The 69,896-nt window shown below is 45.3% G+C and overlaps 7 protein-coding genes, 1 long non-coding RNA gene and 2 pseudogenes across 9 annotated transcripts; 6 read left to right on the top strand and 4 right to left on the bottom strand.

Moving 5' to 3' along the window:
* LOC8074281 (cytochrome P450 81D11) lies at positions 5,820 to 8,048 on the top strand. The gene is made up of 3 exons (XM_021445762.1): positions 5,820 to 6,064; positions 6,156 to 7,205; positions 7,295 to 8,048. The coding sequence occupies exons 2-3, from the start codon at positions 6,234 to 6,236 to the stop codon at positions 7,919 to 7,921; spliced, it is 1,599 nt and encodes a 532-aa protein (XP_021301437.1). The 5' UTR covers positions 5,820 to 6,064; positions 6,156 to 6,233; the 3' UTR covers positions 7,922 to 8,048.
* LOC8074280 (isoflavone 3'-hydroxylase) lies at positions 12,284 to 14,694 on the top strand. Its single transcript, XM_002443393.2, has 2 exons — positions 12,284 to 13,539; positions 13,627 to 14,694. The coding sequence occupies exons 1-2, from the start codon at positions 12,586 to 12,588 to the stop codon at positions 14,254 to 14,256; spliced, it is 1,584 nt and encodes a 527-aa protein (XP_002443438.1). The 5' UTR covers positions 12,284 to 12,585; the 3' UTR covers positions 14,257 to 14,694.
* Positions 15,370 to 16,142, top strand: LOC8069694 (annotated as a pseudogene).
* Positions 17,048 to 17,955, bottom strand: LOC8069693 (annotated as a pseudogene).
* Positions 21,138 to 23,392, top strand: LOC110429536. Its single transcript, XM_021445596.1, has 2 exons — positions 21,138 to 21,539; positions 21,659 to 23,392. Exon 2 carries the CDS (start codon positions 21,980 to 21,982, stop codon positions 23,390 to 23,392), a length of 1,413 nt encoding a protein of 470 aa, XP_021301271.1. The 5' UTR covers positions 21,138 to 21,539; positions 21,659 to 21,979.
* On the bottom strand, positions 23,834 to 25,178 carry LOC8074279 (probably inactive leucine-rich repeat receptor-like protein kinase At2g25790). Its single transcript, XM_002442355.2, has one exon. The coding sequence runs from the start codon at positions 25,165 to 25,167 to the stop codon at positions 23,839 to 23,841; it is 1,329 nt and encodes a 442-aa protein (XP_002442400.1). The 5' UTR covers positions 25,168 to 25,178; the 3' UTR covers positions 23,834 to 23,838.
* Positions 43,454 to 50,911, top strand: LOC8074275 (cytochrome P450 81D11). Its single transcript, XM_002443388.2, has 3 exons — positions 43,454 to 44,669; positions 44,765 to 45,215; positions 49,931 to 50,911. The coding sequence occupies exons 1-3, from the start codon at positions 43,722 to 43,724 to the stop codon at positions 50,563 to 50,565; spliced, it is 2,034 nt and encodes a 677-aa protein (XP_002443433.2). The 5' UTR covers positions 43,454 to 43,721; the 3' UTR covers positions 50,566 to 50,911.
* LOC110429706 lies at positions 45,852 to 49,759 on the bottom strand. Of its 2 annotated transcripts, XR_002446815.1 has the most exons (5): positions 48,965 to 49,759; positions 48,417 to 48,756; positions 47,260 to 48,067; positions 46,535 to 46,882; positions 45,852 to 46,265 (listed from the first exon to the last, which is right to left on the bottom strand). It is a non-coding gene; the product is annotated as an uncharacterized LOC110429706 (long non-coding RNA). The 2 variants fall into 2 exon arrangements; XR_002446814.1 differs by having other exon boundaries at positions 46,535 to 48,067.
* LOC8074274 (cyclin-A3-2) lies at positions 51,376 to 54,915 on the bottom strand. The gene is made up of 7 exons (XM_002442354.2): positions 54,080 to 54,915; positions 53,736 to 53,968; positions 53,499 to 53,651; positions 53,348 to 53,381; positions 53,045 to 53,194; positions 52,818 to 52,952; positions 51,376 to 52,721 (listed from the first exon to the last, which is right to left on the bottom strand). Exons 1-7 carry the CDS (start codon positions 54,587 to 54,589, stop codon positions 52,650 to 52,652), a joined length of 1,287 nt encoding a protein of 428 aa, XP_002442399.1. The 5' UTR covers positions 54,590 to 54,915; the 3' UTR covers positions 51,376 to 52,649.
* On the top strand, positions 65,050 to 69,128 carry LOC8069691 (metal transporter Nramp6). Its single transcript, XM_002443386.2, has 4 exons — positions 65,050 to 65,810; positions 67,462 to 67,598; positions 67,684 to 68,336; positions 68,528 to 69,128. The coding sequence occupies exons 1-4, from the start codon at positions 65,176 to 65,178 to the stop codon at positions 68,735 to 68,737; spliced, it is 1,635 nt and encodes a 544-aa protein (XP_002443431.1). The 5' UTR covers positions 65,050 to 65,175; the 3' UTR covers positions 68,738 to 69,128.

Below are 69,896 nucleotides of genomic sequence, written 5' to 3'. Positions count from 1 at the left end.
ACATGGCATAGTAGGTCAGATTTGGCCGGTGCCGCTGCCACGTGCGTGGGTTATATACAGCGGTTCGCCTCCGCGTGGCCACTCCCGTGCTCACACGTATACGTGTACGCTTACGTCATCGCGGCGCATGCTTCAGCGGTCGGCTCTGCTGCCGCGTTGCCGTTCCCGTTCGGCTGCTGATGGTACCCGATCGAAACACGGGCAAGACCTTGTTTAGTTCAAAAAGAATTGCTAAATTTTTTTCAGATTTCTTATCACATTAAATCTTACGACATATATATGAAGTATTAAAAATAGATAAAAATAATAGTTAATTATATATTTGTCTGTAATTTACGAGACGAATCTTTTGAGCCTAGTTAGTTCATGATTTGATACTTATCAAATACAAATGAAAGTGCTACAATACTTATTTTATCAAAATTTTTGAAAAAACAAGGCCCAAAGTCAGAGGAGAGGAGAGGTACCCGTTTGATCGCATTGTACCAGTGTGAACACTTCGGCCTCTCTCTCTTCCTCTCACTTCCGCCAGCCAAACCGTGTTGCACTGGCTGCTAAACAGCACACAGTTGCAACAACCAGATTATAAACGTCCGTTGACCTACGTACTAGTAGCTAGCTAGTTCAAAGCTCCCACAAGGTCAAACCTTTGAAATCCAAATTGACCGCAAATATATACAGTTGTTGTTGTTGTTGTTGTTAGTTGACCCAACATTGAGTTACAGTGTTGGTTGACTGCCAATAGTACATTACATTCGTGATTCTGTGTCAGAGCACGAGTTTAGTATAATTTACTTGCTAAACTAATAGATCTAGCAAGTTAATAAAAGAAATAACAACTTTAAATGTTGTTCTTCTCCAACATTAACCTATAATAGCTTTCTAAAATTTAAAAATTTATATTAGGGTCCGCATCTGTTTGTTATCTTTTAGTTTACTAGAGCCGATCATATCTTTCACTAGAGGGATATAGAGTTCTCTCCACTTTGTAAATTTATGAGTTGAGAAGGATATTTGGCAACTTTTTATTATTAAAATACTTCTTTTACCAAACTGTTGGATGATACTTTTTTCTCTTTTTGCTAAAAAGATTTAAATAAAAAGTTATTTTACCAAACTCCTAGAGATGCTCTCATGGTTGATGTAATTTGGGATATACTTACCTATTTGCCATCCTATACTAGGCCTTGTTTAGTTTACCCTAAAAACCAAAAAGTTTTCAAGATTCTCTGTCACATCGAATCTTGCGGCACATGCATGAAGCACTAAATATAGACGAAAACAAAACTAATTGAACAGTTTGTCCGTAAATCGCGAGACGAATCTTTTAATCTTAATTAGTCTATGATTGGACAATATTTGCCACAAACAAACGAAAGTGCTACAGTGTCAAACTCCAGAAACTTTTCACAACTAAACAAGACCTAAATATCATGTTTCTAAAATCTACTTTTACGTATTTGTCATAGAAGAAAAGAGATGGTTTGTTAACTTTGTTCCATTTTTTTATGACCAGGCGTTACGCATTTCAGCCTGCCAACGTAGAAGAAGAATGACATGAAATGACCTTTTTAACCCTCTTGTCACTTTTGCAAGTGACTGAGTTTGATATATAGAGCTCGTTTGTTTGTCTAAAAAGTCATAGCTAAAAGTATTATTCGTTGATTTTTTGTGTGAGGAAAAAGCATTGTTCAATAGCTCAGATTAGGTAGATAAGCTCAAACGACCAGGCTCATACTTAATTATGTGTCTACCGTGATAATTATATGTGTCTAGAAAAAGAAAAAAACCCACAAACACATGCTGCTCATCTCACCGGGTCATGCATTGGCACACGAGGTCCATCGAAATCATAGTGCATTCCATTATTTATAGTCGGTCTAATCAGTTTAGATTATGGTAGTGACATGAGAGAATACGACTCTCTCCGAACTATAAATGTGACCTATCCTCCTCTACCAAACCACATCTATTCAAATTAGGGTTTTTTTCTTTTTTTAGAGTTCGAGGGCTATTGCCCCGGCTTTTCAATTAATATCGAAAAACCAAGCGTCTTTTACAGCACAATTTTAAGCAAATCACAGGTCCACCTGGACCTCAAAAGAGACTTAACGCTATAGACCCTGAGGTAACAAAGAGCCACAGACGGCAGGTCCAAACAATCAGCAGGATCTAAAATAGCAAGTCACACACACATTGATCTGAACAGAGATGAGTCCAGCAACTTCCACCATGGCAATTCATGTCCCCCATTCCCCTTCTCTGTAGCTTTCAGATACTTGTAGTTATCAAAAACCTCTTCTTCATTGCTTCTTCGTACCTTCAGGTAGTGGCTTGGATGAAGACAAAAGGAAGCCACAGAATCCCACTTGCTGCTGATTTGGTCTTGTCTATACATTCTTCCAGAAAGCCCTTCTTGTCGACTGGACAGATGACCAACCAGTAAAAGACCAACAATCTTGCAAAGAAGCATTTTCATGCCTCTCCAACCAATTCTCTGAAAACAAAGATCATTTCTAAGTTTCCAAACAGACCAAATAACAAGAGAAGAAATTATATTAAGCACATAGTTCTTTTTTTGCTCAGCCAGTAAGTACCAACATGAATCAGGTCAACACAATATCATCCTCAACCTTTCTTCTATTCAAATTAGGTTTTTTTTTTGTCTCTTCTCATACATCTATCATAACTCACTCCATCTCGAGCACATGCACGCAGCGGAGAAAAAAACAAGAGAAAGTCTCTAGAACCTCTCGTCATTGCAACCCTACATACAAGGAGACAACAAGTGATTGCTCGTGTTTTTCACCCCATTATCCAAGTCAGGTGGCATTACGCATTATTATATCCGCCGCTGATTGCTTCAGGGCACGTTCGGTTCCAACGGAACCTAGTACCGGAACCGATCCGGCCAGGATCGGTGTTGTATTTTACATAGCCAAAGATCATCAGGAAAAGTTCCGGCTAGAAATCATGCTAAACGAACGGGCCCTCAATCAGCCTTCACCAATGTCATTATCAACAGCATTGCTCCTGATCCACCAACACCATGATAACTCCATTTGCAAACGATTAGTACATGCACTGTGATTCAACGGTAGTTGTAGTGTGTCATGACATTATTTCTACCGTTTAATTAGTCTAGTATGTTTGAAAATCTCATGCTAGTATGCTCTTTTCATGATTTAATATTCTGGACTTAATCATAAATTGCCTAAATACTCATCAGTACTCTAAGATTATTTTTAACAACGGTAGTTGCCCGCTAGCATCTTATAATGTAACTAATTGGAGGCTCAACGTGAGTACCCTAGAGGCATTGGTAGGATAAAAATCCTAAAAGTTATATTAAAAATTGACCTTTAATTTGGTATACTTTGGTAGTAATAACCATGGGATCTATCCAATTTTATTAAACAAAAATCCATATCTGTCATTATAGAAAACATAAAATAACCACCTAAACTTAAATCTAAATTATCTACCTATGGCATTATAATACAATAATCTAAGGCTCTATTTGAATGCACACGGCTAATCGTTAATTAGCATGTTAGTTTTTTAACCAAAATTTTCAAAATATATGGAGCTAATAAATGTGCTAATTTGTTAATTAACCAAAATCCATAACTAGTTGCTAGGCAAACGATAAACCACCCTAGTTAATTTGGATTGTTCTATTGTAGACAAATAATCTACCAAACGTGTTGTGTTGCCGTTCCCGTTCCCGTCGATGTATTGAGAGTTGCCACGCTGTAGGGTGGGTTGTTGCTCTGACCACGCCGCACTCGTGTCTCCTCTAGCGTCCCTTGACATGGGCTCATCTCGTCGCGACGCGTGGTACCGGTACACGGTGTGTCATTTGGGAGTGCATCAGACTGATACTATCATCAGTGCGGGGGCATGCTGCACGTGTGGCGTGACTCATCAGCCACAGGCGATTATTGCTTATATGCTCACGACGACTGTTTTTCGCACCCTGAGAAAGTTTTTGAGTATGTAACTATAGCATTTAGCATTAATTATAGATTAACTAGGCTTAAAAAATTTCGTGTCGCAACTCCACATACGTATCTAAATATAGGATGAGATAGGATGAGAAGTTCTCAAGTGAGGACTAAACAAGGCGCCTCAGTGAACATGCATGGTTCCGTTGCTGTGGTAGCAGAGTCGTCCAGTACTTCAGTGGATACCGTGCGTCACATAACACCTGTGCCGGACTGTGATTCGTTTCTCATGAAGCTATGATTTAGGTGAGGGCAAACTTTAGCTAGAAGCTCGATTAAAAAAAAAAGACACGATGCAATTTCACGAATTATCATAAAACAGCGAACAATGGTTTATCTATATGACTTGGGCATTGATGAATATAACCAGAATACTCTAAGTAAAGAATTAAGCACGCAGCAATTAAGCAATAAGCACTGGTCCGCTAGCCATTGGGCTCCCTCTCCATCTCGCTGGAATTGAACAACCGTAGCGCCCGAGCTGGGCTGAAATCCAGCGATCAATGGCAGCTGCGCGATTTTTCTTTTTTAGAAAACAATTATTTTTGACATTTACAAAAATATATTCACAACTTTGGATTTAGGATATTTCCATGTGAAAACAACCTACATGAACCTACAAGCCCCATAAAACGAAGACTGTCTATGCAGACATCTGTTTCTTTTTGGCAATAGTCTACTCCCTCCGTCCCAAAAAGAGTGTCGTTTTAGAATTTCAGACATCTTGTTTCATCCGTCTTATTCAAAAATTTTACATAAATATTATATATTTTGTTAAGACCTATTTTACATAAATATTTTACATAAATATTATATATTAGAGATACTTTACTAATGATTTATTTATTTTATAGTTTACATAAAATTTTTGAATAAGACGAACAGTCAAACACGATTTCTAAAAGTAAAAAAAGTCACTCTTTTTGGGACGGATGGAGTAAATATTAAGTTTTCTGCATCGACAACAATATTATATGCTCACTTTGATTACATCTACAAGGATAGATGCAATACATATGAAAGTGACCCCTAATTCCCGAGGCAACACATGTTTAGAAATTTTACAGGAATTAGTTTTATGTACTCCCTTCTTTCTAAACTATAAGTCACTTTATAAGTTTCTTAAAACGTCAAAATATCTAAAGTTGAACCAAAATTATATAGAGAATTAGAGAGAATCATAACACCAAATAGATATACTATAAAAATATAACTAATAAAAAAAATATATTCTTTCTTTTTTTTTGTGAACAAAAATATATTCTTTCTTAAATGTGAAAACAATATTATGCTCATATACTAGTTGCACAGTCGTACGATGATGTTCTGATAGGGATGGTCATCGTTGAATTTTTTTTCCCTCACGGAAGCAAGAAAAATCATCAGCTCAGCGGAGAAGATAGTACGGCACTGCATGGTCTCGATGAACAGCACGTGTGAGAGAACTAGTAGCGCTCCATGGTATCGATGACGATGAGAAATGAACAGCCATGAGAGCAACTTGAACTTGAACATACTCTTAAATTTTTCTTTTTTTTTTCTAAATAATAGTAATAGAGGTTTTAGTAAAAAATCATCCTCCAATAACTTTTCTAAATAGTTGTTTAAATATAGTCATCTTGATGTCTCGCTAGCTAAAAATATAAGACAAGAATAACTTTATAAAGTATGTATGAAGTTTAAAAAAATTGTTGAAGAACAAAATGATATAAAAATAGTTTTTTATAAAAATGACTTTCTAAATAATCCTAAAGTGAAATTTAGAAAGACTCCTCGGAACGCCGGCCCTAAACCCCCGTTGGAATCGAAGCAGCAGACCAGCAGTTAGTTTTTGGAGTATTGGGCAGAGTCCGCGCGGGCGGGGACACCTCGTTCCTCACGGAATCGTCGTCAACCTCTGGCTGATTGATGCTCGGTGCCTGCACCTCAAGTGGCCGGCCTATCGTCGTCGATTCGTCGCTCTCTCTTGTCGCTGCAAGTTTAGCTTTTTTTTTTCCGCTCACGTCACGGCTTCTCTTCCAAGCCAAGATCGTCATCGATCATCTTCATTGGTGAATGTACATATCCTCTTTGATGTTGACACACAAGATAAACTATCTTCCGGCACCCTTTCATTCTTCCTTGCCCTCCTTCCTTCCTCCTGCAGAGCTACGGCACGGCGGCACGGCGGCACAAACTCGGTGGAGTCTGCGAGGGCACCGGCGGAGGCCATCGAAACTGCCAGCCATGGACGCGGCGGCGACGGGCGTGTCGTCGAGCGGCGGCGTTCCCCAGCTCCTCCTCCTCCCTGCGCTCGCCGTCACCCTGCTCCTCGCCGCGGCCGTCTGGTCGAGGCGTGGCCGCAACAACGGCGCGCCGAGCCCGCCGTCGCGCCCGCTGCTCGGCCACCTCCACCTGCTCGGCAAGCCGCTGCACCGCTCGCTGGCCGCGCTGGCCGCCGCGCACGGCGGCGGCGCCGGGGGCCAGCTGCAGCTGCAGCTGGCGCCGCTCCTGTCGCTGCGGCTGGGCGCGCGCCGCGCGCTGCTGGTGTCGTCGCACGAGGCCGCCGAGGAGGGCTTCACCGCGCACGACGCCGCGCTGGCGGGCCGGCCGCGGGTGCTGGCCGGCGACCGGCTCGGGTACGGGTACACGATGCTGGTGTGGGCGTCCCACGGCGACCACTGGCGCGCGCTCCGCCGGCTCCTCGCCCTCGAGGTCTTCTCGGCGTCCCGCGTCGCCGCGCGCGCCGCCGACCGCAGCGCCGAGGTCGCCGCGCTCGTCGGCAGGCTGAGCAGCCTGCTCCACCTCCACGGCGGCGGCGGCGGCGCCAAGTTGACTCTCCGGCCCAGGCTCTTCGAGCTGGTGCTCGGCGTCATGCTGCGCGCGCTCACGGGTGACCGCGCCCACGGCGGCGACGTGCGCACGTTCCAGGAGATCGTGGAGGAGACGTTCGCGGTCAGCGGCGCGCCCAGCGTCGGGGACTTCTTCCCGGCGCTGCGGTGGGTGGACCGCCTGCGCGGCGTCGATGCGGCGCTTGTGCGTCTTCAGGCGAGACGCGACGCGTTCGTCGGCGGCCTCGTCCAGGACCAACGGCGACGGCGCGACGCCGGTAGTGGCCGAGACACGCCGGAGAAGAAAAGCATCATTGACGAGCTCCTGTCGCTGCAAGAAGCTGACCCCGAGTACTACACGGACACGATCATCAAAGGCCTCGTCTTGGTGAGTAGTAGTCTACCAATCTGGCATTTGTATTTGTTGCATCAAAAAAATGCTGCTTGGCCATGGTTGCAATCTTCATGATGATGCAGATGCTACTCACTGCCGGCACCGACACGTCGGCGCTGACCATTGAGTGGGCAATGGCGCAGCTGCTGACAAACCCAGAAGCAATGAGAAAGGTGAGTGCTGAGATAGATACCAACGTTGGCACAGCACGGCTCGTGGAGGAGTCGGACATCACCAACCTCCCATACCTGCAATGCGTGGTCAAGGAGACCCTGCGGCTGCGCCCCGTCGGCCCGGTCATCCCTGCGCATGAGGCCATGGAGGACTGCACCATCGGCGGCTTCCACGTCCGGCGTGGCACCATGGTTCTCGTGAACGCCTGGGCGATCCACCGGGATCCCAAGCTTTGGGACGCGCCGGAGGAGTTCAGGCCAGAGAGGTTCTTGGACGCCGGCATGGTGACCGCGGTCACCACGCCCATGCTGCCATTTGGGCTTGGACGGAGGCGCTGCCCTGGGGAAGGGTTGGCATTGCGTCTGATCAGCTTGACGCTGGCGGTGCTCGTGCAATGCTTCGAGTGGGATGTTGGTGAAGGCGGTGTCGTCGACATGACCGAAGGCGTTGGGCTGACAATGCCCATGGCCGTGCCATTGGCAGCTGTCTGCCGGCCTCGGCAGTTTGTCAAGAGCATGCTCTCTACTTCAACATGATTGAGTTAAACACTGGTTTCTTATAAAGGAAAAAGAACAATTTTTTATGACGCTGGTGTTTGATTGTTCAGTATTCTGTATGTAATCAGTATGCTATCAGTAATTTTTATGGCTTTATATGGATACATTGCACTGGTGTGAGTGTGCTGTGCTTAAGTTCAAATACGAAAACTGTTACACAAGCTGGGCGACACACACTTTAAAATCATTTCCCCCCCTTTCATCCTGACCCCTACAGGTGGGGATTTCAAGTTCAAATGTCCAAACTCATTGCAACAAAGTCAAATCATTTTCTGATGAAATAAATATTTTTTTCTCCTTGCACAACTTGTTCTTTGACCTTCAAGTATTGTGGGATGATAAGCATATTGTATGATATTTTTTCATAATATGTTTCGAAAATGCTAAAAAAATCAAAGTGTACCCTAATTATGTTTACTTAATTGGGAGCACCTTAACGAATTTTAACTAATAAACCATCAGCATGCCCTTCTACACATGGTATAATAATCTTATAGTAAGATTCAATACATGTTTACAGTTTTACCAGACATAGGTATTAGAAGTAGTTGTCAATAAGTTATTAAGTTTGGTGTCACAACTAATCAATATATGTAACCTTTTCTCAGTTGTTCATTTTACATAATACATCAATACCATATAGATACTCTATAATCTTTATGTGATAGAAGATGTTACTACAATTACTTTATATGTTTTTCCTATCTGCGGTTTTTCCTTTTTGCACCAAGTCTTTACCTAAAACCTTAGGGTATCTTCGCACCTCTTATTCTCGGAACAAAAACTTTAGACTTTTTTTAGCTTACTTGTGTGGTCTAAGGTTTTTATGAGGTGGACTTTAAACAACATTTTAGACCTTTTGTTGATAGGTCAAGAGTTAAAGTGGTCTAAACTTTAGACGGCACTTTGCATCCTTTTGTTGACAAAGAGAGTATGCAAAAAGATAATGTATATTTCCAACCCTCAACTTGCATGAGAGTTCGACTTTCAAACCTAAACTAGGAAACTAGGTCTTGGACACCATCCAATGGTGGAAAGTGGACAAATTTGGTCCTTCAGCTAGTTTCAAAAGTGGTTTTCTATTTTAAAAACAATAAAAAATTATTTTAATATCTAAAAATTCATAACTTATTTATTTTGAAAATGTGAAACAAATAACATTTTTTTGAAAAAAATATATTCACTTATTTGGAGTCATTTGAATTTTTCATGTTTCTAGTAAACCATACCAGAAGCAATAAAACAATAGGAACAAAGTAAATAATTTGTTAAATAAATATAAATAGGTAATAGTTAGATAACATTTTTGTTTAATATGTTGTTTGATTTAAAATACATAAGTTATGATTTTTTTAGAGATTAAATAGGTGTTTATATATATTTTAGAAAATAGGAAACCACCTTCACAACTAGTTAAAGGACCAAAATTTTTAGATTGAGAGGTGTCAAGTACTCATATTCATAGTTTAATATTGAAAATCAAACTATAGTGCAAGTTTAAGGTTGAAAGATGAATTTTACTAGTAGTAAATAGAAAGCCATAACTTACAAGCTATGCATGTTGGGCAGCATCGGAAGAAGAAAAAGCCAAGCCTTGGGCTGAAATATAGGCCTTATATATTGCTTGGGATCAATTTAAAATAGGAAAGTGTCGGGTTTATCTTCCTCAACTATCCCTCAATGGTAACATTAGTTTTTCTTATCCCCCTTAATTTTTAAAACTATTTGTTCTTTTCACCTTGGGTAGATTTGATGGTAGTTTTGTTGATGGGTCGTTATATCAGTGAGGGTAAATTAGACTAAGCTAAAAGTTCAAATCAAACAAAGAATATTTTTATAAATATCCAAAAATCATAAAATAAATTTTAAAAAATTTATCCAAATATTTTTACATGGAAAATAACACACTTAAAATCCTAAAATATGGTTTAACCATAAAAAAATTGTTTTACCTCCAAAATTACGGAACTAGCTTCAAAACTCCAAAATCATGTTCTATCTTAGGTGTCTAGTTTGAAATTTTTAATTATATATTATAATTAGTTGGTGTGGATCACCCAATTATGTAGAAGCACCAAATGTGCATCGTCAAAACTATGTAAGCACTAGTAGAGCGTCATTAGGACTACATATGTGCGACATGGGTGCATGCAACCACATAGACTAACACACAAATACTTTGAATTGAGGGATTCTACTAGCAAATAAGCACCAAAATGGACCTATCAGGATTCAAACAATTTCAAGCTATGCACCATAACATAGAGCATGATTTTAGAGAAAAACATGAAACTAGTTTCATAATTTTTTGAGGTACAACAAATTTCTAAGATTAACCATCTTATACGTATAAAAAAATATTTGTATAAATTTATATTTCTAGTCTAATTTACCTCCTAAACTTTCACTTTTAGCTTAGTCCGATTTAACCCATCTAAGATAGCGCCACATCAGCAAAATCGCCATAAAAACCACCCAAAAGTGCAAAAGTAAATGGTTCTAAAAGTTGAAAGAGGCCAAAAAACTAGTTTTATAGTGAAGGAAGGAAAAAAATTTTAATCTCGATGGACTTATTTGGATGCTTATTTGCTGGTAGAAACTCTCATTATCTATTATAATTAGTCGTTGTGGATCATCCGACTATATAGACACACCAATGGTGCATCGTTAGGACTATTATGTAAGCACTAGCGGAGCATCTTTAGGACTACATATGTGCGACATGGGTGCATGCAACCACATAAGCTAAGGCCTGTTTAGATTTGAATTTATTTTGCTCAAAGAGGAAATTTTTTGTGGAATTGGGGCTTGAGAACTAAACGGGGTCAAAAAATTTTGGGGCCAAAATTTTGGGCTGCAGGGCCTGCTACTGTGCATGCATTTCCATAGAAGCCCACCAACGACAACTACAACGGCATGCAGCCCAAGTTGTGTCAGAAATTTTTTTTTTGCCAAACTAAACACCTAAGAGCATCTCCAAGTGTTTTGCATAATTGAGTTGGCATTTGTTGTTGTTTGCAAACTCCCAAAACAAAATGCAAAGTTTAAAAATAGGCTATTTCCAAGGGTTTTGCATAATTGGATTGGCAATTAGGCAAAATGGACAAGGCCGCGATTTTTTCCCTCGCGTGCGCGCTCGCGATCGTCTTCCCGCGCGACTTTCCTTCACGCGAAAGTCTCCACTGGTTCTCGCGTTTTCCTCACAGGTCATGCCGCCAATTATTCCTGCTCCCACCGCTCATTGCAGGTGCCGCCGCGACGACTCGTATCAGACTCGTTGCGGGTTTCCTGTCGTGGGGGCGTCCTTGAACTCATGGTGTGAGGCGACGGTTTTCTGTCGCGATGGTGTCCCTCGCGAGTTCTGCAGCGGAAGGCGGCGATGGTGTTGCTCGCGATCGCGATATATGGCGCGAAGAAAGTCCGGGTCGCGCGGGGACCGGGAGACGCATACGATCGGCCTTTTGCCAAACCGTGCGCGGCTTGGCATATATGCCAAGTTTGCTCTCTCATTTGCCAAGTTGCCCAAAATACAAACTCCAAATGCAAAACCATTGGATACCTCTTTTTTATGATTTTTGGCAAATTACAAGAATGTAAAGTCCAAATGCAAAACCCTTGGAGATGCTCTAAAATTTTTCGCGTGCGTCGGACTTCTGAGCTAAAATTCTGACCACAAAAAATTTTATCACTTTGGTCAAAAAAATTCAAATCTAAACAGGGCCACAAATACTTTGAATTATTTATCTTGGGACCAACGCCTACCATATCGCAAATACATAGCTCTAAACGATACTCTATTGGCACTTCTATGTCGTTGGACAATCAACATCAACTAATTAATAGAAAACAAGGTCTTTTACTAGCAAATAAGTACCAAAATAGACCCATCAAGATTCAGACAATTTCAAGCTATGCACCATAAGATAGAGCATGATTTTAAAGAAAACCTGAAATTACTTTCAGAATTTTCCGAGGTACAACAAAATTTTCTAAGATTAACCATATTATAGGATTTTAAATTGGATTATTTTCTTCATGTAAAAATATTTGGATAAATTTATATTTCTAGTCTAGTTTGCCTAAACTTTCACTCTTAGCTTAGTCCGATTTAACCCCTCTAATGTGGCGCCAAATCAGCAAAATCACTAATAAAACCACCCAAAGTGCAAAAGTAAATAAATGGTTCTAAAAGTTAAAAGGGGCTAAAAAACTGGTCTTGTAGTAAAGGGAGGAAAATCAAACGAGGAGGAAGTAAATTGGACTTCCTTCATTTTAAAATCATATATGTTGGATTTGGCTCATGAAGTTGTCTCCACTGATTCCCCCCACCCCGTTGTCACCTCAAGCCTTGTGATGATTGCCACGTCAACTTCTCCCTCCATTGGTGAGGTCAACTGCTCAAAGTGCCTGGCTTCAGGATTTGCCGTATCTTCTTCACCGGCACTCCAACAGTGGTCATTTTCGTTCTAGCAGCTGTAATTTTGCACACTAACGAATGACAACTCTCCGAACTCCCAAGGTCGTCAATTCGTTATCTTCTCTGGCTTCACGATTTGCTGTATCTCCTTCCCGATCTCGTTCTTCCTCGCCCTCCTCTCTCCCCACCCCAGCTACGGCGTCGCCCTCTGGGAGTCTTGCCAGCCATGGAAGCGTCGCCGAGCGGCGACGCTCTCCTGTTCTCCATCGCCATCGCCACCACCTTGCTCATCGTTGCCGCTGTCTGGAACAGGCGTGTCCGTGGGCACGACAACAACGGCGCGCCGAGCCCGCCATCGCGACCGCTGCTCGGCCACCTCCACCTGCTCGGCAAGCCGCTGCACCGCTCGCTGGCCGCGCTCGCCGCCGCGCACGGCGCCGGCGGGGGCCAGCTGGCGCCGCTCCTGTCCCTGCGCCTGGGCGCGCGGCGCGCGCTGCTGGTGTCGTCGCACGCCGCGGCCGAGGAGTGCTTCACGGCGCACGACGCCGCGCTGGCGGGCAGGCCGCGGCTGCTGGCCGGGGAGCGGCTCGGGTACGGGTACACCACCGTCAGCTGGGCGTCCCACGGCGACCACTGGCGCGCCGTCCGCCGGTTCCTCGCCGTCGAGCTCTTCTCGGCGTCCCGCCTCGCGGCGCGCGCCGCCGACCGGCGCGCCGAGGTCGCCGCACTCGTCCAGAGCCTGCTGCTCCGTGACGACGCCGCCGCCGCCGGACCAGACGACGCGTCCCGCGCCGCCGCGGTGACGCTCCGGCCCAGGCTTTTCGAGCTGGTGCTCAACGTGATGCTGCGCTCGCTCACCGGCGCGCCTGGGCACGGCGACGACGTGCGCAGGATCCAGGGGATCATCGAGGAGACCTTCGCGGTGAGCGGCGCCCCCAGCTTCGGAGACTTCTACCCGTCGCTGCGGTGGATTGACCGTCTGCGCGGCGTCGATGCGGCTCTAATCCGTCTCCAGGCCAGACGCGACGCGCTCGTCGCCGGCCTCGTGCGCGACAAACGGCAGAGTCGCAGAGCCGGTGGCCGGCACACGGAGAAGAACGGCGCCATTGACGAACTCCTGTCGCTGCAAGAAATCGACCCCGAGTACTACACTGACACTGTCATCAAAGGTATTGTCTTGGTGAGTAATCTCTCCTGTGAATTGGCACCACCATGGTAAATCGGTGACATGGTTGCAATCTCTGTGACGATGCATCTATCCATACAGATACTGCTCAGTGCCGGCACGGACACATCGGCGCTGACCACTGAGTGGGCAATGGCGCAGCTGCTGACGCATCCGGAAGCAATGCGGAAACTGACAGCTGAACTGGACACCAATGTCGGCACATCCCGGCTGGTGGAGGAGTCGGACATGGCGAACCTGCCATATCTGCAATGTGTGGTCAAGGAGACTCTCCGGCTGTGCCCCGTCGGTCCGGTCATCCCAGCGCACGAGGCCATGGAGGACTGCACCGTCGGTGGGTTCCATGTCCGGCGTGGCACCATGATCCTCGTGAATGCTTGGGCGATTCATCGGGACCCCAAGTTATGGGAGGCGCCGGAGGAGTTCAGGCCGGAGCGGTTCATGGACGCTGGCATGGTGACCACGGTCACCGCCCCCCTGCTGCCATTTGGGCTTGGCCGGAGACGCTGCCCAGGGGAGGGGCTGGCAATGCGTCTTGTTAGCTTGACACTGGCGGCGCTCGTCCAATGCTTCGACTGGGATGTCGGTGAATGTGGTGGTGCTCCTGACATGGCTGAAGGAGTTGGACTGTCTATGCCTATGGCGAAGCCGTTAGCGGCAGTATGTCGGCCCAGGGAGTTTGTCAGTAGCATGCTATCTGGATCAACATGAATAACAGAACATTGGTTTCTGAATGCTTAAGCTATTCAGTTACCTATGATTGTAACTTTGTAAGTAAGTAAGAATGCTTCCAGCTAGATGTGCATGATATATCAAATGTTGTAGCTTATTCCAGACTCCACTATGCATCTGTTCATGAAGTGAGACAGAAAAAGATAAAATGTCAGTTGCAATTAGTCTTCAAAGTTCCAAGCAATGATGTATGTCCACTGAAACTGATTTCAGATTTTAAACCAGCAGTGCCCTCCGATCCAGATAATGAACCATTTGGGAATGCCTCTGAATTTCTGATGGTTCAAATGATTCAGAGATTATGCATCTGATGGTTAACTTGACCCTTCTTACTTTCGAAGTTCTGACAATTAAGATTAGCTGTCTGATTCAGATTTCAGAGACAATCTTATATCTAACACAGAAGACCAAAACATGAGCGATTTGGTAGAATTGGATTACCCTTGTGAATTCTGATTGAGGTAATATTTCAGTAGTTTTCTATTTTGTCTTGTAAGCATTATAAAAACCTCAGTTTGTCAGTTCCAAATGAAATTGCTAGAAGCAGCGTTCTGCTTGCTAGAGCATAACAAGTTTATTCTCTCTTGCCCAAATGATAGGTTGTTTTAAATTTTCTTGGTACATAATTTTTACTATATATATAAGATATACCGTGTGACTAATACGTGATTTAGATACATCATAAAAACTATCTATCTAGACTAGAAAAACTTAAACAACCTATAATTAGAAACGAAGGGAGCAGAATTGACAAGGACGTTCTTTCATCTGAATGAAGCAAATAACCTGAAGGATATGGGCCGCTGAGGAGCCATTGTCAACTACCTTGTCAACAGCTATGTCCCTATTTTTCTTTGTGTTTGACAGAAAAAAAAAGCACTTGTGAACCTGTCAAAAGAAGTAAAAGAAGCCTGGAGGCATAGCTCCATGTTGTCATTCTCAGATATTAGAAACAGAAATGATACAGTACTATCTGAAATGACTATGGTGTTGGTATTTTAGTAATATATCATACTCCATCTTGCAAAGAGTGTCATTATCACTTAACAGTTGAATCTTACAACTCCAGCTGAGTGAGTTCCAACACTGTCGATGCAAGAAGCTGATCCTAGGTACTATGTGGACACGATCATCAAAGGCGTCATCTTGGTGCGTGTATTTGGTGAGTAGCTGACATGGTTACAATCTCTCCATGATGATGCATAAGCAGCCAGCAGGTGCTACTCACTGCCGGCACCGGCACATCGGCGCTGACCACCGAGTGGGCAATGGCGCTGCTGCTGACTGAGTGCTAACACACGCAGAAGCAATGCGGAAGGCGAGGACTGAGATAGACACCAACGTTGGGTCGTTGGCACAACAGGGCTCATGGAGGAGTTGGACACCATGAACATCCCATATTTGCAATGCGTGCTCAAGGAGACCTTGTGGCCGGCTGCGCCGCGTTAGCCCGGTCATCCCGGCGCACCGTGCACGAGGCCATGGAGGCGGACTGCACCATCGGTAGGTTCCATGTCGTGCACAGCACAATGATCCTCGTGAACGCTTGGGCGACCCACTAGGATCCCAAACTCTGGGATGCCCCTGAGGAGTTGAGGCCAGTATGTTTGGTCTGGTGACCACGGTCACCGCGCCCATGCTGCCATTCGGACATGGACGGAGAGGCACTGTTCTGGGGAAGGGTTGGCGATGCGTCTTGTTGCCTTGACACTAGCAGCGGTTGTGCAGCGTTTCGAGTGGGTTGTTGGTGAAGGCTGTGTCATTGATATGACCAAAGGCGTTGGGCTGTCGATACCGATGGTTAAGTCATTGGAGTCTGTTGGCCCCGGGTGTTTGTCAGAAGCATGCTCTCTGCTTCCACATGACAGACCTTGTTTAGATGCGAAAAGATTTTGAATTTCGTTACTGTAGCACTTTCGTTTGTTTGTGGCAAATATTGTCTAACTATGGATTAACTAGGATCAAAAGAAACTGTGCAATTAGTTTTTATTTTCGTCTATATTTAATGCTTCATGTATGTGCCGAAAGATTCAATGTGACAGAGAATCTTGAAAACTTTTTGGTTTTTGAGGTGAACTAAACAAGGCCTAACTCAACACGTAAAGGTTTCTGAAGAATAAACAGAATTGGATAACGCTGAACTTGGACTGTTCTCTAATGCTGCTCGTGGTTGTAAAGAAGAGTATTCATAACTAATTATCCAAAAACCAAACTGAAATACCTAAGGTTAAGATCCAAAATAAACTTCGATTAAAGGTTTGGTCTCAGGTTCAAGGTAACTGAATTTGGTTCCTAACCTCGAATAATAGTGATAACCAGTTCTAGCCCGACAACATATTTCAGCCTAATCCCTCTATGCAACCTTAGAGCAAGTTTAGTAATACAACCTACTTGCTGGCTGTAAGGTTCTTTATAGCCTTCTCCCAGCCCACCCATACAATAGTTAGCTATTCACTATTAATATATGGTCCACTTATCTCTCACAAAGTTTTTTGGTTTTTGTGTCCAAGCTGGCTGTAAGCTTACAGCCTGCTTCTCCTCTCTCTCATCTCTTCTCTCCTCCACATCAGCATTTACTAAGCTTACAGCCCACCATAATACTTGCTCTTAGCACATCAACCCTCTCATCCCCCATGGCTGCATCCTTCACCTAGCCGGTAGCCCCACCTCTCTATGATGTTTGTGTGTGGTAGTGCATATTTATTCACGTATGGATTCAAGGTTTTGATATTCGGTCTTAGGGCAACAAAAATTATGGAACACACTTTGATACATTGAAATTTAGAATATGAAACTATAATTTCTTATTATCGAGAAGTCACATGCATCAGCATGAAAACTTCATTATTACACTACAAATCATATGCAATCTAGAAGATGGCACCACGAATGATGGGTTGTTGCAATAAGGCAGTAGGGTTCGTTAAAGCTAGTTGGTTGAATGACAGCAATTGTTGTTGTTGCAAGAAGGCGGCCACAACTTGTGGGTAGAATGGCAGGAGCTGTTGTGTTTGCAATAAGGCGGCAGGGTTCGTCAGAGCTAGTTGGCTGAATGGCAGGAATTGTTGTTATGCAAGAAGATGGCAATGTTTGACACAGCCTGAGGGTAGAATGGCAGCAATTGTTGTTGTTGTTGCTGCTGCAAGAAGAGGACAATAATGTTTGCCACAGCTTGCGGGTAGAATGGCAGCAATTGTTGTTGTTGCAAGAAGGTGGCAATGTTTGCCATAGCCTGCGGGTACAACTATTGTTGTTGCAAGAAAGTAGCAGGGCTCCCAAGAGCAAGCTGGTTGAATGGTAGTAGTTGTTGTGGCTGCAAGTAGGCAATGGAGTTCACTCCAGCTAGTTGATTGAGTGGAAGAAACTGTTGCTGCTGCAAGAGAGTAGTAGGGCTCACAAGAGCAAGCTAGTTCAATGGTAGTATCTGTTGTGTCTGCAAGTAGGCAGCGGGGTTCGCCCCAACTAGTTGATTGAATGGAAGAAACTGTTGTTGCTGGAGTTAAGCAACAAGGTTCGCCGCAGATACTTGATTGATTGTCAGTAGCAGTGGAATACCAGCGGCAATAGGAGATTGTGAGCACTGTGAATAAGCAAGGAAGAGTAAGGAGCGGAATCGTTGGCAGTAGCGCTTGCCAAAAGAGCAAGGAGCACAAGGACGACCAACGACTTGGCGGCCATTGTTGCTAAGATGTTGCTAGTGTACTTCACTTTGTATGTTGCTAGTTGGTCTCAATAGTATGGGAGATGGATTAACTACTAATTTGATGACTATTTATACACATGGTAGGTCATGTATCTCAGCAGATTTTTGCTTTAGCCAACAAAACTATTAGAAATAAGCTAGAGATGACATGGTATCTAGTCAGTTTGGACATTCAGTGACCACTTTTCTTGGCTTACACTTTATATATTTGCAAATTAAATAACCAACAAAACTATTAGAAATATGCTAGAGATGACATCTAGTCAGTTTTGACATTTAGTGACCACTTTTCTAGGCTTTCCTCTCTTGGTATTTTATGAATACATGAACGATAATGGCATGCTCCATTCACCTTTACACATATGCATACCATAGCCACATAACATATGATCCACTTGATTAAAGTCAGTTTATGAAGTTGTGACCAGCTGATGTGGATCTCGTCATTTTCAACTAAATTTGTTGACAATTTGAGATACAGTTTGTTCCATGATTTGTTAGTGAAACCTACCACGGCAAAAACCAAGGTTCCACGCTAATACCATAAAAGTGTTCTGGATTGGGATAAAAAAACTGTCAAGGGTATTTTTTGCATTTATTTTCTCCTAAGGCCATGCACAATAACACACAAATACTCTAATTTAGACTATGTAAGTGGTGGTGGCTAAAGGGAAACTAGGATGGTTGGACTGGAGAGTGAGGGCAGAAGAGCATAAAGGGAAAGTGGTCTGACATATTAGCCAAGGGTGCAGTAAGGACATTTTTTTGACAAGGACAGTAAGGACATTGAGAATGGAAACATCAAGACATTGGATGAGACATGAGGAGAACAAATACAACAGAACAATGGGATTGAGAAAAATGAGCAAGGTCATTTTAAACAATGACAAAGACAGGTTCATCTGGCTAATAAAGAAAGATGGTGTCTTCACAACTCAGTCCCTTTATAAAGAAATAATGAAGGAGGAGAGAATTGGGGGGAATGGGATATTCTGGAAAACAAAGATACCTTTGAAAATTAAGATTTTCTTATGGTACTTGAAGAGAGGGGTGGTTTTAACAAAGGACAATTTATTAAAGAGAAGGTGGAAGGGGGATTCTAAATGCAAGTTTTGTGGTTTAGAAGAAACCATTCAACACCCTTTTTTCAATTGTTGGGTGGCCCGGTTTGTTTGGAATTTGTTGATCATCGCCTTTAACATTATACCACCAAGAAGCACAACTCACATGTTTGGATCTTGGATAAGGAGCTTTGCTCTAGGGCTAAGAAATCAATTAATGGTGGGAATAGCGGCTTTGTGTTGGGCATTATGGTTGAATAGAAATGATACGGTGTTTCAAGGATCAATGGCTAACTCTTATCTGCAGGTAATTTTCAGGGGGCATATTGGATCCGGCAATGGTCCTTGTTGTCTAAAGAGGGAGAGGGATCTTGAACGATGGATGCAGGCCGACATCTGGAAGGAGTGGCACTACAGTTTTTTATTGGCCAGGTGTGGAAGAGCTAGAGAAGAATAGAAGTGCAATGCTTTGTTGCTGTAATGTCACTAATGTTGTTTAGAGGTTTTGAGCAGTGGGCTATCTGTGTTGCTGCAGCCAGTAGTCTGGAGTTGACTAGGGGCGTTTTTGTTGTCTGTGTTGCGAAACATTGGTCTAAGTACCGTATTTGTATTGTTTGGCTATAAGCATTCAATTGTGAATGTGAAGGCCAGAATGCTTTTATTCTGTAATTAAAAAAATCAAAAGCTGAACAGTGGATTTAAAGGCTTGTGTTCACACCTTAATATTCTATCCAAAATAATTAAAATTTGCTAGACGAAATTTAGCATAATAGGAAGATATATATCGTGCCAATTAGTAGATATACACGTGGATCCACATCGAGTTAACATACAGCTGAAGAAGCATATTATATAACTAATATGCAAAACCATATAACATCTATGCGGACAACATCTGGAGAACCTCATGAAGAATCCATGTATTCAACCAATATTAATCCAGAAGTGAAGAATTCAAAAACAGCCTTGCCTATCCCGAATTTCTAACAAACCCAATCTAAGAACATTCCTTCTCCATCCATGTTTTTTTTTGGAAAGGAGAAAAAAAATCATCTCCAAGAGTTCCTATATCTCTTTTCCATATTTCAATACTTGGTAAACCACCGTCACCTATGCGCAAATATACTTGTGGCCTGGGAGTGCACATCCGGAGAAGTAGAAGGAGGTAGGAAAGGAAAAGGAGGAAAGACAGGGTTCTAGGTGAGAAAAGCGCAAGGTAAAGATCTAGTGGAAGGGTTTAAACCTATATAAAAACAAATTCAAAGTTTCTGATTCAAAACTTGAGACCGGGTCATTGGAAAACAAGTGCCAAGAAAAAAAGTTAGGATAAAAATATAAGAAACTCTTAGAGATTTACCTTTTTTTCTCTCCATACTAATTTCACTACAAGAAATGGTGTTTTACATGACGTTTTCTTATGACCTTCTTAAAAATCATCACAGAATTACACTAGTCATTCTTAGGGTGATACAACTGTGACAGGCTAACCGTCACAGAGTGTTGTAATATCCGTGACGAACGAGCTACCCTTCACAGAGTGCTGTGGCACTTCACTTGTGTATACGTGACGAATGACTGATTTGGTCACAATTTAATCATCCAACGTGGTGCTGATTTGGACGCCGGACAGGTACAGTCACAATTTAATCATCCAACGTGGTGCTGATTTGGACGCCGGACAGGTACAAATGTGGGACCCAGTTGTCGGCAAGAAGTTGAGGTGTAAATCGGACAGGTGCGACCCACCTTTCGGTTATAGTTAAAATGGACTGATTTGGTCACAATTTAATCATCCAACGTGGTGCTGATTTGGACGCCGGACAGGTACAAATGTGGGACCCAGTTGTCGGCAAGAAGTTGAGGTGTAAATCGGACAGGTGCGACCCACCTTTCGGTTATAGTTAAAATGGACAAAATGTTGCGCCTTTCGGCGATCCTAGAGTTCGAACCCAGGACCTCTCAGAGGTCCACTCGTGAGAGGTTACCACTGGACTACTGTTGTCTTGTTGGGTATTGCGTTTCCTTTTTTTTGTACGAAACACATTGCATTAAGATTAATGCCTTTTGACTTGTCCGCACAGCAGAGTCCAGTCCGCCGCCCCTATCCGAACTTCCACGCCGCGCCCTGCCCAGTCCGTGCCAGCTTCCACGGCGGCGTTAGAGGCCACGGCGGAGGCGCAGCCGGCGGCTCATTGGTGGATCTGGCTGTGGTTTACTGGGAGGTGGCAGTGGCTTAGGAGGTGCAGAGCAGAGGCGTTGGTGCCGGCCATTCGCGTAGCAGCGATTTGCGGCCACGGCGGCGGTGATTTGTGGCCACGGCGGCGGCGTAGGTGACCGGCAGCTGGTGTTTGCGGCGAAGACGTTGTTTGACCCGGTGCCGGTGGCGTTTGCGGCGGAGGTGGAGGAGGCAAAGGGGGCTGCCGTGGTGTGTGTTCTGCCTGGCTTCGTGAAGGCTTCCCTGCATAGTATCCATTGGCACCCACATTTGACTTTGTCTGGTAAGCAGCAGCAGGCCTCCCCACTACTTTAATTGGTATGAATTTTGCATTGTGAATAAATTCAGTGCTGTTGTGGTTGTAACGAATTTGAGATGTATGTTCCTCAATTTTTGTTGTAGATGGATAGAAGTTGGGTGCATGGTGTACTTTTTACAAGTCAGTATGTTTATGGTGTGACCTCTTTCATGAACTTCATCAAAGAGAGGTTTAATGAGTCAGAAGAAATTTTGTGCCCATGTAAGACTTGTTTGAACCAGAAGTATATGCCCCAAAGTGATGTGCAGAGACACCTACTGCTCAATGGCATGTGCAGTACATATACAAGGTGGATACTCCATGGAGAGAGCAGCAATATTCATGTTTTGGAGGAACCAGTGCCTTAAGATGGAAATGATAACTCTTTGGAGGAACCAGTGCCTGCTGACGATGGATTTGATGGGATGTTAAGGGACCTTGTCGGCTCTGAACATGTACCTGAGGATGGACATGAAGATGGAAACCCATCCACTGATGCTGCATCACGATTCAAAGTTCTGATTGAAGAGGCTAAGCGTGATCTATATCCCGGTTGCACCAATTTCTCAAGGTTGACATTTGTGATCAAGCTGCTCCATGTCAAGTCATACTATAGGATCACTAACTCAGCATTTTCAGTATTTTTGAAGATATTGTCAGAAGCTTTCCCAGAGTTCAACACTATCCCTAAATCATATGATGAAGCAAAGAAAATGCTACGTGATTTGGGACTTGGTTATACATCAATTCATGTTTGCCCGAACAATTGTGTGCTATTTAGGAACGATTATGCAGAACATGATAATTGTCCAGTTTGTGATGCCTCAAGATGGAAAGATCCTGAGAAAAAGAAGGTTCCTGCAAAGGTATTGCGGCATTTTCCATTGATCCCTAGGCTACAAAGGTTGTTTATTTCGAAGAAATCATCTGAGGAAGTACAATGGCATAAGTTGAAGAGGAAACACAATGAGAAGGAAATGACCCATCCCGCAGATGGAAAGGCATGGGAAGATTTTGACCAGTGCTGGCCTGATTTTGCCCAAGATGCACGGAACCTAAGACTTGGACTTGCCACAGATGGCTTCAACCCTTTTAACAACATGAGTTCATCTTATAGCATGTGGCCAGTTTTTGTCATTCCATACAACTTACCACCTTGGTTGTGCATGCAAAAATCTAATTTCATGATGTCTTTGTTGATTCCTGGTCCTCATTCACCAGGGAAGACCTTTGATATTTTCTTGCAGCCACTTGTAGAAGATTTACTTCAGCTATGGTCTGGTGTGGATACTTTTGATGCTTTGACCGGAAAAGATTTTAACCTTCGTGTTGTAGTCTTGTGGTGCATTCATGACTATCCAGCACTGAGTACTTTATCTGGCCGTACCACAAGTGGTTATTTTGCTTGTCTCCATTGTGACAAAAACCCTATGTCCTATGCCATAAGGAGCAAACTATGTTATATTGGACACAGTCGTTTCCTTCCAAGAGGTCATCGTTTGCGTAAGGCAAGTGATTTTGAGTCTCTCCATAGTAGTAGTGCAAAGCCAGGTACTTTCACCAAAGAAGAGCTGCTAGAAGAATTAGAAAAGGTTAGAGATGTAAGAGTTGGAGAGAAAAGGAAGCATTCTGGGAATCGTGTGCCAATTTGGGGTAGAAGGGTATGTTTATGGGACTTACCCTATTGGCAATCTCTAAAGCTCAGACATAATCTTGATGTCATGCACATTGAAAAAAATTTGTGTGAAAGCTTGGTTGGTACCATTCTTGACATCAAAGGGAAGTCAAAAGATAACTATCCTTTTCGACAATCTGTGACCAAATCCATCGTCATGTAAAGCACCAATCCTTGTAGTGTTTGGGAGTTGACAAATACTATATTTTGAGGAAAAAAATATAAGGAACTCTTGGAGATGCTCTAAACCAACCCATTAAAAGAATGAACCTGTCACTCCTCCAGCTTATATTAGAAGATTAAGGCTTGTTTGGCGCAGTTCAACTTCATTAGTAAAGTTGTATTTTTAGAAAATAGCTTCATGAACAATTTTTTAGGTGAAGCTGAGCTGTTTTAGAAAAAGTGTTTGGTAAAATAGCTTCACCGCTTCATGCATAGATGAGAGAGAAAAAACTTAAAATAATTTGTAAATTTATGAAAACTTTATTTTATGTGTCTTTTTTTGGACTTTAATTTACACATGTTTTTCAATTTTCCTGTTAACCCAAACCATGGTAAGAAAACGGAACACATATATACCTAGGTAGGATGATGTGTACAAGATTATTTCTAAAAAAGATTCCCACTGAGCTGGTTATTCCTTAACGTCAAGTAGCTAAGCTGCGTGGCCGTCCAAAGAGCTAGTGGCACATTTCCAGAGAGCTGGTTATCGTCTAGAGCCAGCCATTCCAGAGATTTGCAGGCGGCGAGGCCTGTCGGGATGGAGCCGTTCAAATGGTTGCCACGGGCGGAGAGGGAAACGAACTGTCCTTTGGAGCACAGGCCTTCTGGGATGGCGCCTGTAAGCTTGTTATTATCAGCATTAACCGAAACCAAGTCAGAATGCTTCCCAAGATCCGGTGGGAGCGTGCCATTAAACCTGTTATTGGATAGATCCAACAGATAAAGTGACGGTAATCGGCCGATGCTCTCTGGTATCTCGCCGGAGAGGTTGTTGCTGTAGAGGAACAAGTGTGTGAGGTTCTCCAAATGCCCAAAGACTTCCGGGATGCTTCCAGTAAGGTTATAGTTGTCAAAAATGGTGATACGTCCTAAGCTCTTGGCGGCGAACTCATCATCAACCACTATCTCACCGGTGAGGTTGGTCCTGCACAAATACAATGCTTGCAGCTTCTTGAGGCTCCAAATCCTCGGAGGTATGCTTCCTGTCAAGGCGTTCATTGACAGGTCCAGTACCTCCAACTCCGACATCTCAAGCACATGGCTCGGGAAGTCGCCAACGAGGTTGCACTGCGACGCGTCAAGGTAGAGCAGCTTGGACAGGTTCTTTAATGAGGCTGGCAGCCCGCCAGCGTCGAACGGGTTTCCTCCGAGGTCCAAGTACTGAAGGCTTGTTAGCGCACCGAGATCCGCTGGGATGGAGCCACTGAATCCGTTGCTGTGAAGCAACAGAGTTGTTAGATTCGGCGTCAGGCGGCGGCCGATGTCTGACGGCAGCTCACCGGTGAAGTTGTTCTGCGACAGGTCGAGGTAGTCGAGCGAAGCGCAGCGATACAGCGTGGTCGGGAACGCGCCGGAGATGTTGTTGCTGGAGACGTCGAGGTAGGCCAGGGCCGAGAGGCCGCCGATGGCGTCGGGGAAAGGGCCTGCGACGGCGGCGGTGCCGGCGAGGGTAAGCATCACGACGCGCCCGGCCGCGTTGCACTTGATGAATCGCCAGCTGCAGTGCCCGCCCGGTGCCGAGGTGTTCTTCCACCCCTCGAGCACGCGTGGGTCCCCCCACGCACTCTTGATCTGGAGCAGCAGCTGCGCCTCGTCCACCTCTGCCGCCGGTTGGGATTGCGACTGCGCGACCGCGAGGCCTGCGAGGCAGCAGAGGCAGGGCAGCAGCGCGAGCAGCGGGAGAAGGTAGGGCCACGCACGGAGCAGTGGCGCCATGTCTCCACCGGGAGCGGGACTGGCTTCGTGGTGTCGTGGGCGGGCATTACTTGTGCTAGATATATGGCGGTGCCGGCCGGGGATATGATTTGCTTCGCAGCTGGTTGCCAAATGGCAAATGCGGTGCCTGTGCCACCTGCTAGAAGACGGACTGGGTCTTGGCTATAATAATCTAAAAAAAATGTTTTGAGCGTTAGAGCAGCCGGCAGTAGTGTGAGTAGGCAAGAAGAAAACAATTGGGGGTCAGGGAATCCATGGAAGAACAAGCGGAAGCAACATCGATCGAGCAAGAGGATTAGCGCAGACAAGTACAACAACAAATGATTGATTTGTTAGTCCTTGATGCTTTAGGGCTTTGGCACAGCTTAACTTCACTAGCTACGTTACACGGATACTTCAGGATATGAGCGTATCGCGTATCGGATACGTATCGGACACGGATACGTATCCGATACGCCACCGATACGTATCCGCGGAGTATCCAAATTTTAATTATTTTTTAAAAAATCGGATACGCTGGGCTGATACGTATGTGTCTCAGCATTCGCGTATCTGCTTTGGTGGATACGGCCCAGCCCAACAACAGCCCAGTCAAGCACTTATCCACTGCGTTGCCCTACCCTCACGCACGACACACCGCACGCGCTCCCATCCGCGACGCCGCCTCTGCTCGCGACTCGCCGCGACCCCCGACCCGCCGCCCGCGACTCGCACGCGCTCCCATCCGCGATGCCGCCGTCCGCTCGACGGCGACGAGCAGCCGCCTGAGCAGGCAAGCACCCGTCCCATCCGCTGGCTTCCCTGCTCCCATCCGACGACCATCCTCTCAGGGACGGCGCGACCCTCCCTGGCTTCCCTGCTCTCCGTCCGCCGGCAGCAGGCAAGCACCCGTCCGCTCGTCATCGCCAAGTCTCCAGCCTGCCGAGCACCGTCCGCCGGTCCGCCCCTGCTCGCCACTCGCCATCGCCAAGTCTCCAGCCTGCTGGATCGGGGTCGACCTCCAGTGAGTGAGTGAATCCCCTTCCCCATTCTCGATCCGTTCTATTTCAGTAGTGGAGCTAGAGTTAGTGATTCCTATTGCTTGATTATTGTAGATGGCGTCTCCCAATTTGAGTGGTGCTAGTGCTAGTGGTACTGGTAGTGTAGGATCTGCAGCCACACAGCCAACAGACATTAAGGCTCCACTTTGGGATCATGTGATTATTCTGGAGAAGCCTAAAACTGGTGGAGGAAATGCTATGTGGCGCTGCAAATACTGTCCAATGCAAAAACTGAGTAGTTACACTAGAGTTGAGGCTCATTTGCTGCAGATTTCAGGAAAGGGAATAGGTAAATGTCCTAATGTCACATATGAAATGTTGAGTGCAATGAGAAAGGAAATTGAAAGGTGCAAGAATCTGGTAGAAAAATCCAGGTCCAGAATGGTTTCACTACCTACTGCTCCTTCCTTGAGCAATACCGATGACACCAACAAGAAGTCTAAGAGGGGGCCTACTTCTGCATTGGAAAAAGCTTGGAGAGCGGAAGACCGTAATCACTTGGATACTTTGATCAGTAGAGCAATTTATTCTGGAGGGGTTTCTTTCAACTTTTTGAGAAATCCATATCTTCGAGAAGCTTTTGCCTTTGCTAGCAGCAGGAACATGCAAGGTTATGTGATGCCTGGTTACAACAGAGTTAGAGAGGGACTTTTGAAGCAAGAAAGGAGGCACATAGAGCGTTTGTTGGAGAGCACAAAGAGCACATGGTCAGAGAAGGGAGTCACAATCTGCACTGATGGCTGGTCAGATCCTCAGAAGCGACCAATAATCAATTTTGTGGCTGTTTGCGACAAGTCACCTATGTTCTTGAGAGCTGATAATTGTGAAGGTGAGATCAAAAGCAAAGAATACATTGCTGAAAAATTGAGGGCAATAATAGAAGAAGTAGGTCGAGATAATGTGGTCCAAATAATTACTGACAATGCTGCAAATTGCAAAGGTGCTGGTCTAATAACTGAGGCGGAGTATAATAATATATTTTGGACACCATGTGTTGTGCATACCCTTAACCTTGCTTTGAAAAGTATATGTGAACCTAAAATAGGAAATAATCCTTCTGATGATGACAAATTTGTTTGGGAGCAGCTTGAATTTATACATGATGTCAAGACTGAGGCTGCTATGATAAAGAATTTCATAATGAATCATGGCATGCGGCTTTCAATGTTCAATGAGTTCAGCCGTTTGAAGTTGCTTTCTATTGCTGAAACCAGATTTGCCTCTGTTGTATGCATGCTGAAGCGCTTTGTTGAGGTAAAATCAGCCCTCCAACAAATGGTGATTAGTGACAAATGGAGCATCTACAAAGAAGTCAGAGATGATTCTCCAACTCCAACAGCCCAAATTGTGAAGGACTTGATACTTAATGATGTATGGTGGGATAAGGTAAACTATATTCTTAGGATTACCACTCCCATATATGAAATGATTTGTATGACAGACACCGACACACCATGTCTTCACTTAGTTTATGAGATGTGGGATTCAATGATAGAGAAAGTGAAGAAAGAGATATATTGATATGAGGGCAAGCAAGAAGATGAGGATTCAGACTTGTACTCTGTTATTTATGACATATTGATTGCTAGGTGGACAAAAGGAAATAATCCACTTCATTGTTTAGCTCATTCACTTAATCCAAGGTAAAAATTGACATGTCACTTGTGTCATTCATATTCTTCCATTGACTAAATCATAAAGTCGAATTGACTACTGCAGATATTATAGCAAAAAGTGGCTTGAAGAAGGTGTTGGCCGTGAACCACCCCACAAGGATAAAGAGGTGTCAAAAATGAGGATGGTTTGCTTCAAGAAGTTCTTTCCCAATCCAGAAGACTTAGCAAAAGTAAAAGAAGAGTATGCAAAGTTCTCTAGTTGTTCTGAAGAGTTTAATGATCCTGACTCAATCCATGATAGATGGGCTATTTCCCCTATGACTTGGTGGACAAATCATGGACAAGCTGCTCCCATGTTGATGAGTTTGGCCATGAAATTGCTTAGTCAACCAGCCTCATCTTCTTGCTGTGAAAGAAATTGGAGCACCTACAGCTTTATCCATAGTTTGAAGAGAAATGCTTTAACTCCAGAGCGTGCTGAAGATCTGGTCTTTGTGCACACAAATCTGAGGCATCTATCCAGAAAAAGTGATGCATACAAGACAGGAGAGACAAGGATGTGGGATGTAGGAGGGGACTCTTTTGATTCACTTGGTGGTATTGGCATTCTTGAAGTGGCTGACATGTCTCTTGATGAACCAGAATTGCAAGCTATGACTTTTGGTTTGGATGCTGAGCACGAGCAGCATGATGTAGTGGATGACAACGGGACAAGTGAGTAGGGAATAAGACCTTGCTGGCTTGCTGGCTTGCTGCTGTCTTGCTGGCTGTTGCAATGTTGCATGTAGGCTGAATAAATTGCAAGCCTGAAGCCTTCTATTAGTTTCCTAAATTTGAGAAGTGAGACTACTATATTTGAGACATATTGTTCTGTAATAATAGTACTTGCGACCATATATTGCTATCAACTTTATTGCTATCAGCTTTAAATTTAGACCTGTATTATTTTTATTTTTTTAATTATTAAACGTATCCACGTATCGGTTTTTTCAGGAAATTGACGTATCCGCGTATCCGTATCCTTCCGATACCGATACGCGTATCCGTATCTGTGTAACATAGTTCACTAGTAAAACTGTTTTTTTAGAAAATAGCTTCACGAGTGACTTTCTAGATGAAGCTGAGCTATTTTGGAAAAAGTGTTTGGCAAAATAGCTTCACCAACTACTTCATACATAGTTGAGAGAGAGAAATGAGGGAGAGAGCTGCAATAAGCTACTTTTTTCAGCTTTATCCCAAGTTATGTTTTTGTGAGAGGAGGAGAAAAACAGCTTCACTCATGAAGCTGTTTTGAAAATAAGTGTTTGGTAAAAAAACAGCTCACAACAGATCATGAAACTGTTGTGAGCTGTACCAAACAAGTCTTAATTTACCACCAGGTCTAAAAGGCTCTGTTTGGATGCATTGTACTGTTTTTCACCTGTAATATCATTTTAGTTGTGCACAAGGATACAATGGTATCTTTTTTCAATTGTAAGCTTCTTGTTTTTCACCAGGTTTTGTATCTTAGGCTGGAAAAGAACTGTGGCCTGTAATTTACAAGGGTTTTTAGTAGATTACTGGGCTTTCAAACATGCCCTTATGATATACTCCCTCCATCCCAAATTATAAGTCATTACAAAAATCTTAAAGAGTCAAATCATTTCAAGTTTAACCAAAGTAATAGAAAAATTATGACATTAAATAGATATACTATGAAAATATAATTAATAAAGAGCCTAATAATACTTAGTTGGTATCATAGGTGTTATTATTTTATTATATAAATTTGGTTAAACTTAAACTTGTTCAGAACTAAGTCACACTATAAAAGAGCGAGTTTTTTTTTGAGAGATCTCACCCTCTCTAATAAACGTTTGATCTAAATATCGTGCTATATGAGCCCTCCGTTACCCGTAATCTTATATGATGTAAGATGTAAGACTTCTCCTAAACCAAGATTCCTCCTAGACTCCAAAAATGGAAAATAATAGAGTTACAAATACCTTATTTTTTGGTCCGCATGTAATTCCTTGGAACCGGTCCATATTTGCGTATCAGAGTTCAATCTCATCCCACTACATAGCTATTCTAATTTTTTAGGTCCAATCCTTTAGCATCATAACACGCCTTGCATGAGAATAGTAAATAGATTAATTGGAAAAAGAAAAATATGGATGTATGCATGCAACTATAATAAATAAACTAATTGAAAAAAGTAGAATAATACGAAGGCACTTCAATACGAACTCATGTTGCTCATGGAGCTGCAGAGGCATGGAAGGTGAGTCTATCTGAAGGTTGCCCGTGTTGTCTCCTTAAAATCAATGCATCCATACTTGACTAGAGCACATTCAGACTAATAGATATGTGAACAGTGACATTCAGAAATTTAGTAATCCCTAAACTTAGCTCTGAACTTTATATGAACTAGCAAATATATGTCACATGTGTTTGTATTATTGGACGTTCCTTGATTTTATTTCCACACCATGTTACAGTTGTTGTTCATTCACAATGTGATACTATAAGTAATGCAAGACGTTTGCTAGTTTTTTCTTCCTTATTTGTCATGACAAATAAAATCATGTGTAATCAAATTGTATTATTTTCTTTTTAATTGCTATGACCCGCACGGCCACGCCATTAGCCCACCCACGGCCACTCGTGCCACCACCACAGCCTTTTGTCTCCTGCACGGCGGGTCTGTCGTGGACGAGGCGGAGGGAGCCATGGATGCCGGCGCGGACGAGGCTGAGGGATATGGTGGCAGCACCATTGACCTTTGGTCTCGCCGCCGCGCTCGCCATCTTCGTTGTCGACGACCGAGAACAAGTGTTTTGACGAAGGATGGAGCCGTGTAGATGGTATGAAGGAGATGAATTTTGGCGCGGAAGAAGAAAGTAGCACACACCGTATCTGGATTATGTGCCTTGGCGTAGAGACGATACGCCCCATACAGCAGGGCACTCGATCGAGGACGGGACCTAGGACTGGGAGCATGCGTGAAAGGTCCGTTTTGGTAATTGAGTGACAACTTAGGTGTTTATGTGAAATACACAGGAGATTAGTCCACAGGTGATTATGTGATGATGGAGGAGCTCATTGCATATGAGACATGACATGGAGTCATGTGACCAAGGTGGAGAAGACCAAGATGAGGCTTGGCTCGATGGACCGGTTGCAAGAGTGAAGGACAAGTCAGAGGCTTTGAAGCAAGGGACCGTGTGTGACGGTGAAGCTTGAGCAAGACTTGGCGCCGATGGACCAAGGCAACGGTGAAGAGCAAGTGAAGTCAAGATCGATGAACCAATACGGTCACGTGATGATATGAAGTGGATCATATCATTTGATGATTGGTTGGTGCATGTGTTGCATCAACACGGAGGAGATGGAATGAAAAGCGTAAGGCAAAGGTATAATCTAGGGCATTTCCATTTCATTGGTCATAAGTGTGTAGAGAAGATTATGACCGGATTTAGGATACATGGCCGTACTATCAAGAGAGGCAAACTTGTTTGCATATCCGTCATCTAGTGCCACTTAAGCGATCTAACTTTGCATACGTGTTAGGATCGAGTGGCGTGGCAAGTTGAGAGGCTAACTCCTTTAGAAAAATGTTTGTGAAATACTAACAAACTTGCACATGGTGGTGTACACTTGGTGGTGTTAGCACATTTGCAAAGGAGGTGGAATTTCTAGGGTAGAGAGGGGTTTGGGTTCCTCTCTCCCTCTCGCCGAGCTTGCAAGTCGGGATTCAACACTTTTGAGAAAATTAAGTGTATATTTAATAAGAATAAAGCTAAATAAATCTATAACTAAGTTATAGGTGATCCAATGCGTACGAAACTTTTATCATAATTCAAACATACAATAATGAGCCCACCATAAAAATTTTACCACAATTGAACTATAGGAACTACATATATGAATTATTCTTATTAATTATAGAAAAACATAGATTTAAAGCTACAACAAAAACTTTGTACTAAAGTATACCATATTATATATTCATTGTGTAGATCTACTCATCAGGAGTCCAAAAAATTGAATTTTTTATTTTATGATTTTTCGAAGATTCAGTGGAAATAAATAAAAAAGAAAAAGACAAAACCACCTTCTAAAACCACCACTCTAGGGGTTATTTGACCGATTTTGAATGTTCAAGGGTAGAATATCCAGTTTTATAGTTTGGGGATGAAGTTTTTCACCCTAAATAGTTTGCGGGGTTATGTATACTTTTTCTTTTGTCAAATACAAACGAAAATACTGCAATGTGTATTTGCCAAAAATTTTGGAACTAAACAAGGCCATGATGTTGTACACGTCATCCTAGCTAGCTATTTATGTTTTCAGTTTTCTTACCATGGATTTTGTGTCCCTGTGCGAGGCTGTGAGTGTGACACACAAAAAAGATAAGAAGCAAAGTTTCCCCTTTGTTTTTATTACTATCCAAAGGGAAAACTGAAAATCACGTGTAAAGGTAAAAAGAACTATATAAAAAATAAAGGACTTAAGTTTGTCTAAAGTCAATTTAAGTTTGCATAAAATTCTGAAGAAGAATTATATGAATGCGCTTTGACAGTTTGAAGCCAGAGAGTTCAGCCGTGGGCGGGCGCCTGTTACTGTTATGGACGTGGATATTTTTGGGATAGCTAGGCCTTATGCTTTGCCAAGAGCTTGAGAGATTGAGGGAGACTAGAATTGTTTCTTCATAATTCATTGTTTGCTTTCCATTGTGCCCCATGGGCTGAATATAAAAGGTACATAGGACTAACACCTCTTGTGCCTAGACAATATGGTACTATTCCTATAGACAAATAACTAAGAGAGACACTAATTAACACTAATGGGCTTAAGGCCCAACTAGGACACTTGCGCCCTACGGCGCCTCTCTTTATGCCCAGCGCGACTTGGATCGTCCCCCCAAGTTCCAGAAGCTTGATTTCTCGCGCTTCGACGGCAAGTCCGATCCGCTGCTCTTCACCAACAAGTGCGAATCGTACTTTCGGCAGCAGCGCACTTTGGCAGAGGAGCGCGTCTGGATGGCATCCTACAACCTCGAAGATGTCGCACAGCTCTGGTTCATCCAGTTGCAAGAGGACGAGGGCACTCCTTCCTGGGGTCGCTTCAAAGACCTTCTCCACCTGCGGTTTGGGCCGCCCCTGAGGTCGGCTCCGCTCTTCGAGCTCGCGGAGTGTCGCCGCACAGGTACTGTCGAAGATTACTCTAATCGTTTTCAGGCCCTGCTACCACGCGCCGGGAGATTGGAGGAGACCCAGCGCGTTCAGCTCTACATAGGGGGACTGCTCCCACCCCTGAGTCACGCAGTTCGCATCCACAACCCGGAGACCCTCGCTGCCGCGATGAGTCTGGCGCGCCAGGTCGAGCTGATGGAGTTGGATCGCGCCCAGGCCGCGCTCCCGCCACCAGCCCCGCGCGCTGGTCCAGCACCCCGGCCGGCGGTCAGACCGGCTCCAGCACCCCTGGCGCTCCCGGCCCCGGCGCCGGCCCTGCCAGCACTCCCAGCACCGCCACCCAGGGGCGCGCCCAACCAGGTCAAGCGGTTGTCGACCGAGGAACAAGCCGAACGACGACGCCTCGGTCTTTGCTACAATTGCAACGAGCCGTATTCCAGGGGTCACAACCGGGTCTGCCGCCGTATCTTCTTCATTGATGGGGTCGAGCTCGCAGACGACGAGGCCGTTCCTGACGATGCCGAGCCAGCCGCCCCAGTGTTCTCCCTCCGCGCCGTCACGGGTATGCCCATCTGTGATACGATGCAGGTACGAGTGGCCGTGGGCGACGTCACCCTCACGGCGCTCCTCGACACGGGCTCTACCCACAACTTCATCGCGGAGACGGCTGCGACGCGCACCGGCCTCCCTGTCCTCGCCGACCCGCGCCTCACCGCCACCGTCGCCAATGGCGAACGCATCGCGTGTCCAGGCGTGCTGCGACAGGCGCCGATCATCATCGACGGCGAGGGTTTCTGCGTCGACCTCTACATTCTGCCCATCGCCGGTTATGATCTGGTCCTGGGCACCCAATGGCTGGTGACCCTGGGCCGGATTGAGTGGGACTTCACCGCGCGCACGCTGTCCTTTACCCGCCAGGACAGGCGCGTGTGCTGGTCCGACGTGGCCACACCCACGCCAGCCCTCACCGCCGCCGTGACTGCACCGACGACCCTCCTGGACGAGCTGCTGCTCGCCTTTGGGAGTCTCTTCGCGGAGCCGGTTGGTCTGCCCCCTCAGCGCACCCGCGACCACAGCATCGTCCTCAAGCCCGGCGCGCTGCCGGTGGCTGTCCGGCCCTACCGCTACCCCGCTGCGCACAAAGACGAACTCGAGCGGCAGTGCGCCGCCATGATGGAGCAAGGCATCGTACGACGCAGCGACTCCGCGTTCTCGTCCCCGGTCCTCCTCGTCAAGAAGCCGGACGGGTCGTGGCGCTTCTGCGTCGACTATAGAGCGCTCAACGCGCTCACCATCAAAGACGCGTTCCCCATACCGGTGGTCGACGAGCTCTTGGATGAGCTCCACGGGGCCTGCTACTTCACCAAGCTCGACCTCCGCTCGGGGTATCATCAAGTCCGCATGCGGCCGGCAGACATCCACAAGACGGCGTTCCGCACGCACGATGGCCTCTATGAGTTCCTGGTCATGGCCTTTGGGCTATGCAATGCTCCGGCCACGTTCCAGGCTTTGATGAATGATGTTCTTCGTCCGTTCCTCCGTCGTTTTGTGCTGGTGTTCTTTGACGATATTTTGATTTACAGCAGCACTTGGGCCGATCACCTACGCCATCTTCGTGCGGTCTTCGACGAGCTGCAGCGCCACAAGCTCTTCCTCAAGCGCTCCAAGTGCGCGTTCGCTGCAGCGTCGGTCGCGTACCTGGGCCACGTCGTCTCTGCTGCTGGCGTCGCCATGGACCCCGCCAAGCTCCAAGCCGTGCGGGACTGGCCGCAGCCACGGTCCGCCCGGGCAGTGCGTGGGTTCCTGGGGCTAGCCGGCTACTACCGCAAGTTCGTCCACAATTATGGGACCATCGCAGCACCTCTCACCGCCCTGCTGAAGAAGGACGGCTTCTCGTGGTCCGCCGAGGCCGCTGCTGCGTTCGATGCCCTCAAGGACGTGGTAACCTCGGCGCCGGTGCTCGCCATGCCGGACTTCTCCAAGCAGTTCGTCGTCGAATGCGACGCATCGTCGCATGGCTTCGGGGCGGTACTGGTCCAGGAGGGCCACCCCATCGCCTTCTTCAGCCGTCCCGTGGCGCCACGTCACCAAGCTCTCGCCGCCTACGAACGCGAGCTCATCGGCCTTGTGCACGCAGTTCGCCATTGGCGGCCGTATTTATGGGGGCGCCGCTTCACTGTCAAGACCGACCACTATAGCCTCAAGTACCTGCTGGACCAGCGCTTGTCAACCATCCCTCAGCATCACTGGGTTGGCAAGCTGCTGGGCTTCGACTTCACCGTGGAGTACAAGCCGGGGCACTCGAACGCCGTGGCTGATGCTCTCTCACGGCGGGATACTGTCGAGGAGGGCACGGTTCTAGTGCTGTCCGCGCCCCGCTTCGAGTTCGTGCAGCGTCTGCGCCAGGCTCACGCAACCGATCCGGCACTCGTCGCCCTCCAGCAGGAGATCAGTGCGGGCACACGGGCGCTCCCCTGGGCCCTGTCCGACGGGCTGGTCACGTACAACGGGCGGCTGTACCTCCCACCGGCCTCCCCCTTGCTGCAGGAGGCTCTGCGCGCCGTCCACGAGGAGGGCCATGAGGGGGTCCAGCGCACGCTGCACCGACTTCGTCGCGATTTTCACTTCCCTCACATGAAGACGGTGGTGCAGGACTTTGTGCGGGGCTGCTCCATCTGCCAGCGCCACAAGTCAGAGCATCTTCACCCAGCGGGGCTCCTACTACCACTACCCGTGCCGCAGGGGGTGTGGTCCGACATCGCCATGGACTTCGTCGAGGCCCTTCCCCGCGTTAAGGGCAAGTCCGTCATCCTCACCGTCGTCGACAGATTCAGCAAGTATTGCCACTTCATTCCTTTGGCGCATCCGTACTCGGCGGAGGGGGTGGCCCAAGCATTCTTCGCAGACGTCGTCCGGCTCCACGGCATCCCGCAGTCCATCGTGTCCGACCGCGACACGGTGTTCACCTCCAACTTTTGGCGCGAGTTGATGCGCCTGAGTGGCACAAAACTGCAGATGTCGACAGCTTTTCACCCCCAGACGGACGGGCAGTCCGAATCCACTAACAAAGTCATCATCATGTATTTGCGTTGCCTGACAGGAGACAGACCTCGCGACTGGCTGCGTTGGCTTCCATGGGCAGAGTACGTCTTCAACACCGCGTTCCAGTCCTCGCTCCAGGACACTCCATTCCGTGTTGTGTACGGCCGGGATCCGCCGTCCATTCGCTCCTACGAGCCGGGCGAGACCCGGGTCGCTGCAGTGGCTCAGACCATGGAGGAACGCGCTGAGTTCATCGCCGACGTCAAGCACCGCCTCAAGCAGGCCCAGGCAGTTCAAAAACGCCACTACGACCGGGGTCATCGGCCGGTCTCGTACCTGGTGGGAGACTGGGTGCTCCTTCGCCTTCGACAGAGGCCTGCTGCGTCCCTGTCCAGGGCTCCTGCCGGCAAGCTGAAGCCCAAGTTCTACGGCCCATATCGGGTGGTGGAGCTCATCAACGACGTCGCCGTCCGCCTCGACCTGCCGCCCCAAGCTCGCATCCACGACGTGTTCCACGTGGGCCTTCTCAAGAAGTTCCACGGCGAGCCTCCAGCCGCTCCACCGCCCCTCCCTCCGCTCCGCCATGGCGCTGTGGTGCCCGAGCCTGAGCAAGTGGTCAAGTCACGCTTGGCCAGGGGCGTGCGTCAAGTCCTCATCAAGTGGAAGGGGTCATCACCGGCTTCAGCTACATGGGAAGATGTTGACGTCTTCCGCGCTTCGTACCCACAGTTCCAGCTCGAGGACGAGCTGCCTCTCGAGGAGGGGAGAGATGTCATGTGGGGAAATACTTACACTAGGCGTCGCAGGCTGCGCGATGTGCGCAGGGCCGCTGAGCGCGCCCAGAGCCTGGCCAAGGGGGCTGGCGCCGTTAGTGGCTAGCCAGGCGCCCAGGCGGCTTGGACAGATTAGGAGAGTCCAGGTTTGGTAAGATAGGGATTGTTTAGAAAGAGATTATCAGATTTCCTTAAGTTTAGAGGATTAGTTTCCTTTCTTGTTGGGAGTCCAGGCTATAAAGCCTTGTAATTGGAGACCTTTTGAAATCAAGCAAGATTAAACCTATCTCTCTTCTTCTTCCTCTCAAGCCGCCGGCCAGGGGGTATAACCCGACCAGCGAGGATAGGCGAGGGGGCATAACCCCGCCAGTTATCACGGACCAAGGCTACGAGCTACGTAGCCGAGGGCCGCCGTCGCTGGGCAATAACGCCCTTGACAGTTACTTAGCAAGGAGTTTGGAGAAGAGCTTTGCAATGCTATGGATGAGGTTGATGGATCAGAAGTCCGTGACCCTTAAGGATTCAGTTTTTTTGTGGAGGACCATGTTTACGGAGTTGACCATCTCAAATCCCTAGGAGTTCATTGTCAATCGACCGTTTATGGTGGCCATCATAAGATCATCTTTGATGATTCCCAACAAAGCTTTGAGTGGCAGTGCTCTTGCAGTGCTTCGAGTGGGATGTCGGTGAATGTGGCGCCATTGACAAAGATGTTGGCAGCCCATCTGTCGGCCCTGGGAGTTTGTCAAGAGCATGCTATCTGCGTCAACATGAATAATCCAACACAGATATCTGAAGAATAAAAATAAAATAGGTAAACTTAAGCTATTCAGCTACCTATATATGATACATTGATACTAAGGAAGAGGAAGAATACTTGCAGCTGGATATGCATGATCAATGTTGTAGCTTATTCTACTCTCCAATATGCATTTGTAAATTGTTCATGAAATGAATGTGAAACCGAAGAAGAAAGAACCTCCAGGCTCCAATAAAAATCATACAGTGGTTTCACAGAACGAACAGACTGAAAGATGCCATTTGCAATTAGAGATGATGTAAGCCATCTCAAACAGATTTAATATCTTAAACCTCAGTTTAAGTTGCTGGTTCCAAGTGAAACTGCTAGAAGCAGCAACACATTCTGGTAGCTATGTCATATAGCAAACAGAATTCACCGAGGACCCTTGGTACCCGACATCGGTCTGTTCTTAATTTCATTGCTGGAACGAAGCCAACAACCTGAGCCGGAAGGATATGGTTCAGAATCTTATCGACTACATTGCCAACAGCTATGTTGGTCCTATCAAACAGCAACGAAAGAACTAGTTATTGGAGAAGGACCAAAATCAATTCGGTGTTGCTGTGCGTAAAAACCGACACGCACCCTTCAAGTCTGCGATTCAGAGTCGGAGAACCACTTGGTTAAAATTGATGATGCTGTTGCACCTCAAGCAGATGAGCCGCTCTTCCTCCTTTCTGTCCACATGGTGATCGAATTGCTGCTGTTGCATGCTGCACCCACATCGAGGGGAAGAAATCAATCCAAGCCTCCTGCTGCCGCCGTCAGGTGGATACAATCAAGCACACGAATCGACAAAGAAAAAAACAAAAGGTTCAATCTTCTGGCAGTCTCAGTGAACCTGTGCTACGTGCACGTGCATAGGCTACCCACCTAGAGAATGTGTTTTGGTGAACGTACACAAAAGTGTACCAAGGTGTTTGCAGCAAATTATTTCCTTTCTTCTTATTATTGGATACCGCAAATTATTTCTCTATGGTTACTTGTTCAATTTGCTTTCCATGAAGTATGATATTCCACTGTTGGATAGAGATACAAGTCAAATTATTTCTCTATGGTTACTTGTTCAATTTGCTTTCCATGAAGTATGATATTCCACTGTTGGATAGAGACACAAGGTTCACTCTATATATGGCAAGTCAAGATGCAAGCTATTTTGGCGCATCATGATTCATCAGCCTGGGCACTTTTAAGCCGAAAACCGAGCCGAACCGAGCCGAACCGAACCGAAATATCGGTTTTTTCGGTTTTCGGTTTTAGGTTCGGTTTTGACATTTAGCAAGATCGGTTATCGGCTTCGGTTGCGGTTTCATCATCGAACGAAACCGAAAAGCCGTAAAACCGAACAGAGCAAGGACCTCCGCAGGAAACAGCAACACAGCACGTTTTCAGCAGCCCAACGCTAAAGGCCCAACAGCAGCCCAAGGCACACAGCCTATCACCTCCCGGCCTCTCCTCGCTTTAGATGCTCACGAGTAGAAGAAGAGTCACGTGCCTTCTCTGGATAAGGTCAACAGCCTATCCCATCACCCCTACCTTTTCCCTAGTTCCTTTTCTTTGCGTACATTGGATCGAGCCGTGGTCCGCCGAGGCGGACAGCGCAGAGCCACAGACGCCGGACGGCGCGCCTGTGCAAGGCAGCGCTGCTGTGGATGGTGGCGTTACGGCGGCGGGGTGTGGCTGCGCGGACGCGGCGGCCGGCGGCACATCTGCTTGAGCGGCGAGCGCGACCCACGCGGACAATGCGGACGCGGACGCGGCGGCCGGCGCCTACGCAAGGCAGCGCTGCTGCAGATGATGACGCCACGGCGGGGTGTGGCTGCGCTGACGCGGCGGACGGCGGCACATCTGCTTGAGCGGCGAGCGCGACCCACGCAGACAACGCGGGCATGGCCGCGGCGGCGATGCCGCGACTCATCTCGGCATACTGAGGCGTGCGACGCGGTTGTTCGGTTCAACCGAGAAACCGAACCGACCAAACCGACACCGAATCAGTCGGTTTCCCGTTTTGCATCGAACCGATCGGTTCCTGATATCTCTAAACCGAAGTTTATCAAAACTGTATAAACCGAACCGAATTTTCGGTTTAAACCGAATGCCCAGTTTGAATGATTCAATTGATACGCTTGATAAATTCTGAGAGCAAAGATTCCAAAACTTGGACTGTTCAGAGGAGAAAAGATCACAAGGCCTCATCTAAAATTAATCTCTGTTTGTTAGATAATGTTTTTGCATGAGGCTATGCCCATGGTTCTAGAGCATCTCCAACAATTTGGTAAAATTCACTTGTCAAATCTTGAGTTATAGCAAGTTGCTAATTTGTTTAGCAATGTCTCCAATAAATTGTTATTCTCACTTGGTAAAAATAGAGGATGACAGATGGGACCCGCTCACTTGGTAAAAGAATATGTGTCTCCAACAAGTTGCACTCGGGATGGCAACTTGGGATGGCAACTTGACAAATCTCGGCAGTAGAAACCTCTGGATAGCAACTTGGGAAATTTAGCAAGTTGAGATAAGGAGTTGTTGGAGAAGGATTTTTATGCTTTTAGCAAATTTGGTAGGATAGCATGTTGAAATACCAAGTTGTTGGAGATGCTTGTATCATATGATAGGCGAAATTTCAGTGTATATAGTAAAAACAAAGCTAGACATTTTCTGTTGCCATGCCGATTCATTTTTATGCTTGCGTTACTGATCAATGATCTTTATTATATTCGAACAATGATGCTTTTTGTGATCATATATGTCTTGAATTGGGTCAAATGGAGCGATAGGATTGGAATTTCAAATCTCAACTTTCGTATGGTCAAGAGGTTGACGCCTTGACAGGAGGTCAAGCTCAACAAAAAGTACAGAAGTCCTCTGTAGGGGAGTAAAAACCTCCAAATTCGTTTTGGCCAAAATAGATATCAATCTATCTATTGAAAAATAAATGCATGCCACCCATTCAGATTCAACCACTTGCCAGTACTGTAAGAAGTTCAAGTGAAGAGTTACTGTCTTACTGAAAACGAAATAAATACCACTTGCATCTGAGCACGTACATGCACGTTGATAGTGCCATCTCCTAAGAGCAACCTTAGCAAGAGCATGTAATAAGAGGCAATTAGCAAGCTGAATGCTAAAGTAGAGGAGAGAGGGGAGAAGAGAAAAAAGAGGAGGATGTAAGGGCAGTCAACCTAAAACTATGAGATGGTTTCTATACTTAGTCAATGTTTGCAAGTTACAAAATACATCTTTTGCGGTTATGGTTTCATTGGTTTCCCATTACATAGCTGCTGAAAAAAACACAAATCCAAACCTCTGCAATTGCCCAATCTTTTAATGGAAGTCTCAGCCTCCAGAAGTTAAAGTCAGAAACACATTGACAGTCAAAAAAGTCAGAAACACATGCCATTAAAGTGTGTGACAAAGGTTTGCCGCCATCTCAGACCGAAAAACCAACATCGGAGCACAATGAAGGTGTTGAAATATGCCAACGAAATAGATGCCGATGTTGATTTAGTGGCACTAAGTGAGAGTTGCATCCGTGGATAGAGGGAGTATTCTAAGATCCTCTTAAAGAAAGAAGATTCATCTAGCCTTGTCAACTATCACCTCCATCATTAGAACCATAGCCACGTGCCCACGCTAAGCCTCTCACTCGATTGATGCGCACAACTAAGCTTAACCTCTCAACCATTCAAGTGGTCAAAGAGCAACTCCAGCAGTAGTAGCCCCCAAAACAAGGCCCTTACTTTTTATTTGGGTGCTCTCCCTACTTTTGGGTGCCTAAAATTTTTACTTCCACTCCAACGATACCACCTAAGGCCTTGTTTAGTTTGCAAAATTTTTACTTTTTGACAACTGTAGCACTTTCGTTTTTATTTGACAAACATTATTCAATCACGAAGTAACAAGGCTCAAAAGATTCATCTCACAAATTACAGGTAAACTGTGCAATTAGTTTTTATTTTTATCTATATTTAATGCTCCATGCATGCGACTAAAGATTCGATGTGACAGGGAATCTTGAAAATTTTTGCGAACTAAACAAGGCCTAAATGAAGGCCGCCAAATCCAAATTGGCAGACAATGACATGTGGGGCCCACTCATCATTGGGTCAAACATTTCGCTACCGCATGGCCACAAGAAGGGAAGGCTCGACGCTCGCAATGACCATGGCTGGGTCTGCTCCCGCTCATTGAGGAGAGGCCACTCTCATCGGAAGGGATGGCGACGAGGCCTAACGATGGAGGTCGGAGGTGGAGGGAGGGAGCATGGTAGTGGAAATCAGCGCTGGAGGGAGATGGGCGAAGCTGCGTTTGTACGGTTGTGAGGAAGTAATTATCACACCACGCAGGATGGGGGCTGGACTGTTGGGCCAACAGGAATGGGGTCTGCAGAGAAGATTTGGGTGCCCACCCCAAATTGGAGGCTCTAGTAGGGGTCCTGCTGGAGTGTTGTTTTTAGCCTGAGCATCCATATTTAGCTATAGGGGCTCAAGTAGGGGCCCTGCTGGAGTTGCTCTTATGACTTTCCTCACTAATGGATGGTAACCCTCCCAAGATCGTCGCTCATCATCTTCGTTAGTTTCATTGATTTTTCTTATAAGAAAGAGAGGCATATCTTTTCTACACCATTCTTTTTATTACCCCAGCTACTACACCATCCTTTGTGGATGGTAAGAGGGTCAGGGTATCTTCATTAAATGGTATCTCTATAGTACGTCTATATTAGAAAAGTCTGTTTTCCTAATCCCCTTTAGGTGATAAAGAATTGAAATCAGTCTAATAAAAATGCTTTTAGGATTTTTTTTTTGGATGTACTTATATTCACCTCACATCAATCCATCTGTTGGAATAGATTGTGAGATGAAAATTAATTAATTAATTTTCTCCTATTCCACCAAATGCATATGGATTGAAGTGGATAGCAATGCACCTAAACAAGTGGGATAAAATTTGTTTGCGTGCGTTTACGCGGCTGACCGTTTGTATATATGTTCGTACTATGCATTTGTGTGCGCACGTACGTACGTACGTATGTATCATGTGATTCGAACAGGGGCGGACCCAGCACTAGGGCAGCCCAGGTCGTGGCCCTAGTCATGGCCCATGTAAAAAGTGAGGAGGTTTTCAGTTTTTGGTCCATCAAGCAACCCAATACAAAGCAGCCCAGACAATAGAGTAGGGCTAAGGCAGCAGAGTGCTAGAGCCACTCAGGGCTTGCCTTCCGGCTTCGTAGCTTGCTCGTTTCGTCGCCCCATCATCGCCCACGCTGCACCGCCTCGCATTGACGCCTGTCGCCCCCTCGAGCCCTTCGCTCCGCACTCCGGCTCTGCGGCCTCACCCCTTTTGCTATGCGCTTCGTGACGGCGCCAACACAGCTCCTTCCGTAGCCCGCCCGCCCGCTGCCTGTTGGTGCGCTGCTAGCTCCTTCCTTGCAGGTGAGTGAACAACTGAGCAAGCTTCCCTTGTTAGATTTAGATTTAGAACTGATTTTGATTCCAAAATTTCAGTTTCCAATTCCCTGCTCCGTCGCTCGACGGCCGAAGCCTCGCGTGCCCAAGCGCCCAAGCTGGCCAAGCAGAAAGTCTGGAATAGGAAGAGTGAAGGGATTTCTTCTCTTTATTTCAATTCATTGCTAATTTTGATTCCAACTTCTAAGTTTACAATTTCAATTTTTTCATTTCTATGTAGTTTTTTGAACTTTTGATTCCAATTAGAATATAATTTTATAGATTTCTTAATTGGTTTAGAAAATGAAGATGACTAAAACTTTAACATCATGTTGCTCTCGACCAAATATAACACACATACACAGACATATAGTCATAGGTGTAGCGATTGGTATTTCGCCTTTGAAAGTTGGCCCTAGTCATGACTAAATCCTGGGTCCGCCACTGGATTCGAAGAAAACAACTAAACAAGAGAAAAGGTGCCGGATTTCGTAAATGCTGATAGAGACGACGTGTTCCTTGTCCCTTTTTTCCTCACCTACCTCCCCCTCCCAGGTACGGCGCCACCCTCGGGCCGTCGGCGGCCACGGCGCCACCGCCACGACCCTGGTGTAGTCTGTTGCATACGTGGCGCCTGCAAAAGCCTCGCTGCTGCCAGCCATGGATGCAGTGGCCAGCGACGCCGTACTCTTCCTCCTTGCCGTCACTATCTCCCTGCTCATCACCACTGCCACTGTCTGGAACAGGCGTCGTGAGGGGCACGACGATGGCGCGCCAAGCCCGCCGTCGCTACCGCTGCTCGGCCACCTCCACCTGCTCAGCAAGCCGCTACACCACTCGCTGGCCGCGCTCGCCGCCGCGCACGGCACTGGGACTGGGTCCGGGGCCACGGCCACCCCGGCGCCGCTCCTGTCGCTGCGCCTGGGCGCGCGGCGCGCGCTGCTGGTGTCCGGGCACGCCGCGGCCGAGGAGTGCTTCACGGCGCACGACGCCGCGCTGGCGGGCAGGCCGCGGCTGCTGGTCGGCGACAGGCTCAACTACGGGTACACCACGGTGGGGTGGTCCTCCCACGGCGACCACTGGCGCGCCCTCCGCCGGTTCCTCGCCGTCGAGCTCTTCACGGCGTCCCGCCTCGCCGCGCGCGCCGCCGACCGCCGCGCCGAGGTCGCCGCGCTCGTCGCCACCCTGCTCCGTGACGCCGCCGCCGACGCCGCCGCGGTGACGCTCCGGCCCAGGCTCTTCGAGCTGGTGCTGAACGTGATGCTGCGCGCGCTCACCGGCGCGCCGCCGCCCGGGCACGGCGGCGGCGACGTGCGCGGTCTCCAGGAGATCATAGAGGAGACCTTCGCGGTGACCGGCGTCATGAGCGTCGGGGACTACTACCCGGCGCTGCGGTGGATCGACCGTCTGCGCGGGGTCGATGCCGCTCTGATCCGTCTCCAGGCGAGACGCGACGCGTTCGTCGCCGGCCTCGTTCACGACAAACGCCAAAGTCGCACAGCCGGTGGCCGAGACGCGGAGAAGAAGAGCACCATTGATGAGCTCCTGTCGCTGCAAGAAACTGATCCTGAGTACTACACTGACACTGTCATCAAAGGCATCGTCTCGGTGAGTAGTCTCTCCTGTGAATCACTCATTGTGACACCAACACGGTTGCAATTGCAATCTCCAGTTCTCCATGATGATGCTTGATGCATCTGCAGATACTGCTCAGTGCCGGCACAGACACATCGGCACTGACCCTTGAGTGGGCAATGGCGCAGCTGCTGACGCACCCGGAAGCGATGCTGAAGGCGAGAGCTGAGATTGACGCCAACGTCGGCAGATCCCGGCTGGTGGAGGAGTCAGATATGACGAACCTCCCATATCTGCAATGTGTGATCAAGGAGACTCTCCGGCTCTGTCCTGTCGGCCCGGTAATCCCAGCGCATGAAGCTATGGAGGACTGCAGCGTCGGTGGGTTCCATGTCCGGCGCGGCACCATGATCCTCGTGAACGCTTGGGTGATCCATCGGGACCCCAAATTGTGGGAGGCGCCTGAGGTGTTCAGGCCGGAGCGGTTCTTGGACACTGCCATGGTGACCATGGTCACCGCACCGTTGCTGCCGTTCGGGCTTGGACGGAGACGCTGCCCTGGGGAGGGGATGGCAATGCGTCTCATGGGCTTGACACTGGCAGCGCTCGTGCAATGCTTCGACTGGGATGTCGGTGAATCTGGTGCTGTTGACATGACTGAAGGTGCCGGGCTGTCAATGCCGATGACCAAGCCATTGGCAGCAATCTGTCGTCCCAGGGAGATTGTCAAGAGTGTGTTATCTGCTTCAACATGAATTGCCGAATGCAGGTTTCTGAAGAGTAAACAGAATTGGGTCACAATGAACTTAAGCTATTCAGTTACCTATGTGGAAGAATACTTGCAGCTAGATGTGCATGATCAACGTTGTAGATTATTCCATCTCCACTATGCATTTGTTCATGAAGTGAAACTGAATGAAGATACAAAAGGGCGAGACAAGGGAAATTTGATGGTTTCATGATATATTGTTGGTGGAATGTGTGCAAAGAAAAGCAATAGAAGAACATTCCAACAGGTGAACTGCAACCAAGACAATTTGCTTTCTTGAGCAAAGCAGATGTTGATCAATATCAACTGGCCTTTAATAGTCGCGACATCAACAATGAATTGAAGCTCTCTCCAGCTTGTGACATGGTTCAAGGCAGGATGTTTCTTCTTCATCTGCAGTGGGTTGCGGTTGCGGGTGATCTTAGTTGAGTCCTTGTTTCCTTGTTGCTTCGGTTCCTCTGTTAGCCCTTTGGCTGTTGCCGTATGCAGGTGTTTCAGCTGCTGTATTGTTTGGTTGCTGGCTGTTCTTTATTCTTGGTTTTCTGGGCCTCCTTTTAACATTTTGGGATGTACATGTTGTTCTCTCTTCTAATAATAATATAACACGGCAAATCACTTGCCGTATTTTCAAAATACATGAAAATTTGTGCAGTGGCTTCACAGAACAAACCGCCTGAAAAAATGCCAGTTGGAATTAGCGATGATGTATGCCCGCTGAAACTGGTTTCAGATCTCAAACCAGCAGTGCCCTCTGATCAGAGATTGAATCATTTAGGAATGCCTCTGCATTTCTGATGGTTCAAATTAGCTTTCTGATTCAGAGATCCATTTGATGGTTAACCCTTCTTTCTTCTGACAATCTGAAAAATTAATATTAGCTGTCTGATTCAGAGATGATCTTGTATTTAACATACGAGAATGTAACGTGAAAGATTAGGCATATTTGAATTACACTTCTGAATTCTGATTGAAGTAATATCTCATTAGTTTCCTATTTTATCTTGTAACCTGTAACTGTAATCAATATAATATCCCCAGATTGCCGGTTCCAAATGAAATCGCTAGCAGTAGCAGCATGTTCTGCTTGCAATACATATAGGAAACATAATTCACCAAGGATCCTTCGTACCTGACATGGTTCTGTTCTTTCATTGCTAGAACGAAGCAAACAATATGAAGGATATGGATATAGTGAGGATCCACTGTCCACTACCTTGTCGACGGCTATGTTCCAGTCAAAAAAAACAAAGAAAGAACTAGTTGGAGAAGTGCCCAGCTCCAATTGCCTCTGTTTTTTTCCTTTCCAGCTGTACGTTTTTGTCTTTGTTCTCTCTTCTAATGAGAACTTCACAGCAAAGCTCTTGCCGTCCTTTTCGGAAGAAAAGGGAGCCTGGAGTGAGAACAACTGAACAAGAGATGAAGAGAACTTAACTTTTGGTATTAGGTTTCAGATCTTAGGCGTGCATACTAATGTCACCTGAAAAGAAATTCAGTGTACTCAGTTGCTTATGAAATACTCTATCTCAGAGAAACTACTACAAGTGTAAGAAAAAAAAAAGTGTACTAGCCCCATGCGGAATTAGAAAACACAACAAACAGTAAAAAGAACTAGTGATTACTAGCCCCATGGGGAGAAAATAGAGAAATAGATTAACATTTTCTCTGAAGTAATCAGATCGTGCGATCTTCCTATGAGAAAGCAATCTCCGTATCTGAGATTAGGTAAGCAATCTGCATACGACAAGTATCCTCCCGTGTGCAGATTATAGCCAAGAAACTTATATATGCATACGAAAAGCATGAGCGTAAACTATCTTGTGGCACTTGTCACTGACAAGAGTCAGTTTCAGTTACCTTTAACAGGTGTAACTACTGCTGAAAATTACTGCCCAACGTCTTCAGAAGCTTCTGTACATCTTCTCAACAAATCTTACCTTGAGGTCAATGTCGTGCCGTACCAGAAAGGCGGCTAATACAGACACAGGATCATGGAGGTAGGCCTGATCAAGTCCAGATTTTCTTGCACCCATGTCAACCACTCTCTGTACTTCGGCAGCTCTAACCATGCACCACGTCACCAGTACACATCTCTTTCTCACATTTTTTTTTCTGCTGCTAGATCTAGAGCTGCTGTTGTGAGTTGTGACCGAACATGGTCTTGAGAGAGGAGACTTCTATAGACCACATGCATCTGCAACCAGCGGTGCATTGTCTGATGATGAGTCAGTAATCCAGTACATGAAGTGGCAGAAAACAGCAACCGTGGAAGAAACTCCTAGTAGAAAAGAAACTTTGTCCGGCTTTTGGAACAGGAGATTTGACTAATCTTCATCGTTTTCCCTCTCAAGAGGAATACTTGTGCTCATTTATCACATGAACTGGCATCCAGCATACTGTCTAATCAGTTTGGAAAACTTTGGCAGTTGCCCTCCCTCTGAAGACAGGAATATCAAAACAAATCGGCTTTTTTCACCAATTAGCAACCACTATCACTTTCAGGTTGTAGTGTCCTAGACGATAAGCCAAATGAACACAACATCTGGAGTTAAGATCATATCGCAAGTTACAGGATGGAGGGCAACTTGATACCTGAACTGACATCAGCACAGCACTTGCAACAGGGGAACAGGCCAACAGGGTTAGCAAACAAGCGATGTGTTTCCTGTTCAGGCCATAGAAAAAAAAAAGGCAGTGAGTGATAGACAAGGACCTTCAGCTTAGCCAAGTACTCCCTCCATCCCAAATTATAAGTCATTCCAAGAATCTTGGAGAGTTAAACCATCTCAAGTTTGATCAAAATAATAGAAATAATTATAAATATTTATGAGATCAAATAGATATAGTATGAAAATATAATTAATAAAGAATCTAATGATATTTAGTTGATATCATAAATGTTATTATCTTATCATATAAATTTGGTCAAACTTGAGATGCTTTGACTCTCCAAGATTCTTGTAATGACTTATAATTTGGGATGGAGGGAGTAATAATGAAATAAAGAAGCATACCAGAGTGGACAAACAAAGGAACAAGATACCAATGGGTCCCTGTGAAATTGTGCTTGAAAATATGCACCTAGATCTGCATATCTGACCGAAAAGGACATATGTTGGTCCTGCCCCCTGCAGATATGGTTAAGTATGTGGGAGCCTGGAAGGAAGAGGAACCCCTAGGTGCCTCTCCTTTTCTATCTTGATCAAGTTGACTCAGTATCAAATGCAAGCCCTATCCATCCCAACCCAAAGCATCCGGATTCCAACGTCATCGCCGTCACACTTGCACAAACAAAGGAGAGCAAGATGGCAAGAACTCGGCTTCCGTCTCATCTATCTCACCATGAAAGACTACCTAAAAAGTACAGGTGGTCAGCTTCCAGTGCACTTGTGACAGCAACAGTCTCCCACTAAAGCAGAAAAAAAGAGAGAGAAAAAAATTGATGCCTGATGAGAGTTAGGAGAAAGAACAGCATGTGGCTATGATGCATCTACAGTATATAACTCAATTATTGGATCCTAAAGGGATAGCACCGGGCATAAAACAATACTATTGCCCTCACCTTTGCAGCTTTAGTTGTTAGTTCTCTCATCACTTTTTTTTCAGATCACAAGGCTGTAATACTGATAGGGGAGATCCCGGAAAGCATGTGTGTTTTATAGAACACCATCGTTGAATAATGATCAGTACTTATTGTGAGTTCTGACCTAACCAACATGCTTTTAGTGCAAGCAATTAGTTTCCAGAAAAGCTAGGTACTCCCACTGAAATTTAAAAAAAGGTTGTGTTGAACTGTGTCAGCAGTGTACAGCACACAATTGTCCAACCAACAGTAGTGCACAAGACAAGACAAGATACCTGTTGCAGGAAGGATTGCCTGTTATGGCCTAACCTAACAGTCACCCTAGAGTCCGAAATTGTCGGCATTCCTGATAATCCCAACAAGATTCATGACTTTGTGAAATGGCAAATCGCTTTCATACATAACAACATCCCCTGCAGAGTATGTAGCCAAATGGCAGCTGTATGAATGGAGCATACTTGCCAATGGAAGAGAAACTTTGCCATGAATGAATTGTGTTGTCACTCTCCTTTATTTCTTTTGGAAAAAAGAACAGGGGTGCACACATCAACAAGTGAGATTGGGTGAACAAGGAAATCAAATCGCCATGGGCCATGGCAAGTGGAGTAGTAAAGATTTATATATATGTATGTATGCATGGGCCAGAGCACAGAGCCAGACAGGGAAGAAAGAGGAGGAGGAGATAGATAAGCAACTTGATAGATATCCACTAACTCCAGACAAAGTTCTTTACCTCCAGATTCCTCACAAAGGGCCTCCACAAGACCCTCAATTATTACCCTCCAAAAAAAAATTCCATGCTCCTCCTACCTCGTCCTCCTTTATAAGCAGCTAACTGCAAACTGCTTCTGATGCACCATCCAGCCAGGGGCGGCAACCTAAAGCAAGAACAAGCTTCAACCTTGCAGAGCGACCTCCAGAGCAAATCAAGAGAGATGGAGCAAGGAGACGAGGCATCGTCAGTGAACAAGGAGAGCCCAGAGCAGCAGCAGCAGCTTACCAGGGACGAAGACGGCGCGACGTGGCTGAACCTCACGCTGGGCGCGAGCGAATCGCCCTCGCCGGACGCGGCGGCGGCTGCTGCAGCCGCGAGCTGCTCCGCCGAGTCTGGGTCCGGGTCCGGGTCGGAGCCCGGCGCCAACAAGCCGTCCGCCGCCGGCGCCGCCCCGCACAAGGTGTTCTCCTGCAACTTCTGCCTGCGCAAGTTCTTCAGCTCGCAGGCGCTGGGCGGGCACCAGAACGCGCACAAGCGGGAGCGGAGCGCCGCCAAGCGGTCGTACCACGCGCAGCGGATGATCGTGGGCCTGCCGCTGCACGCGCACGCCGCGCTCATGCACTCGCTCCGGGTCAACCCGGCCTCGTCGGCGATCCACAAGCAGGCGGCGCCGATCAGAACGGCGCCGGCGAGGTTCCTCGAGGACGGCGGCGGCGTGGCGGCGGCCGCCTGGGGCACGATCGCCTGCGAGGAGGTGGCGCCCAGTTCGGCGTGGCCTGGGAGCTTCAGACTGAGAGCACAACACTCGTCGGAGCATGAGCAAGCGTCTGAGCAGAGTAAGATCGACTTGAACCTCAGGCTGTGAATTCTGATATGGAGGCTGGTTGGCTGAAGTGCATGAGTTCATCAAGGTTCATCTGCTGAATAAAACTGGTCTGGAGATGTGATCAGGTTCAGCTGATTTGTTATGAAAAACAGAAAGTATTGGCTGATTTGTTATGAAAAAAAAAAGTTGCTGAATGGCTAGCAAATTTGGCTGACAAACTCAAGCGAACAAGCATGGTGGTACTGAATTTTGGACAGATTGGTGTTGTTTATGAGTTGCTGTTAGAATTATTTAATGGTACTGCAAATTAGTATTTCTGTAGCTGGAAACTGTACTTAGCTCTATTGACATCAGTGAGAAGAACTCGTTGATTCTGCACTTTCTAGTCCCTACTGACCATATATCGATCAGTTTTCTTCCATGTTTTGACAGTTTTTGTTAACAAATCCTCTCAAAAGAAATTGTGCAGTCCTTGACTTCTTATGGCAAACAATTCAGGATTAGGATAATACACAGCTCTGGGGACAAGGACAGCAAAATAGGCAGGAAAACATGGGGTTAGAAGTTGTACTGTGTTGCGTACTAGCAAGCTCATCCCAATTTAGTTATGCAACACATAAATTTGTCACGACAAAAAAGAAGTGTTCAGTAGTACTGTGTTGCGTACTACTCCTACATAAGTCCGTCCCAGTTTAGTCATGCAATACACAAATTTGTCATGACAAGACAAATATGCCATCTCAATCCATGTCTCCGTTTATAGCAAGACAATAGCATCGGCAGAATTAGTTGCCTTGGAAGCTCAATCAAAGTACTCCGTCTTTGCAAGAGCTGCACAGTGGGCTATTGTAGGTAAACGAGAAGCATGCTTTCAGGGTTCATACACACACAAAAATACAAGTGATACTAATACAGATCATTGAAACCTCATGAGAGCATTTCACGAGACAGCCCTGAAGCAAGTTGTGGCAACATTGTTATGTTGGCAGGGAACACGTTTCAGGCATGCAAGCAAACACACTGCTTCAGCTATATTTACAAAATGATAATTTGCCCATTTGAGCAAACCGGCATTCGCAATATTACCAGCACAATATATATTGGCTAAGGCGGCATCAGAGTAAGCAGACAATTGAGCTGCATGCAGCAAACAAACATCCATGTTCCACCTGAGATTCTGAGACCAGCATCTTGTTCACATGTCATGTTTCAGGGGTTACCTGTGATATGTCAGTGTTCACTTTTAATATCTCCATAGAACCAAATTATGAGTACCATTAAATCTAACCATAGTTAATATCTCCATAGAACCAAATTATGGGTACAATTAAATCTCTAACCATAGTTATGAGATGCTCCGACCATAGGTTATGCACATGTGTTAATGATAAGGGATTAGCAATGAACAGGCCTCTATGATTAGGTTTAGACAATACTAGTTGCAACAAATAGGCAACCATATATTACCACTGTCCAAAATAAGCATAATACTGAATTCGGTCTAGCTGTACAAATCCCTACATATAAAAGTAGGTATATTACACACTTGACAGGTACTGCCTCCATCCCAAAAAAAATGCAATTCCAGGTGCATTCTTTGTTAAAGTACCTAAAGTTTGGCCAAATATATAGGTAAAGCCATTAATGTTTACGACACCAAATAGGTACACTATAAAAAATATATCTCAAGACAAATCTAATGATACTTATTTGATATAATAAATGTTGATACTTTTTTTATGTATATGTTAGTCAAACTCAAGATACTTTAACTAAGTACTTAGCTAGAATTGCATTCTTTTTTGGACGGAGGGAGTAACAGAATTTGTTACTGAGATCAATCAGATGGAAGGTTCTAACGTATCAAACATTACATTTGTGGCCAACAGACCAAGGCAAGATGTGACTAGGATATGATACAAAGAATACAATTCACAAAACAAGAGCATGGCCTGGCCTCACTACTAGTGACTCAGCAGCAACTCCTAAAGAACCTCACATAAATAGCTTTCAGCACCCTACTTAACTGAGAAGAAGTTCATCACACAGTTATGCTCCCCTGTCCCTAAGAGCTCAAGGAGAGCTCAGATTGTTAGCCTTACACTGGTGCAGTCCAAGAGCAGCTACTCATCTAAGTCTTCAAAGTATGAAGCAGGGATCACAACAGGGGGAAGAAGCGTTGACACACATTTGAACTGTTCCAAACGATTGGAGAGTTAGACTGACAATGCCATTATGACATCTACATTCATACATTAGGAAGATTACTAGACTTTAGAAGATGTGTATACCTTGTGTTGCTTGTACTTGTCTCGAATTGCCATTAATGATGGACATTTCCTGTTGAGCTGCAAGTCATGTATGGCTACAATGCAATCCTTGAGGTCAGAAACTTTGTAGCCAGTCATCTTCTGCAGCTTCGTGTTCTATAATTACATACAAAAAAAATGCAGGATAATGAGCCTTGAGAAACAGAGAGATCCTTTGCATGCATCAAGAAGATCCTTCAGTTCCTTACCCAAGGATTGACATTTGGATCAATGGTCAGCCTAGCAACAAACATAACTGAAGCAGCAACTACCGACGGCAAGAACCGGAGACAGCCATAATCTAGTAGACTCAACTCAGCGAGGTAGCTCCCCAAGAATTCCATTAACAAGATGGAGCGCTGCAACAAGGACGCAAAGAAAAAACATCAGACATCAATGCACATTGAAAGAAGAAACCAATTGAACAAGGACGCAAAGAAAAAACATCAGACATCAATGCACATTGAAAGAAGAAACCAATTGGATATGAAAAATCAGACTGGGTTAGCAACCTTCTTGTCTTCATGAGCATATCTTGTGAACCGCCTGAAATCAGAAAAACAAAAAACATGTGGTAGCAGATGTTCCATTAGCCAACATGTTCAGATGGAAATTAAACAATAGCATGAAAAATATGAAAATGTGGGTCAGTGAGCGTGACACCTCAGGAAGGTCTTGATGGTAGGATTGCCCAACTCGAACTTGAGGAGCTTGAGTATGTCGCTCTCCATCTTGAGGAGCTCCTCTTTGGTGTAGGTGTTGTCTGTGATGTAGCAGAAGTCCTCAGGATGAGGCGGGCTGATCTCCTCGTACTTCCTGCAAGCACCGGATCCAAATCAGTCCCCAATCCTTCAATGCCTCAGAATTAGAAGCAGAGGACACAATGTGGGTGGGACTTACGCAGCAATGAGCATGGACGCAACGCCAAGGAGCTGCAGCTTGTCTCGGCCAAGCGCATTGACAGAGAGGAAGCGATCGACATAGGAGATGGCGAGGTAGAGCGTGTCCGCAACGAGCTTATACTCCTCGGCGACCTCGACGAGCCAGTCAACGAGGATGCTCCGCATGTGGGCCGTAACGTCCGCCTGGACCGCCTCGATGTAGTCGGATCTGGACCGCCGCTGCGGCTCCACCTGCACCCGCAGCCCCAAATCCGTAGAAACCCAAGGTCAGATCAGGCGAGCCCCAATGCAGATGCAGATGCGTCGAATCCGCGGAAATGCGAGGGAGGCGGAGCGGAGTACCTCCAGGGAGCGGAGGTAGGTGTAGATGTCGGAGGCGTAAGACCCGCAGAACTGGAGGTCGGCGGGCGCCGCCGCCGCCGCCGCGGCGGCGCGCGGCGGCGAGGAGGAAAAGGAGGAGTCGGTGTCGGCGGTGGCACGCGGCGCGGAGTAGGAGGCGGAGTTGGACTCGGCGTCGGCCTCGGCGGCGCGCGGCGGGGAGGAGGACGCGCAGAGCTCGGCCTCGGCGGCGGCGGCGGCAACGGCGGGCCCGCGGGCCTCCGACGCGCCGGGCCTCGCGTGCCTCCCGGACCTGGACGCGGGCTTCGAGGGCTTGGCGGGGCGAGACGGCGCGCGGAGGCCAGCGGCGGCGTTGTTGGCGAGGGCCGGTAGCTCCCCGAGCGCCACCCGCCTCCGCTTGGCGTCACCGGGACCCTCCGCCGCCACCGCCACCGCCGCCGCCGCAGCGCGCTTCGCCGCGGCCCGCGTGAGCCGAGGCCCCGCCGCGGGACCTGCGTTCTCCTTGTCCGCCATCGTCGGCCTCGTCAGCGTCGGCGGGGGAGGCGGAGCGCGGAGGCGCGGGCACCTAGGGTTTCGGTCGGCTCAGGTCTGTAGTATCTAGGCTGGAACGGGGAAATGGGGGAGCAAATCGAGGCGGTTAAAAGCAGCAGCGGAGGAGAGGTGGTGGTGCGGGGCTGCGGAGGAGAGGAGAGAGGAGGAGGAGGAGGCCGCCAAAACGCGATTTCAAAATGGGGGGGGGAGCGCGGCGGTTCTCGGTTGGGTCTCCGGCGGGAGCGGCGCGCCTCTCTCTGTCCCGATCTGAAATGCGGAGGCGGGCGCGGTGGTGGTGGCGGCGGCGGGCGGGCGGGCGGAGGGGACCAGGGTTTTTTTTTTTTTTTCCTCTTCGGCGGCCCGTGGATTTAAAAATTGTTAAAAAATTTTGTGAGGGGGAAAGGGGACCGGCAGCATGTGACGCCGTGAGTGTGGTTAGGCGGGACGGACGGCTGGCGATAAAAAAAAAATATATTTGCGAGGCGTGGGCCACCGCAGTGTACCGGCACTTTGGGCTTTGGGAGCCCACGCGGACGCGGCCCAGGCAGCGAGGGGGGAGCAGTGCAGGAGCTGGTACGCCGTACGCGTGGCCCGGTCGCCGGCGCACGAGGCAGTCCGGCGGTCCGGCCGAGCACGAACACGAGGAGCAGAGCTGGCAGCGTTTCCACGTGGCGACCTGGCCCACCACCCTGGAGGCTCTCTGATGACATGACAGGGTCTCCACGAGGCCGTGCATAACCCAGCCCCAGCTGACGTGGATACCTGATTGGTTTGGGTTGCTGAAAAAAAAAAACTGATTGTTTTTGGGCTTTTTGACCAGAGTATCTCCAACAGTCTTCTTTTCTGACCCCAAATGAGAAAAAGTAGTTTTGTTTTAAAGATCCGGTAACTCCAGCACTTCTCTAAGGCCCTTGTTTACTTCCTAGAAAATTTTGCAAAATTTTTCACATTCCCCATCACATCGAATCTTTAGACGCATGCACGGAATATTAAAAATAAACAAAAATAAAAACTAATTGTACAGTTTGGTCGAAATTGACGAGACGAATCTTTTTAGTCTAGTTAGTCCATGATTAGACAATATTTGTCAAATACAAACGAAAGTGCTACAGTGTCGATTTCTCAAAATTTTTCGGAACTAAACAAGGCCTAAACCCAACGTCAATGAGAAAAAAAATTTCTCACTTCCTCAAATCCTGCCTCTCACCCCTCAAATAAAGGGGAGACCTATCCTCCATCAATCCACTTTTTTCTCAATGGGGATTATATTTTTCTCATTTTGTTGGAGGGAAGACCTTCAAAACCTCAAAATATGTTTTGTATCTCCTCAATAACTACTTTTGGGTGTTAGAGTTTTCTCCAACTGCTACAAATGCTCAAAATACAACTTTTTTCCTTTTCTTTCTCTTGTTCTAATCTCTATCCCTACATAAAAAAATTATAATATCTTTGTCTATCTAGTAATACCAATCTCTACACCTAAAATAACTATCCTAGTTATATCAAGTCCTCACGTCCGCATCCGATACTGATGATCCTCTACCCATAGCTCACAAGTTCGTGTCTGATATGAAGTCCTCAGAGCTCACGTGTCCACATCTGATTATTGAGGTCTAAACCAAGACGATGAGCAAACCACCTCCAGATACACAGTCAATCTGGTAAGAGCATCTCGAAAGAGATTCTTCATGTCCTTCATAAATGCTAAGAATATAGATTTTGGTTAAAAAGAACTATCCTCCGACAACTTTTAAAATGGTCATCTATATGTAGCCATCTTCTATTCTAGATTTTTCGCTAATAAAAAATAGAAGACGAGAATGTCTCTCTAGAGTGTGCATGAGATATAGAAAAATTGTTGGAGAGTGAAAAGATATAGAAATCGACTTTATGCAAATTACTCTCTAAATGATGATTTAGACAATGAAATTTTAAAAAAAATATTAGAGATTGCATTAAGGTCTCGTCCTAGTGAAACTATATATTTTCTTTAAAAATTTAATTATTTAAGTTAGAAATATATGATTTTAATAACTAAAATTTTTAAATGGATTTGGAAAGAGCTTAGGGTTCCCACACTGATTGCTACGCAAAAGACATATATCTAGTTGATTATTATGTTTCACGATGGTTTTTGGCAACCTCGATATACATAGATATATTTCTTAGGTTAACTAAATTGATGCCCGATTAGAGAACTACCAGTCAAAGTTGAGTACGTTTGACTGAGAACAATAGTTTTCTGAGTATATGTTGTGAATGTTGCGTTTGTACTATCTTTCATATAAGTTGTTCTAGCAAAAAAAGATCCAGATAAAAGAAATGTTGTCGTAGAACAATAATGTTCTGCTGACAAGACATGTTCTTCCTATAAAAATAATAGGGTAAGAGACATTTTCACGAGCATATTATTTCCTCTATTTCAAATTATAGATATTTTAATGGTCTTATATATATTTATTTTACTACATAGGATGTACATCTAGATGCACGTTAAAATCTATGTATTTAGAAAAGCCAAAATATCTTATAATTTAAAATGGAGAGTATTCAATTTTCCGTACTTTTAGTTATCACTCAGTGCTAAAAAAACATTTGTGGAGTCTCTTGCTCTAGTATTCTTTAGCTTTTCTTTAGCTTTTAGTTGTTTTGAGTATTCAGTTTCATACACTTTTTGCCCAGCACATTACTGTCTTGTATCTACTGGCTTGCATCTCCGTACCATTCAGTATTGTTGGCTAGTAACAACTCTATCCAGGCCTTGTTTAGCTCACCCCCAAAAACTAAAAAAATTTCAAGATTCTCTGTCACATCGAATCTTACGGCATATACATGAAGTATTAAATATAGACGAAAATAAAAACTAATTGCACAGTTTGTCTGTAAATCATGAGATGAATCTTTTGAGCCTAGTTAGTCCATGATTGGACAATGTTTGTCAAATAAAAACAAAAATGCTATAGTACCGAAATCTGAAATTTTTTCGGAACTAAACAAAGCCGTTCAGTATTTTCCTGTATGATACAGTACCTTTCAGTATTATCCTTGGCCAGTAACAACTGTATCAAATAGCATCCAGTACTGTCCTATGTGATACAACGCCTTCTAGTATCTTCTAAAAACATACAGTACAATACTCAGTAGTCATTTTTTATGTATTTTATGTTTTCGCATTTCTAATTTTTACACGTGTCAGGAAATGTTTCTCCATGAGCAAATGCTACATGATCACAATACTCTGTTGATGTTTTTTTTTTTGGTTGACACGATACAAAGTTGGTGATCGGCGGGTTATCTCCAAGTACTAGGGGGCGGAATTTAATTTGGGCTGTGTGTGCTTGACTGCATGCTGCTGAAGCCCAATGACAGAATATGATGTGGTAGCCGTGATACACCAGTGGCCCAATCGAAGCACCAAACCGGCTTCTAACCAGAGCCTGTGCCTGTTATATATGATGGGCTGGGCCTTCTTACAACACTTCTGCGCCAACCACAAACGCCAGAGAGAGAGAGAGAGTTCCTTCTCGTGTACTCTCCCGGTCTAAAAAAAAACACTGATGTTTTTTACTTCAAAGATATCATATTTAACTGTTTATCTTATTTTTTAAAATTATGAAATAAGTAAATCATTATTAAAATATATTTAACATCAAATAAGTCATATTAAAATGAACGATATTTATAAAAAAAATAATAAGACGGATGGTCAAATAAAATGTTTGGAAAACCAATAATAATGGTCTTTTTGATAAGGTTCCCCCCTCAAAACAATAAAATAAAATCGAATGGTTTCACTGAAAAATGGTCGAGCACATAACACAAAGATGCTAACTGTTGCAGATAAGCATCGTATCGCCACTTCGATCGCCTGGACATAGAGGATATGTTCTTCGTCAGTGAAATAAAGCGAAACGCATGCTTGCATGCATGCATATGTGCTCCCCTGATATATCCTCACGTACTCGCACGCATGTTTTCGGCAGATCCGGACGGGTGTGTGCCCTGTCTCCTGTCGAGAGACGTGCGTGCGTGTGCGAGCTAGCTAAGCTAGTGGTGTGCACCAACAATACATCACGTCCAAATAAATCTGAGGCCTTGTTTAGTTTCGAAAAAAATTTGGATTTCGCTACCGTAACATTTTCGTTTTTATTTGACAAATATTGTCCAATCATGAACTCACTAGGATCAAAAGATTCGTCTCACGATTTACAGACAAACTGTGTAATTAGTTTTTGTTTTCGTCTATATTTAATGCTTCATGCATGTGCCGCAAGATTCGATGTGACGGAGAATCTTAAAAACTTTTTGAATTTCGTGGTGAACTAAACAATTATGATCCCTGAACATCATCGCAAAGTCGTGCAGTTTTCAGGCTTTCAGGTAGGCGGCGGCCTGTTGGCCGCGCGTGTCGTCCATTTTGGCACCTCGATCTCTACCACACAGGTTTCTCAAGTCATACGGAACTCAAGAGCTCGCAAGTCTCTCTCTCTCTCTCTCTCTCTCTCTTCATTGTTGTACGTATGTAATTGTGCCGTTCCAACGAGAAAGAATCGGATTCCTAAACTATACTCATCAGGTGTTTTTATCCATTTCAGCACTCAGAGTCTTCATTCTTCTGCTCCCTCTCTCCCTTCTTCTCCATCTTCATCGGCCTTAATTAGAGTATTTCTAAAATTAGCCAAAAAAAAAAACTAGCCAAACTTAGCTACTCTTTCAAATAGATTTGATTAAAAAGATAGTACTAAAGTACTACAACAAACTCTATATGGATGGTTAGTGAGATAGGCTATCTAAAAGTAAAAAAACAAATAAGGTGGAATAGAGAGCTACTAATTTAAAGAGTTTGACTAATATGCTCTTAAATAAAATAAAAAAAAATAGTTCATTTAGGGGTGAAAGTCCAGACGGACAGTGAGATGGTATGAGGCAAGGTGACACGTACGGTGGTGAAGGTGCTGCTGGTCTGGGCAGCAGAGAACGACGGTTAGGCCGATGCCACGATGAGGGAGCATCGCGCTGCAGCTGGGATTATTAGCACGGCAGGAGGGAGGAGCGATCGAGGAGGTTGTGGATCCAATGGTGGAGAGCCATGGGAGACAAGGTAGGCGACAGAGGGAGGGATATCGTCGTCGGCCATGAAAAGAAGCTCCGTGAACAAATGCAGATCAAGGTTCTAGATGAAAGGAGCAAAAGAGCTGCATGTCCCATTTTGATCGGACATCGAGTACTGCGAGAGCTGCTGTAAGATATACCCGGCCGTTTGTTCAATAGACAACTGTTTTTTCGATGAAAGCAAAATGCTGATTCTTTTAATAAGCAGTGACGTTAAACATTTAGTTTATTCATCTATCCAATCCAGTTATTTAATTTGATTATTAGCTCGTTGGAGAAATCAAGGATAGCAGAATCTCTCTTAGGGCTTGTGTTGTCGATTTAGCTAGAACTAGGCCCAGGAATAATTCTGTTTGACGAAACTTATTCAAATTAGATAATGAATCCAGCCTGGAATACTTCCGGAGAGTCATTCCCATATTTCCCACTCAACCGAACATGCCCTTATTCCTTTTAAAAAAAGAGGCAAAGACCAAAATGTTCCCATTCTAATGACGGGTGGGGCACTTTCGATTGTACGTGGAGTATTTCCTAAGTGTCGTGTTTTTATAGCTCACTGTGATTGCGATTATTGCTTGAGGAAATGTGATTTGCAACCTTACCGTTGGCCCGTGTCTGGTGTCTCAACAACCACCAAATCCCTTTTTTCTGTGGCTGAAGCATCAGCAATCACCAATCAGGTAAAGCCTGGTCCAACTTTTGCAGCCACACGTCCGTCCAACAGAAACTGTACAATTGATCTCTCTCTCTCTCTCTCTCTCTGCTCAAAACGTCAAACAATGGCGATGAGATGTAGGCCTTGTTTAGATGCGAAATTCTTTTGGATTTCGCTACTGTAGCACTTTCGTTTGTTTGTGGCAAATATTGTTCAATTATGGACTAACTAGGATCAAAAGATTCGTCTGGTGATTTACAGGCAAACTGTGTAATTAGTTTTTGTTTTCGTCTATATTTAGTACTTCATGCATGTGCCATAAGATTCGATGTGACGGGAAATCTTGAAAACTTTTTGGATTTTGGTGGGAACTAAACAAGGCCGTACTTGCTTGTAGATGTATATATACGAATTATTTTTAATAAAATCTTTTGTTTTTATAATTTTTTTTGGGGAGGAGGGGGTGGGGGGGGGTTTTGTTTTTATTTGCACCCCTAGGAACAGCACACCTTCGTCCTCGCCCCTGCTAATAAGTATATGTCCACATCGTGCGCTATACTTTGTGACTTTTGTGAGTTGAGTGAGGGCTTGTTTAGTTCACCAAAAAACCAAAAACTTTTCAAAATTCTCTGTCACATCAAATCTTGTGACACATGTATGGAGCATTAAATATAGATAAAAAATTTAATTATATGGTTTGTCTGTAAATCACGAGACGAATCTTTTAAACCTAGTTACTCCATAATTGGACAATATTTGTCAAATAAAAATGAAAGTGCTACAGTGTCAAAATCCAAAAACTTTTCACAACTAAACAAACCCTGAGTGCCATTTTGGGTGTTTGGCAAGCACATGGTGCTCACCGTTGACTTGTTGAGTAGTCGTGGCCTCTTCTTGGTTTCTAATTTATCTCAGCCGTCCATTTGAGTTCCAATTTCTATGGCAGTGGGGTCAACAACAGAGGCAGAGGGGGATATATGATAAGGATTTTGATACGGCGACGGGACAGTTTGGGACCCAGATCGAGGTTATCTTGCAAACAGTATTTTTCTCCTGGCTATAATAATAAAGCCATTCCCTCAATAAATAAATAAATAAATAACAAAGCCTCTTTAACTGTGAATAGTGAAATTCCTTATGTATTCAAAATAGCAAATACACTAGAGCTGGGACCGTGCTATTTGAGGGACATGGTCTTTTGGCATAGTCTTGGGCCATGTTATATCAACTATTTTTCTGTTTTATTGAATGAACGAGAGTGTATCAGTGTATGGGACGAGGATAATTGACTAATTGTCTGTATCATTTTAAAAATAACAACATATATTTATACACTAAAAATATACATTAACACTAATTTTGTCATGATAATAACTAATTAAACATTAAATATGTTAATTAGCACTACCACCACCCTATAATTGGTAAAAAAGTACACTAATCATCATATTAGAACTTTATTAAAATTAATCTTACCAACATTAGTACTAAGTAATAATATAGTAACACACTAACAATCCTTACATTCTTTTACTAATGATAAATAAAGATTAAAAAACATGGATTAGCTCGCATGACAAAAGAAAATTTAACAAGAATATCCAGTATCTAGAAGAATATTTCGCTGTCAGAGACATCCATATTGAGCCCGTTGTAAACCAAACACCACCTATGCATAGATATTATAGCCAAATTCGATAAAAAAATTTCCTCCAACCAAAGGGACGCTAAAGACTCATGTATTTTGTACGGGACCCACCACCCACAGTATGCTTGCTCAAAAAAAAACACCTACAGTGTGCGGCTATGGTACTTGCTACTCCTAATAATATTCTGTCACTTTATTCTGAATGAACTGTCGCTCGCTCCTCATCGTATCTTTTCTTTCTTAAAAGCGACGGCTAGCAATCCATCAAAGCTTAGAAAAACGCCATTTGGTACTTTCACCACAAAAGCCTACACAAGATATCAGTGGTTGGATTTTTCTACTCTCCTTGAGAAACCATATTATCTAGTACTAGTAGTTGTACACACATGATGGCGATGTAGCCGTCCACATTGTTATTATTCATTGGTGGAGTTTTGCTGCCAAATATGCTAGCGTTCAGGGGGCATTACAAACTAACTGTTTTTTCTTCACTTACTGTCAAACAAAATCGGTTTATTAATTTGACATTTTGACCAGATCACATATCACGGAATAACGCCGGTTTTTAAAATAGACTAAGGGCTGGTTCAGTTAGTCCAGAATGAGTCTAGGAACTATTCCAGCTTATGCATAGATTAGAGCATGCTCGCTGTTCTGAAAAGTCACGGCTGAAAGTACTGTTCGCTAATTTATCATAAAAGAAAAACTGCTAGCTGACAAAAAGATACGGTTTATAATACAAGATAATCATTGTAGCTGAGAATTATTTTAGGGAATGTGCACCTAGGAAGTACTTCTCAGTCGATCACTGAAAGCCCTAGTTTGGTTTTGGATAATTGATGAAACCCTAGTACTAACCTCTATACTAAGTGTGTGTAGACTTAATGAGGTTGGTACATGCCAAGTGATGGAGCAAGTGATGATCATGGTGATGATGGTGATGACCACAAGGTGATCAAGTGCTCAACTTGGAAAAGAAGAAAGAGAAAAACAAAACCCTTTGGAGATCAAGGCAAAGGTATTGCTTAGGGTTTTGGTTTTGGTGATCAAGACACCATAGAAGGTGTGATCACATTTAAGATAGATAGCCGTACTATAAAGAGGGGAATTCTTTGGCTAAGCGGTTATCAAGTGCCACTAGGTGTCATTGTTCATGTGCATGCATTTAGAACCTAGTGAGCTAACTTAACTCCTTCGAAGAAAATGTTTGTGAAAATGCTAACACACGTGCACTTGTTGGTTTACACGTTGTGGTGTTGGCACACTTTGAGAAGGAGGTGGAGTTTGAAGAGTAGAGAGAGGATGGGTCCCTCTCTCCCTCCCGCCGAGCTTGCGAGGCGGGATTCGGCGTTTTTTTGAGAAAATGAAGTGCATATTTTCTATTGCGTCGGTGGGAAATTTGGTGAAGTCACGGGAGTGTTTCTCGCTGAGAAAACACTCACCGGACGCTGGCTCAGAGGCACCGGACGCTGTGTCTGAGCGTCCGGTGTGCAGGCTGCCTGACTCGGTTAGGGTTAGGCACCGGACGATAGGCACCGGACGCTGGCTTGAGCGTCCAGTGGTGCGCGTCCGGTGTGCGGGCGTTTTGCGACCCTCTCTGCGCATGGGTCCGGTGAGCACCGGACGCTAAGGGTGCGTCCGGTGGCTTGCGTCCGGTGACCCTGCGAGTTTGCGGAGCTCTCTGCGCACGGGTCCGGTGTACACCGGACGCGTCCGGTGCCAACCTGCTCAGCGTCCGGTGCTCTGCAAGTTACCGTTAGACTCTGACACGCGGCTGACGTTGGAGCACCGGACGCTGATGTTGAGCGTCCGGTGCCCCTTTAAGAGCGTCCGGTGACCCCGAGTTTTGCCCAGTGAAAAGAGCCAACGGCTCTATTTGTTTGAGGGGTCTATAAATACGTGTTTGGCCGGCTTGGGGCTAACACTCTGGGTATTCTAGCATACTTGACATCCTTGTGAGCCTAAGCAAACACCTCCCACTCATCTTCTTCATAGATTAAACATCTTTGTGAGATTGAGAGTGATTCCAAGTGCATTTGCTTGAGTGATTGCATCTAGTGGCACTTGGGGATCGTTTTAGCTGCGGTTTTCTTGTTACTCTTGGTGGTTGCCGCCACCTAGACGGCTTGGAGCAGCGGAGGAGGATTGACACGAGTTGGTGATTGTTCGTGGCCATCTCCAGGTGATTGTGAGAGGTTTGTGCCTACCTCGGCGGAGTGCCAAAGGCAACATTAGTGGATTGCTCGTGTCATTGAGCTACCTCACTTGTGGGTAGGTTCTTGTGGTGTCCTAGTGAGGACGAGGTTCGTGCTACACCTCTTAGCCACCGAACCACCTAGTGTTGGTCGACACAACGGGGACGTAGCGTGCCGGCAAGCACGTGAACCTCGGGAGAAAAATTGTGTGTCTCCATTGTGATTGTTCATTGGATTTCTCCCGGTGATTGGACTTCATATTATTGATTGGTTCATCCCCTCTACGCGGCGGTATAAAAGTTCAAACCATCTCTCTTACATTCCCGCAAACTAGAGTAGCTTACTTACTTGTATAGAAACTTTAGGTAGCTTTCTAGTGTAAGCAGTGACATAGCTCTTGTGTGCCTAGTGATTATATCAACTAGAATTGTTGGATAGGTGGCTTGCAAACACCCCATTAGAGCTAGAGCAAAAAGCTTCGCTTTGTTATTTACTAACCTCTTGCTCTAGTGAGTGTGTAGAATTTTTAAATAGGCTATTCACCCCCCCTCTAGCCATATTAGGACCTTTCAATCACCTATCCCTAAATTTCTTTAGATCAAATACGCTTAACTTTAGAGTTTTTTATTTGGAGATGAGCTTCCGGAAAAGAAGTTACAACTTACTGATATATAGATATCGTATTAATTCTATTAAGCTCTGGACCAAGATGTTACAAGAAATTACAATTTCACTGGAGTATGAAATATAAATAAATTTATTTATCACATATATAACTAATCACAGCAAAGAAAGTATATAAGGGTTAAGGCGCGAGAACCAGAAGGGACAAAGGCATTATTATCAGTGGAAGAGCAAATCCAAAGCATCCTGAACCGAGGGCGGGCACGTGCCAACCACGTGCCTTACCAGCCGCCCGCGTCGTCCAGGTCCAACTCGCGACGCGCATCTCATCTCGATGGCCGCCCCCGCCGGGGACCCCGCCTCCGCCGCGGCCGCGGCCAGGGCCGTCGAGGAGGCGCGCGCGCTGCTCCCCGCCTCGGCCCCGGCGCCGGACTACGACGACGACGACGAGGACCTCGAGGAGCGCGCGTACGAGGCGGCGGAGAAGGTCATCGTGTCCATCTCGGACGGGCCGGACCCAGCGGACGGCGACGGCGACGACGACGCGGCGTTCTGCTCTTCGTCGGGGTCCTCCACGCCGCCCTTCTCGTGGCGGAAGCTCTGGCTCTTCACGGGTCCCGGGTTCCTGATGAGCATCGCGTTCCTGGACCCGGGCAACCTCGAGGGCGACCTCCAGGCGGGCGCCGTCGCCGGGGACACGCTGCTGTGGCTGCTCATGTGGGCCACCGCCATGGGCCTCCTCGTGCAGCTCCTCGCCGCGCGACTCGGCGTCGCCACGGGCCGCCACCTCGCCGAGCTCTGCCGCGACGAGTACCCCGACTGGGCGCGACGCGCGCTCTGGCTCATGGCCGAGGTCGCCATGGTGGGCGCGGACATCCAGGAGGTCATTGGCAGCGCCATCGCCATCAAGATCCTCAGCCGCGGGTACCTGCCGCTCTGGGCCGGCGTCGTCATCACCGCCTTGGATTGGTGAGTGAGTTCTCAATTTTTATTTGTTCGTTGACCTGTTCTGCCATCTTCGAGACAGTTCTTCATGCCAATTGGTACTGGATCACAGCATAGTTCCAAAAGATCGGAGCATTTTTTTTTCTTCATGGCAATTGTTTCCTTGAAAAAGCTTTCTCTTTGATCGGCATTGGGGAATTCGTTATTGATGGAGATCTTTCAATCGTAGAAGAAAAAAATTACAACCTTAGGCTTACTCCTTGCTAGTGTAGTCAAATCGGATCACTAGGAGGGAGGATTTGGGTGAAATTTTGGTTCAAAGGGAACTATTTAGATCTCAACTACTTAGAAATTACATAGGATAATTGTTTTCCGTACTTCTCAACTTCGAGGAATGTTTCAATTTTTGTGGTGAGGTTGTACTTTAGTTGTCTGAGTCACCAATCACCATTCATGTTGGTGCTTGCACCTCTGACCCACTTCGAATTTATTGTGTGCTATGGTGTACTAGGAAGGTTGGAGACGCTTATTACCTGCTTTGACAGTGGACATATATTTTTTTTCACTACTGGTTCTAACCTTCAAGTTTCAATTTTTGACTTTTGGACCAGAAAAAAGGGTGCTAGAAATTTATTTTGGCATTGCTTTATATTGTTGGTGGCCAAGTTTTTCCTTTTTATATGCAGATATGCCATTTGGTTCACCCCACCTAGTTTGTTTTGTATAAGACCCTAAACCACTGATTAGTTTTTGTTAGCAAGCTGGGTCAGATACTCATTTTCAAGCAAAAGAGTATCTTTTGAGAGTTCCCAACCACTGGTACTCAGGGTGTGTTTAGTTCCCCATAGAATGCAAAATGCCAACTACTTTGGAATGATGAAATCCAAAATGCAGAATTTATTGCCCTTTTGGGCTTTTTTTTGGCTTCTTGAGGCCAAAATCCAAAATGGAGAATAACTAACTTTTTGCCAAAATTTTGCATGGTGTTTGGTTCCATTATGCAAAATGATGGACCAAAACCCAAAATTTTTTGGGATGAAAGGGGAACTAAACGCCCCCTCAATATGTGAATGTTTTCTATCAATTCACTTAGGCTTCCCATGTTAGATTCCACTCTCCAAATAATTGGTGTTCCTTTCTCTTAAAAAACATGTTTGTCCTGATGGTGTGTATGATTAATATTAACTAGTGTGTTGTGCTGACTTTTCTACAATGAAATGATGCTGCTGACAGCTAGAAATCAGATGCTATTTAAAAACAGCTTTTAGAATACTACATGAATGTGCATCCATCTGCTTTCTTCTTTGTCAGTGTTCAGTGCTTATACAACACTTTACCGAGACCTTGGACTTTTGCTGCTTTTTTTTTAAAAAAAAAAAAAGTTGGGGAAGCTTTGATCTGAGATTTTATTTTTTCAGTCTTGTTCCAGAGTTTTCTGGATTGTGATAGCCATTGCTTGGCTTCACATCTATCCAAATGGTCGCAAGATAAAAATTACAAGTGCATTTCTTTAAGCATATTAATAAATGCTGTCTGTCTTAACTTCTACCTTGTGCTTTGCACCTGGAAAGCATAACTTCGATATACTTACGTCATCTTTAATTAAGTGCCTTATGACAGTTAAGTAAACTTTTTTATTTGTACCATCACTGACCTTTATGTTACCTCTTTTCAGCTTTATTTTTCTTTCACTCGAAAATTATGGGGTGAGGAAACTAGAAGCTGTATTTGCCATTTTAATTGCAACTATGGCTGTCTCCTTTGCATGGATGTTCACAGACACTAAGCCCAACGGGAAAGACTTGTTGATTGGTAAGGATCTCACTGACCTTTTTTCGATGCTGCAAATTGACTTGTGTAACTTTATCCGCAGATCACACATAACTTGTAATGTCAGGTATTTTGGTTCCAAAATTGAGCTCAAGGACAATAAGACAAGCAGTTGGGGTTGTTGGCTGTGTCATCATGCCCCACAATGTGTTTCTTCATTCAGCACTCGTGCAATCACGGAAAATAGATCAAAATAAGGAATATCAAGTCCGTGAAGCATTGAGATACTATTCAATAGAGTCAACTATAGCATTAGTTGTCTCTTTCATGATAAACCTCTTTGTCACAACAGTTTTTGCAAAAGGATTTTATGGAAGCAAGGAAGCTGGTAATATTGGCCTTGAAAATGCTGGACAGTATCTACAAGAGAAGTTTGGTGGAGGATTTTTTCCTATACTGTACATCTGGGGGATTGGGCTTTTAGCGGCTGGGCAGAGTAGTACGATAACAGGAACTTATGCTGGACAGTTTATAATGGGTGGATTTCTGAATTTAAGGTTAAAAAAATGGGTCAGGGCATTGATCACCAGAAGCTTTGCAATTGTGCCTACTATAATTGTTGCTTTGTTCTTCGACACATCTGATTCTGCACTGGATGTTTTAAATGAGTGGCTCAATGTGCTCCAATCAATTCAGATCCCTTTTGCCCTCATTCCACTCATTACCTTAGTTTCCAAGGAGCAAGTTATGGGAGTCTTCAAAATAGGCCCTAACACCCAAGTAAGTTATCATGAATTTGATACCCTAATACTTGTACCTTTTTTCCATGTACTGTGCACTTTCTGGCCTTTGTTTCATACTTTTATCGATCAAATCTCACTTCACCAACTTGCCGACTTGATTTGGCATGTCAAATCACAAACCTGATGCCTATCCTCATGACCTCACTGAGCTTCAACATTTTTATGCAGGCTGTAACCTGGACCGTCGCCACTCTGCTGATCACTATCAACGGTTACCTTTTGATGGACTTCTTCTCTTCTGAAATTCGAGGCCCCCTATCTGGCTCACTTCTCTGCGTGGCGGTCCTCATCTATGCTTCGTTTGTAATGTATCTCATACTGCGGGGCACCGAGCTGTCCGAGAAGATTGTCAAAGCAGTCCACAGCAGTTTTTCATGACAACAGTCACCAGTTTTGGTCTTTTATTACATCTTGACAACAAGTTTCTCAGACACAAGAGACGTATAGAGAGATATATACTACCTGCCTCTGTCCGGTGACTGCGGACTGAATACTACACAGCACACCGGTGTACACTGTACAGTGACTACTTGAAAGGGCCATCAGTTGCTGCAAGCCTGCAGCAGCAGCTGCTGCCCGTTGCATCTGTTTATTAACATAGAGATGAGTGAATTGCTGATGTTGTTGAACTTGAACATTCAGAGAAGACCCAGTTCTCTTTGCAAACAATTGTCTCTGATTTTTTTTTCTTTTAATATAATCAGTGAAGTAAGCATACACAAAGAGGACGTTGGGAATGGAAGAATTGAAGTAACGTGTTCCATTTTCACGGGAGGGTTATGTTTTGCTCAACCATTTTTCAGGGAAACCATTCCATTAATAATTGTTTTGAGGGGGGAACCATTAGATGAGAGGAACTGAATGGGCCCGGACGTGTTGTAAAAAGGCCCAGGCGCCCAGCTCATCGTAACAGGCTCCTGGCACTGTAATTGGGCCACTGGCGTATCACAACATATTCTGTAAAAAAAAAATGCACGCACAGCCCAAAATTAATTCCGCCCCTCTAGATGGAGATAACCCGTCGATCACCGACTTTGTGATCATGTAGCATATTGATCATAGAGAAACATTTCCTGGTACATGTAAAAATTAGGGAAAAAATGAATAAAAAAAACATAATACATAAAAAAATGACTCTGAGTTATGTATATTTTTTAGAAGATACTATAACTGAATAGTACGAGATGCTAGTGAGTGATGTTGGCCAAAAAGTGTATGAAACTAAGGCCTTATTTATTTCCCAAAAAGTTTTGCAAAAAATTTTAGATTCTTTTGAGCCTGTAAAAAATTTCCCAAAAAGTTTTGCAAAACTAAGGCCTTATTTCTTTTGAGCCTGAATAATACATCGAATCTTACGGCATATGTATGAAATATTAAATATAGACGAAAACATAGTTTACCTGTAATTTGTGAGATGAATCTTTTGAGCCTAGTTAGTCTATAATTAGACAATATTTATCAAATAAAAATAAAAGAGCTATAATACTTAAAATCCCAAAATTTTACCAACTGAACAAGGCCTGAATACTCAAAGCAA

This window comes from Sorghum bicolor, chromosome 8, assembly GCF_000003195.3.
Source record: "Sorghum bicolor cultivar BTx623 chromosome 8, Sorghum_bicolor_NCBIv3, whole genome shotgun sequence".
NCBI lineage: Eukaryota > Viridiplantae > Streptophyta > Magnoliopsida > Poales > Poaceae > Sorghum > Sorghum bicolor.
The sequence above is the reverse complement of the archived record's forward strand: the minus strand, read 5'-3'. Positions and strand labels throughout refer to the sequence as shown.

Coding starts and splice junctions, on each gene's coding strand:
- LOC8069691 (XM_002443386.2), top strand. CDS start 65,176: ATGGCCGCCCCCGCCGGGGACCCCGCCTCCGCCGCGGCCGCGGCCAGG. Junction 65,811..67,461: donor GTCATCACCGCCTTGGATTG/GTGAGTGAGTTC, acceptor ACCTCTTTTCAG/CTTTATTTTTCTTTCACTCG. Junction 68,337..68,527: donor AAATAGGCCCTAACACCCAA/GTAAGTTATCAT, acceptor ATTTTTATGCAG/GCTGTAACCTGGACCGTCGC.
- LOC8074281 (XM_021445762.1), top strand. CDS start 6,234: ATGGACGCGGCGGCGACGGGCGTGTCGTCGAGCGGCGGCGTTCCCCAG. Junction 7,206..7,294: donor TCATCAAAGGCCTCGTCTTG/GTGAGTAGTAGT, acceptor ATGATGATGCAG/ATGCTACTCACTGCCGGCAC.
- LOC8074280 (XM_002443393.2), top strand. CDS start 12,586: ATGGAAGCGTCGCCGAGCGGCGACGCTCTCCTGTTCTCCATCGCCATC. Junction 13,540..13,626: donor TCATCAAAGGTATTGTCTTG/GTGAGTAATCTC, acceptor CTATCCATACAG/ATACTGCTCAGTGCCGGCAC.
- LOC8074274 (XM_002442354.2), bottom strand. CDS start 54,589: ATGGCGGACAAGGAGAACGCAGGTCCCGCGGCGGGGCCTCGGCTCACG. Junction 53,382..53,498: donor ACCATCAAGACCTTCCTGAG/GTGTCACGCTCA, acceptor TTCTGATTTCAG/GCGGTTCACAAGATATGCTC. Junction 52,722..52,817: donor ACAAGTACAAGCAACACAAG/GTATACACATCT, acceptor CGTTTGGAACAG/TTCAAATGTGTGTCAACGCT.
- LOC8074275 (XM_002443388.2), top strand. CDS start 43,722: ATGGATGCAGTGGCCAGCGACGCCGTACTCTTCCTCCTTGCCGTCACT. Junction 44,670..44,764: donor TCATCAAAGGCATCGTCTCG/GTGAGTAGTCTC, acceptor ATGCATCTGCAG/ATACTGCTCAGTGCCGGCAC. Junction 45,216..49,930: donor TGGGGAGGGGATGGCAATGC/GTCTCATGGGCT, acceptor AGATGGAGCAAG/GAGACGAGGCATCGTCAGTG.
- LOC110429536 (XM_021445596.1), top strand. CDS start 21,980: ATGTTAAGGGACCTTGTCGGCTCTGAACATGTACCTGAGGATGGACAT.
- LOC8074279 (XM_002442355.2), bottom strand. CDS start 25,167: ATGGCGCCACTGCTCCGTGCGTGGCCCTACCTTCTCCCGCTGCTCGCG.